The 72,089-nt window shown below is 41.7% G+C and overlaps 1 protein-coding gene across 2 annotated transcripts; it reads right to left on the reverse strand.

Annotated features, from left to right (window-relative positions):
* Nucleotides 1–32,526: 32,526 nt before the first annotated feature.
* Nucleotides 32,527–51,759, reverse strand: LOC125456698 (doublesex- and mab-3-related transcription factor 2-like). 2 transcript variants are annotated; one of them, XM_048540079.2, is made up of 3 exons: nucleotides 51,124–51,759; nucleotides 49,872–49,977; nucleotides 32,527–32,838 (listed from the first exon to the last, which is right to left on the reverse strand). In XM_048540079.2, the coding sequence occupies exons 1-3, from the start codon at nucleotides 51,727–51,729 to the stop codon at nucleotides 32,807–32,809; spliced, it is 744 nt and encodes a 247-aa protein (XP_048396036.1). In that variant the 5' UTR covers nucleotides 51,730–51,759; the 3' UTR covers nucleotides 32,527–32,806. The 2 variants fall into 2 exon arrangements, with proteins under 2 accessions (XP_048396036.1, XP_048396035.1); XM_048540078.2 differs by lacking the exon at nucleotides 32,527–32,838 and adding an exon at nucleotides 40,205–46,302.
* Nucleotides 51,760–72,089: the final 20,330 nt, after the last annotated feature.

Here is a 72,089-nt window from a genome sequence, read left to right on the forward strand (position 1 = left end):
ATTCCATTTCCTATGAAATAAAGGACAACAGGCTGCAAAAGTACATATCGCACATATACCATGTTATATTCCATCTGTCAAGCTCAACCTGTTTATATCACTTTGTAGACTCTGTGACGTCTTGACTTCTTGTCTTCCTGCCCATTTTTGTGTCACCTGCAAACATGACGTAAGTACATTAACTCCTGCCGCCATGTAATTAGATAATTGTATAGATCTCCAGAAGAGGCACTGTTCTTAGATAACAAGGAGGCTTATTGCAATAAGTACAATTACATTCGGTCAGGAATAATTACTAGGACCTTAGGGAGCTATATTGACACCCTCCAAAAGTAAGAGAAGAGTTCTTTGTCTCCACGCAGAGAATGTGTGACATTAGTAAAATGGGTAGGACCAACGCAACATGAATATTAATGCCTTCAGAGCCATTACCTTATGCAACAGGTATTGGGGAGGAATAAACAAACTTTTTTTTATTATCTCCTTTCACACTATCCTCCAAGGCAATCTACAGCCTTCTTCACTGAAGGTCAATATGTCTTTTGTAGTCACTGATGCACCATTACAGTGGAGCAAAGGTACACAGAACATGAGTGCTAGGAGATCCAAAAGGCAATTGTTTAACTATGTTTAATATGGCATCCTTTAATGAATGGTTTGGCATATATATTTTGTTGTGGCTTTTAGATTTCCATTGTGGTCATACAGGTGCTGTACTGGTCAATGTCAAAGGGAATGTGAAGAGTGTGGGCATTGGTAAATGGAAATTAGGTTTGAATTTCCTGGAACTACACTCAAATTACATCTTCACACGCAGCCCAGAAAAAAAGGGGTTTTCTGGTTTCTTCCTCGCTTTCTCTTCTTCCTCTTTGTTCTCCTCCTCCACATAGTTCTCCCCACCCACTGTGCAGCTTTCAATATTTTTTTGTAATTGTAAATGTGAGTCTCGCTTGCAAAGCCAGTATTTGTTATCATCCCTACTACCCACTTAAAAGGTGGTGGTGAGTCATCTTCTTGGACTAGGTCCTCAGTAGGAGGCCAACATGGGCAATCTACTCAGCACTTCTGGCAGAAAATAATTACAAATGCTTCAATCTTGTCTTTTGGGCTGGCATTTTGGGTTCTCATATTGTTGACTATGGGAATATATTTGGAGTCTTCTCTGTTTTGTTGTTTGTTTACCAGTATTAAAAATGTATATGATAAGAATGCAGCGATTTGACCCAATCCATTTGTTACAGGATTTCTAGGCCCAGTCACAAGCATGCTGCTTCCTCTTTTAGCACACATTTAGTTCTTTGTGTAGTAGCTCCACCAGGTTAGCATCTTAGTTTTAAGCTGACCCTTTTCCTGAATGCTCTTTTGTACTGTACTTTGAATCAGGATTTGTCCTCTGTCTTATTGGTGATGGTAGAATGTGGAATCTGCTAGTTCATGAGGTTATAGACTGTGGTTGAAGGTAATATTACTGCTACTGAAGGCCTACAGCCAGCTGACGATGAAGCGTCTACAAGGCAACTGTTCTTTCACTGAGATAATGGGAACTGCAGATGCTGGAGATTCCAAGATAATAAAATGTGAGGCTGGATGAACACAGCAGGCCAAGCAGCATCTCAGGAGCACAAAAGCTGACGTTTCGGGCCTAGACCCTTCATCAGAGAGGGGGATGGGGGGAGGGAACTGGAATAAATAGGGAGAGAGGGGGAGGCGGACCGAAGATGGAGAGTAAAGAAGATAGGTGGAGAAGGTGTGGGTGGGGAGGTAGGGAGGGGATAGGTCAGTCCAGGGAAGACGGACAGGTCAAGGAGGTGGGATGAGGTTAGTAGGTAGCTGGGGGTGCGGCTTGGGGTGGGAGGAAGGGATGGGTGAGAGGAAGAACCGGTTAGGGAGGCAGAGACAGGTTGGACTGGTTTTGGGATGCAGTGGGTGGGGGGGAAGAGCTGGGCTGGTTGTGTGGTGCAGTGGGGGGAGGGGATGAACTGGGCTGGTTTAGGGATGCAGTGGGGGAAGGGGAGATTTTGAAACTGGTGAAGTCCACATTGATACCATATGGCTGCAGGGTTCCCAGGCGGAATATGAGTTGCTGTTCCTGCAACCTTCGGGTGGCATCATTGTGGCAGTGCAGGAGGCCCATGATGGACATGTCATCAAGAGAATGGGAGGGGGAGTGGAAATGGTTTGCGACTGGGAGGTGCAGTTGTTTGTCTTTCACTGAGCTGGGCATCACACGCCCTGCTCTATCTTGCTGTGGGTTTGGAGAGAGGGGTTTTCTGGGGTTTGCAGGGACCACGTTGCCTCCTGTAATTCAGCCTGTTGTTTCAGCATATAAATTTTTTGCTCCCATGCATTTCAGAAATGCAAAATGTGCATATCTGTATAGATAGAACATGAGAGTCGTTGCCTAGAAGATAACCCTTGTCACCCAATGGCTACCCTTTGGTTTGTTAAGACGGTAAGACCCATAAGAAATAGGAACAGGGACAGGCTATTCAATCTCTTGAGCCTTCCCCGTCATTCAATGGGATAATGGTTGATTTGATATTTCTTACGTCTGCCTGCCCTATCTCCACAATTGTTTCCCCTACTGATCAAGAAAGTATTGATCGCAGCTTTAAATATACATAAGATTTCTACTCCCACAGGTCTCCGTGGCAAAGATTCTCAACCATCTGGGAGAAGAAATTCTCCAAATTCTCTGATGTTAGTGACAGAGGAGTATTACTCATTGGAATGTTCAATTTCCTGGGCACTTCCAACAGAGTCTTGTTTTGTATTTTGCAGGGTCCCAGCATACAACTGTAGCCTTTGCAGGCCGAATAGCTGTCTGGGCTTTGGAAATTACAGGCCAATATATTTAGACTTAGAGGAAATTCAGTTGACAATACTCCTTCAGGTAATGCATCGACAACAACTTGTATTTATTTAGTGCATTTAACATAATGAAATGTCCCAAGGTGTCACCGTAACTTTATAAATGAAGTGTCATTTGAGCCACATAAAAAGATAATAGGTCAAATGAGTGAAAGCTTGCTCAAAGTGGTGTCATTTAAAGGATTACCTTTAAATAGCAAGGTGAGATGAAGATTTGTCGCGAGGGAATTCCAGTATTTGCAGAGTAGGCAGCTGAAAACACAGATATCAGTGAAGGAGCAAATAGAATTAGAATTTGCTTTACTTGGAGCTAGTGTAGGTCAGTAAATATAAGAGAAGGGGAACAGGACTTCCTTTTCCACTTGGGAACTCTACAGCCTTCGGCACTCAATATTGAGTTCAATTTCAGGGCTTGAGGCACTTCCTCCACTGTCCTTACCAAACCTCCATGCACCACCAGACCTCACATGGTCTCCTATTACACTAATCCCATTTTTATTGACTAATTGTCCCCAGGCTGTTCATTATTTGCTCCTTCATCCTTCTCTCGTTTGGCTCTATCTCCACGTATTGTTTATTTCACAACTGATGCCATCTGATTTACTAATGCCCTTTAGTTAATGAAACTGCCATACTTAGCTGTTCTGATCTACATGTGACTTCAGACCCACTGTGGATGACTTTTAACTGCCCTCTGTGCAAATTAGTAAGGGCAATAAATGCTGACGTAGCCAACAATGCCCACATCCCATTAATAAAAAAGTTTGGGACCTTTTGAAGAAGGTTATGGTACATAGAATTCATGTTAATTCATGTTATAGTGCTGATGATAGGAAGGATTTTTATGAAATATGCTTCAACATATGAATCTCCTTCTGAGAGAAGTAGACTAAGCCATGGCTGCTCAACTCAGCAATGATATTAACATCCTGCTCTGAGTTTCTGATCCTGCTTTTTGATCTCTTTGCTAAGATTGCCACTCTTCACTCTATCTAGATCCCTCAAATTTTATATGTCTTAATTATGCCACCCCCACCAGCCTCCTCTGTTTCAAGGAAAATAATACCAGTCTATCCAAACTTACCCCATGGCTAAAAGTTTCCAGTCCTGGTGAGGCTACAAGTTGGAAAGAGCAGGTTAATTTATACCAGATAGTCGCAATTGGTGCTCAAATATCTGACCCGAGTAGCACGTTACACAAGGGAAGTATGGATAAACATTGTATCACATATCACACTCGGGCCTTCCAATCATCATTAGCTCACCTGAAGAATAATAACCTCACCCTTGATTTTTGAATTCAGAATTTTCAAATGGCCATATGTGGCATAAATGATTAATTATCAATTGTGCTTCAGTAAAACATATTTACCTCTACTTACGTTCCATATATATTCCAAATTTCAATTCTTAGTTTAGGCTTGGTAATTTTACAGCAATGCTTGTTTCTGATCTTCCTGAGTTGTTATTGCATTTATTTGAAAAGACATAACATGTTAGGTTAATGTAATTTAGGTCAAGCTGACCTAAGGTTGCATCTTGAATGATCCATGCAATTGAAATTTGACCTTTGCGTTCTCAATATATTCCCGGTAGAAGATGTTCTAGAAGTGTTGTTATAGTTAGTGTAGAACGACATGTTTTTGATTGTCCAGACTGATGGTAGTATTGATTCTCTGAGCTATTATTAAACAGGGCTTCAATATAGTCTGTGGGGTTGTTTGCTACTGCCGTCTCTAAGCTTGTGGGATCTTGGATAAATGACGCACCTATTCCTACTTATTGATCATTATCTCAAGTGTCTGTCCGGGAGATCTTCAGAAAATGCAAACAGGTGTGCTGCCAATTCTAAAACTGATGACCGGTGTCTTTCATTTAATTTTTGATGAATTATTTATGAGCTTCAAATTGAGGGATTACCATCTTAAATTGGCACTTCTACTTTCCATATTTCCTTGTGGCTAATAAGGGGTACTTTTCTTTCACAATAGGAATTGAATAGATATACCCACATGTATTATGGAAGACACAGCCAACAGAGAGAGATGGTTTGCATACCACCGATATTAGGAACATAAATCTTGGTCTTAGCTGTAATAAGACTTGCAATGTACTGTACTATCCAAATTCCTTCATTTTAACTATCATATAAGGACAAGATCCATTTATAAAAAGAAACATTAAGGATATATTTATCCTAACTCGTCAAGTCAGAGAGGGGCAGATTCAGGTTAGATGCCCATTTTGTATCTCATTTGATTTTGGTTTTCATTGACTTCAAACTATCTTCCCCTGCCCTTATTTTGTAAAATCAAAATTTAAGAAAATGCCAAATTAAAATTCCATATAATGGTTACTATTTCAATGTACTACCACCTCAGTAGTGTCAGATTATAATATGCATTCCACCACTGAAACAATTAACATTTAATTGATAGAGAATCAAACGCGGCCTATCTCGCCAATGTGTTCCACAGACCATAAGCAATCGAAGTCCCCTTGGACTCTACTCCAGCTGAGGGAAAGTTTTGAATAGTTAACAATCAAACAATTAAACAATTAACAGGAAGAGAAGGCTGTGCAAATATCAACGATGGTCAAGTCAGCACATTAGTGCAAAGCCAAGGCATTTGCATCCATTTTCAGTCAAGTGAAAGATCCATTTTCTGGCGTAACCAGTATCATAGTCAACAGTGTTGAGCCAATTCTATTCATGAGAATGTCTTTTGGCATCCCCAAAATATTCTCAGTACACACATTCAATATATACACGTGCAAATAGCTTTCGTCAGCAAGGCCAGTGATGTAATTCCATTACATTTACAAATATTAATTATGCTCATTTAGGCACCATCATGTTTTTTACTAGCAGGACATTTCACAAAATGGTCATGTGTGGAACTTGCTGCAAGCACAATTTTTTTTATTCTCTCATGGACCAGCATTTGTTGCCCATTCCTAGTTGCCCTTGGGAAGGTGGTGATCAGCTGCCTTCTTGAACCACTGCACTCCATTTGCTGTAGAAAGACTCATAATATGTTTAGGGAGGGAATTCCAGAATTTTGACCCATCAAGCTTGAAGGAACAATAGTATAATTTCAAGTCAGGCTAGTGAATCAAAAGTGCTAGTATTCCCATTTATCTGCTGCCCTTGTCCTCCTAAATGTTGTGGTCATGGATTTGGGAGGTGCTCTCTCAGGATCTTTAGTAAATTTCTGTGGTACATGTTTGAAATGGTATACACTGCTACTACTGAGCATCAGTGGTGGAGGGAGTGAATGTTTGTGGATGCATTGCTAGCAAAGTGGGCTGCTTTGTCTTAGATGGTGTTAAGCTTATTGAATGTTGTTGGAGCTGCATCCACACATGTAGGGAGTATTCTAGCACACTTGTGTTTTGAGCCTTGTGGATGGTGGATAAGCTTTGGGGAGTCTGGATATGAGTTACTCGCTGCAGAATTCCTAGCCTCTGACCTACTCTTGTAGCCACTGTACTTCTGGTCAACCCCCTGGATTGTGATAGTGGTGGATTCAGTGATGATAATGCCATTGAATGTCGAGGAATAATGGTTAGATTGTCTCTTGCTGGAAATGGCCATTGCTTGGCATTTGTATGATGGAAATGTTACTTGCTGCTTTTCAGCCCAAGCCTTCATATTGTTGAAGTCTTTTGCATATGGATATGTACTAGATTAGATTCCCTACAGTGTGGAAACAGGCCAGTCAGCCCAACAAGTCCACACAGCGCCTTGAAGCATCCCACCCAGACCCATCCCTCTATAACTCACATCCCCCTGAACACTATGGGAAATTTAGCATGGCCAATCCACTTAGCCCGCACATCTTTGGACTGTGGGAGGAAACCGGAGCACCCAGAGGAAACCCACGCAGACATGGGGAGAATGTGCAAACTCTGCACAGACAGTCGCCCGAGGCTGGAATCGAACCCGGGTCCCTGGTGCTGTGAGGCTGCAGTGCTAACCACTGAGTGTAGTTGTATTAGAACAACCTGGCTAGATATGTAGCAAGTTCTGGAGCACAAGTCTTTAATGCTATTGCTGGAATGTTGTCAGGGCCCACAGCCCTTGCAGTAGACAGTGCCTCCAATTGTTTCTTGATGTTGCATGGAGTGAATCAAATTGTCTGTTGATTGGCATCTATGATGCCGGAGACCTCTGGAGACAGCTGGAATGGATCGTCCACTTGCACCTCTGGCTACAGAATGTTACAAATGCTTCAGCCCTATCTTTTTCACTGACGAGCTAGGATCCCCCATCATTGATTATAGAAATGTTTATGGATCCTGCTCCTCCAGTGAATTGTATAATTGTCCACCACCATTCTTGAGTGGATGAGGCAGAACTGCAGAACTTACATCTGACTAATTACTTGTGGAATCATTTACTTCTATCTGCCACTTACTGTTTATAGTTTTTGGCATACAAATCATTCCACTTTATCACTTCACCTGGTGCCTGGTGCTGTTACCAGCATGCCCTTTTGCAGTCTTCATTGAATGAGATCCTTTTGGGGTGTCAGGAGACGTAGCGTTTATTCATTCTGCTTGACATCAACAGCTAGCTGAAGGCAATTCACACTGCAAAGGTATAGACCCTGATAACATTTCAGCCACAATACTGAATACTTGAACTCCAGATTTAAACAGACTCAAGCTAATTTGTTCCAGTTCAGCTACACACTGGCATCTTCTCAACAATGTGGAAAGCTGCTATGTCCTGTCCACAAAAGCAAGACAAATCCAAGCAAACCAATTGCTCACTATTACTTTACCGAAAGCCTACCAGATGGCGAGTTTGGGTTCCACCAAGGTCACTCAGTTCCTGACCTTCACTACAGTCTTGGTCCAAACATGGACAAAAGAGCTGCATTCCAGAGGTGAGTAGAATAATTGCCTTTGCGTTCAAGGGAGAATTGGACTGAGTATGGTATCAAGGAGACCAAGCCAAACTAAGGCAATCGTAATCTAGGTGAAATACCCTCCTTCAACGTAGTCATACCTAGCACAAAGGAAGGTACATGTGGTTCTTGAAGTTAATCATCTCAGTCTGAGGACATCTTTGCAGTAATTCCTCAAGATGGCGTCCTAGGCTCAAACATATTGGGCTTCAACAATAACCTTCCACCTCTAATCTTTCAGGCTTTGGAATGGCAGCTGGGGAAATAATTGGGCGCAAGCCAAAGAAAATTTAGCTGCTAACAGCCAGTTGAAGTTTTGGCACGATCTTGGGTGAGGCAAAAACAGGAAACACATGCTCACATACAGTCAAGTTTCTGAGCATGTAACTGTGAGGCAGCCATATTGGCTATGCCAGCAAACCTGACTGGGGCAGGCAAACATGGCTGAACTCAAAAGTGGGCTCAATCTAAAAGGTACATAGAAAGGTGGATTAGATGGAAAGAAATTATAGGGATTGGAATTTAAAGGACATGGGTTGTCAGGGACACTGACAGGATCCTGAGAAACAGCAAGTAAAAACAGGGGTAGAGAATCACCATGATAAAGGCTGGAGGAAAAAGAACAGATGGGAGTGGCATGTTTAGGGTAGGGTGTACAATAGGCTAATTGGGTGCAGGAGGGAGAGAGAAAGACCTTGTGATTTGATAAGAGACTGAGTAAGGCTAAGGCTGGGCCGGCAGATCAGGATAGGAATAAATGAATGGAAGGGGAAGAGCAAGAATGGCACGAGAGACAAGGGCGATCAAAGAAGGAAATGGGGAATATCAAAGGAAAAGATATAGCCAGTGATGGGTGTAAAGTTTAGCGTAGAGTCTGAATGTATTGTTATAGTGGCTTCATATTGAAATTTTTCGTGGATTTGTGTTTAAAGGGTTGAGGATAAACTGGTTGTTTCTTTAAGAGATCAATATAAGGACAGTGGAACTTTTTAACAAGGCATTTCTTATAAGCCATATGTCTTGCGATAACTGTTTGTTGACTGCAGATGCCTCTACTGTGTTTATGACTGAGGAACTAGGAACTGCAGATGCTGGAGAGTATTTCTGATGAAGGGTCTAGGCCCGAAATGTCAGCTTTTCTGCTCCTAAGATGCTGCTTGGCCTGCTGTGTTCATCCAGCCCCACACCTTGTTGTCTCTGTGTTTATGGCTGTCAGGTTGTGGCTTTGGAGACTGTTTAGATGTTTCAATTAATGGCCAACCTGGAAAAGGGAAAGAGCTTACAGCCTGACCTCTCCTATTTCCAAAAGGGAGAGTTCACCATAACCCCAGAGGACTATGAACTATACTCTCATTTGTGAGAGATGACTGCTGGTGAATTTAACCTGAGACTCACCAGACCTCAGGCAAGGAGCAAAGTAGAGAAGGTGGGGCCTTCTAAGCAACCTTAACTGGTACAGGAATTGAACCCACACTCCTCGTGTAACTCTGCATCACAGATCAGTTTTCCAGGCAACCTACCTAACCTACTCCAGCTGATCCATTGTGATACTTCGAGCCCTGGTCCAGTTTGAACTCTGATTATCCTCCAGAAGTCCATCTGGAAGAATCCTTGATACTGTGTTTCCTGAGCAAGCTGCATTGACAAAGACCCCAGAGATATCGACTTGTGTTTAATGACATCTATCTTTGTATGCCAAAACGTCACACTTCTGAATATTCCACATCTTGTTCTCTTTTTTCTTCAAGATCTAAATCTTATTAGCTCAAAGTGTTTTTCCCCCAAAATAAATCTCTATAGAAAGAAATACAAAATTCCCTTTAACCTGTATGTGTATGTTTATATGTTTATGTTGATTAGAGGGATAAGTGTTTATATTTTCATATTACAAACAAAACATGGTAACCAGTTTTGCATCATCACTGAATATGTTTTCTTTATATGAAATCACTCATTTTGTTAAGGACCCATGTTTTATGGACCTTGTTATTTCAAGTTTAATAAAGAGAAAGCATATCATTGGCCATATTACAAAATAAATAAAACAAATACATGATGGAGTCGCTTAGAATAGTGGGACAAGAGTAAGATAGTCACAGCAGCATCAGATAAGGCACTTTACAATCACCATCTCTTCTAATTCATCCCACAAAAGAACTAATACAGAGAATGCACAATGCACACGCAGGGGTCTAAGATCTGTTTGCATTTGTTCTTGCACAAGTCAAACTCACCCAAATGAGGAATTTGAAATAGAAATTAAAAAATACTATTAGGTGAGGCTGCAAATTGGAAAGAACATTACCTCTGGCAAGTGCGACATTAAACTGTGTTTATGGGGTCAGCCAGCACTCTTTGACCTTTTTCTGTTTCTGGTATGGATGAATGCTCCTGGCAGACAAAAAGTTTGAGGTCATATAAGCACACCCTGCCATATAATCCTGCATAACTCCATACTGATGATATGGCTAAGGTGTGATAGTTGCTTCCATTGGAATAAATTAATTTCAAATTAATGACAAAGTACATGCATGTTTTTAAGATATGAAGCAAGCATTTCTTTGAGGGCACGAACATGTCTGCGTCAGAATTAGCTTACAGCTCTCATTGTCCAAGTATGTTAATGAAAAGTCATTCATCCTCAAGTCTAGCCACTGTCAGGATGATGGTCTCATCTCAGCATCACCCTAGCTTCTTTAACATTTTTATTATCACCTTTAGGCCCCTCAGCATCTCCATCAGACTCCCCTCTTCCTTACCTGAGAAAACAAGTGGCTGGTTGAACTTCCCTCCCTCTACACAGTCTGCATCCCATGAAGGAATATGTCTGAATTCGGCAGGCCAATGGGGTGGCTGCTATATCACTGATGAAGAAGCAGTGGAGGAATGAAAGAATGCAGGCAATCAAGAGTCTAAGTGGCCATCACAAGGCATAGTGACCATGTGTCCACCATCAAACAAGGAACCTTACAGCAGGGATAGTTAGTGAAATAACTCCACAGAGCTAACATCCTGTCACCAAGTCACCCTTTATTAGAGCTGTTTGTCGGGTCCAATCAGGGAACTCATATTCTATGAGGTCCATCTGGCTGACCTCATAGAATCACTAAATCCCTCCCAACTCAGTCCAAAAACATAGGCTGGTATTTTAAGGTCCTCCTGGGTGCTTTAGTACCGACTCCTGCAATTCTGTCTCTGTTAGAGGTGGCATGTAATGCAGAGCCTCTTACATCTGGAAAGTCTTGGAAGAAGTTCATTCTTCTCTGCAGGTGGCAAAGGTGTCAAGGCGGTGACATGTGCCATGTCCATCTCAAATTCCAAGGTACCTTCAATGCTTCATGGACAGAGGGAGCCCACAAGTCTTGGAACAGCCAGTAAGATAGCCAAGGACCCAGGCATATTTTGCTCCCACACCATTTCCAAGTTTTCAGCTTTCACATGGTCCACGTGCTTGTTCAGGACTGTTGCATCTACTCGAATGTGATACAGCCCTGCACGTGTCCTGGAGTTGACCAGGCCTCATACCCAGCTATTCCCATGGCTCCTACACCAAACTTTGTCCCCTGTTAACTGTCTTTCTTACTTAGCATAGTCTGGTGTCTGGCATTGGCGTTCCTAATGCTGTTTCACACATCGCTCAGTTCTAGGAAGATCAGATGTAACCTGGTACAGATTATTCTCCCTATTAGCAACTGTATCAGACCTGTACCTATAGTTGGATGAGGTGTGGTCCTGTAATCAAATACGAACCGGGACAGTTTAGAATCTAGTGAAGCTGTAGGCTCTTTCTGTAAGCCTGACTCTGAGTTTGGACTTCTGCCAGACCATTGGATGATGGATGGTTATGGAGCTGTCCTTTATGATGAGTACCATTCGACTTTAGGAAATACTCAATTTCCCTGCTGGTAAACGATGGCCCGCTATACATGACCATTGCTTCCGGGAGTCCATGTATTGGAAAAGACGCGCGCAGTTTTTCTATTATTATCTCTCCGTTTGATGAATGAAGTCTATGCACATCCAGTCATTTTGAGCGAGTGGTCACAATGACTGAGAATATTGAGCCCAGCTGCATAGTTGATGTGTAACCGAGTCAAGAGTTAACTTGGCATTCCCACAAGGTGAAGGAGCTGCTGGTGGTCATTTTTGCCCTTGTTGGCATCTGGGCACTCTGCACCAATGCTGCTATGCCTGCAGCCAGTCCTGGACACCAGATATAACTTCACACCAACATCTTCATTTTGGAAACCCCTGGATGACCATAGTGGAGTTCAGCCAGTATCTGGCAGCAACATTTGCTTGGGACAATCAATCTTTCTCCCAATAATAATACGCCATCCTCAACTGTGATCTGGAATTGCTCGGTCCATTTGGGTTGTGATGGCCCTTTGGACTCCACCATCACCTCCAGGTGTTTCAGTTGTGCCAGGACTGAGGAAGGGTCACAGGACCTGAAGCATTAACTCTGATTTTTTTTTCTTCACAGATGCTGCCAGACCTGCTGAGATTTTCCAGTAACTTTCATTAGGTGCGGCCCGGTGGCTCAGTGATTACAACTGTAGCCTCATAATGCCAGGGACCTGGGCTCAATTCAGGCCTTGGTCAGCGGTCTGTGTGGACTTTACACATTCTCCAATGTCTGCATGGGTTTCCAACAAGTACTCTGGTTTCCTCCCACAGTCCAAAGATGTGCAAGTTGGGAGGATTGGCCATGTTAAATTAACCATACTGTTCAGGGATGTTTAGGTTAGGTGCATTAGCCGTGGGAAATGCTGGTTTAGGGTGATCAGTCTATTTGGGATGCTCTTTGCAGGGTTGGTGTGGATTTGTTGGGCTGAATGGCCTGTTTCTACACTGTGGGGTTCTATGATGGCTGGATCTTTTTGCATCCAAGGTTTGGTATCGTCAGCTGTGACTGGAATTGTGCCCAGAAAATTCAAAACCATTACAGACTCCTCTATGTGCGGTACCACTGGTGGTTTATCCAAGAGCAGCAGGTGGCTCAGTGCATCCATATTTGCTACTTGGCTCCTGGATGGTGCTCCAAGCTGTAGGTATACACACTCAGTATTAAAGTCCATTGCTGAGTTTGGCCTGAAGCTATTGGTGATCTGCCTTGTCCTCTCTAAGTAGACCTAACAGGGGTTTATGGTCCATTATTATTACAATTTATGTCAGTAAAAGGTATTGATTAAACTTTCTGACTCCAAATAGGACTACCAACCTTCCTTCTCTATCAGGGTGTATTTACGCTCTGCATTAGCCAAAATCATGCATGTATATTATTACAAAGTTATGCAGAGTGTGTGATCTTTAAGACATAAAATGTTTTTCTAAGCTTAGAGATTTATACAGAAAACAAAATATCTCTATGTAGCTGAAGATGTACAGCCAGTTCTAAAGTGGAAACATGTATCAATTGGCTGTGTCATTGCAAACCTTAGGCTTTTTTGATGTTTTGGCAACTAGCTGGAATCAGCCAATTAATTTAAACCAAGCACTTACTGACTGAAAGCCTAATGAATGTAAATCTGATTGTTTTGACAACCATGGATCAATGCTATTGTAAGAAAATTGATATGCCATCCAAGGCATTTAAGAAGAGGATTTTTGAAAATCATTGTAAGAACGAACCACCATCTGAGAAATAAGCCCCTAGCTCTTACAAGAAATCACTAAGGTCTCTAAAAATGAGCCATCTATCCATAAAAGTTACCACCATAGCACTTCTAGCAAAGAGGCTTCACTGAAAAAACACCCCTGCCAGCAAGGCATTTTGTGGCATGAAATCAACAAACGGCAGGGTATTCTAGAAGATGCATTCTATGCGAAATTGGAGAGATGAAGTTTTAATTTATCATTGTCTTATTATATAGGTTTATAGCGATGGAACTTGTGTTTATTTGAACAGTATTCCAGTAGAATTTAGTTCATTTAGGGAATAGTTAGCAGGTGGGGGAGTTATTTGGTTTGTTAATAATTCTCTTAATTTGCTTATTATTAGGGTTTAATAAATAAGTTGTTAATTGTTATTTATAAAGTGGATCAGCTATTTTCTTTCTTTTAACCACTCTTTTAATAGATTACGAGGGGCAAGGCAAGCTTCTGTGGGTGTTTCAGGGGTAATTATTAGAAGGGAACAGATTGGGGCATATGTTTTGTTTTAGTTATCGGAGGGGTTTGACCATCCCCCCCTTCATAACAATTTGCTGTTAGCGTTCTTCTCCACTGCGCCATTAATGAGCTAATACAACCCCAATGTTGTATAGAAAGGCATCGCATGTCAATATCAGATCTCGCTTGGGATTATAGTTTGCCAACACCTTAGGGGATGATAACTGTTTCTTCACTTCCTGGAAAGCAATGGCTTGGTTACATGAGCATTTCCAAGGCTGACCCTTTTTTAGAAGTGGATGCAAAGATGCCAGGATAGAAACTAGGTTATGTATGATCTTTGCATAATAGTTCACCGGCCCAAGGAAAGACTTAAGCTCCTGTGCTGGCGTGGGAGCCAGGCCACATTTGAACACCCTCACTTTATCCTCCAACAGTTGGAATCTGTTTTTTCAACTCTGTAACCCAAGTGGGTCCCTTGGGCTGCCTGGCTTCCCTCCTGAAGTGTATGCCCACCTGGGAGAAATGTCGAAGGACTATGTCCAAGTTCTCTGAGTGAATCTTATTGGTCTTCCCTGTTATTTGCATGTCATCTAGATAAATGATGATGTGTGGTAGACCTTGTAAAATGCTCTCTACTATCTGTTGAAAAATTGCACAGTCTGCTGATATACCAGATGACAGCTTCATATATAAGTGCAAACTCTTGTGGGTATTAATTGTAGCATATTTCTGGGAGTCCTCATCTAACAGTAGTTGCAAGTGTGCATGGCTCATGTCCAGCTTCATGAAGAACACCCACACTCCTCCCCAACCCACCTGTGTGTTTAAATCTTCAGTGCGAGGTATTGGGTCTTTAGCCATCCTTCAAAAGCAGTTTACTGTTTGTTTAAAATCCTGACAAGGGTAAACTGAACTTTCTGTCTTCACAATCACTGGTGCTGCCCAGTTGCAAACTGAACTGGTTAGGTGATTCTTTCACTTTCCAGCCTTCTGATTTCAGCCTCTACTGTTGCCCATAAGGCAAATGGCCTTGGGCAGCCCATGCACCGGATTGCTTCCTGGTCAACAGGCAAAGTAACCTTGTCTTCTTTGATAGGCCCAAGACCTTCCTGAAAAACTTCTGCGTATTTAATTAGGACTTCATTCAGCCAGCCATTTTCTAGATGAAAAATGTTGAGACAATCTAGGTCAATCTTTCTCAACCAATTCTCCCCATCAAACTTGGGCCCAAGCCTTTTACTACAATCAGTGGTAACTGAATCAGTTGCTTCCTTTAAGAAACCTGAACTGAAGTTGTATCCTTAATCTGTAAAGGTTGCCTGGTATAGGTTCTCATTCTAGTCAAGTTCTTGCACAAACTTAAGGGTTAGAGTTCAGAGCAAATTTTATTAAAGACTAGTTTTGTGAGCACTGAAATGGTTGCGCTACTCTCGATCTCCATTAGAACCGCGTTACCATTTAACCAGGCATTTAATTTGATCGGTTATGAGTGGATGCGGCAAAGCAATTCAACTGTTCCAACCCAGGTGTAGGTGGACTTTCCAGGGTGTGCACTCTCCTGGATACCAGCCTTTGAGTTCTCCTACTCAGTTTAGATCTCGTGGGACTCTTTTGCTGACTCAAATCCGCATACCAGTGGTAACTACAATGGCTCGCCAGCCTGAAGAAAATTTTAACCTTCTGGCTGAGGCTTGGCTTTGTTTTGGGGTTTTGTTGTGGGCTGACCTAGAACTGCTCTGTTCAGCATTTGCCCCGAGTGAGGACATGCAGTTACCTTCACTCAAGTGGTGTTCCCTCGACTCTGCCAGACTGGCGAAGGTGTCCACTTCCATCCGAATACCCTGCAAATTCATATGCTCCACTTGCTGCATTTTCCAAGATAAAGCTCGTTGCAGTGCCTGTTTGAAGTCCAGCTAGAAGGCAGTTTTGCAAGGTTACATCATTAATCCCACATATAAAACAAACAGTATCTCAGTATCTCATTAAGAGTTAAACCAAAGTCACATTCCTCAGCTAGTCATCTTAACCTAGTCAAAAACCCTGACATGGTTTCCCCTGGTTCTCGAATTGCCGAGTGTCTCAGAATTAGAGGAGGCTCATGGTCATAATATTCCTTAACTAAAGCTTTCAACTCTTGAAAGGTTTTAGTATCTGATCTGCAGGGAAGATTAGGCTCTCAACATCTGAGAAAGCTGTGGGTCCACAAGCTGTTAAGAGAATTACTCATTGCTCTTCATCTGTCCCAATGTCATTTGCCTAGAAAACATAATTCATTCTTTCCAGATATATGGCCTAATCTTCAAGTCAAACTTCCCAAATAATGGCATGATGCCAGAATTGATTAGTCAGACTCAAAGACGACTGTCACAAGTGAATTCATTCAGAAGCATTTTTTTCACCACTGAAATAACTGCACAGAGGACAGTATTCTGGCATCCTTTCTTTACACATGGAGTGTCCTTAACACTGATTTAGCTCCCTCAGAGCCAGATCTCAGAATAAACAGAACCTCTAACACTGTTTACATATGTCAGCCAGGATGCCCTGATTGCACCAGGTTAACAGCTCCAATCAGGGAACTCATTTTCTATGAGGTCTACCTGGGCTGACCTCGTTACAATCACTACAGTTATGATAGCCCAGTGAGAAGCTGATAACCTTTCAATGTATCTGTTCTCATCCTGGTCAAAGTCAAGTTAAAATAAAGACAGGGACCAATCACCTCCCTTCAAGCAAGACTGGGGCCTATCTCTCCCTTCCCTTTGATGGTTTGGTCTTAATGGGCTTTGCACTAAATTATTCAATTTGATGGATGGGTGATTTACTTGGTGTAGTTAATAGATGAGAAAAAAAGGAATACCTCGGCTATTTAGTGATGTCGTAAAGAAAAACTGTTCAGCTGTGTATAAGACTATTTCTGCATATAAGAGGAAAGTAAACTTTGTGCAGGTGTTCTTGTGGTGCTGTGGTAGTTCCCCTACTTCTGATCCAAAAGACCTAGTTTAAAGTTCCACCTGCTCCAGAGATGTATCATAACATCTCTGAACAGTTTGATTAGAAAATATAAGAAAACTTTGCACTGCCTGCTCATCAATGTGATTTACCAATGCAACTTCCAAACCAGTGCAAGACATGTTAGTGATCAGAGGAGGGTCTAGCCCCGAAACGTCAGCTTTTGTGCTCCTAAGATGCTGCTTGGCCTGTTGTGTTCATGCAGCTCCACACTTTGTTATCCAAGACATGTTAGTGATCTGCTACTCATGCGTCAGTGGCACTTGTCTACATGCGCCAAGTTGCCAGACTGATTCTCAGTACAGCAGCTTATGTCTTATCCCTTTTTACTTCATGAATAACAAACACTTGACCAAAGTGTTTGTTTTTTTTTGTAAAACTGATCTTTGCGGAGCTTGGTGAGTTTTATTGCATATCATGTTATTTGCAAGGATATGTATTTATATGGGGGCGTTTCAAACAGTTAATAGATTTTGTATCTTCATCGAAGAATTATCTTTTATGATAAATTAATGGTTTAATTCTTTGTTGAACAAATACGTGGCCATATCAATATATGTGTAACAGATTTCTTTTGCATTTTTAAAACTATGACTAGTTGAGTAGTGAGCCTAAAGATAAACAGTGCACTCCTCCCACTTTTGTTCTAACAATGGGAATATAGAAAGGTTAGGTGAGTGCACAAATAAAAAGGTAGAAAGAGTATAATATGAGAAAATGTGAGGTTATTCACCTTGGCAGGCAGCAAAGCAGAAATTACTTTAATGGAAAGAACGTATGGAATACTATGATTGGAGGAATATGAGTGTCCTTGTAAATCAATTAAAAAAAGGTTAACATGCATATATATCAAGTGATCTTGAAGAAAAATTGTATATTGGCCTATATTACAAGAGGGGATCTACACAAAGTACAGTTTGGATGAAAAAGTTTAATCTTACTTAAATATACATCATTCTAACTGGACTTGACAGTGAATGCTGAGAGAATGCTTCTTATTATGCTTGTGTCACTGTTCAAGTGGTAAATAAATGGTGTGACCCTTCCCCTTGCCCAGAAGATCTTTCCTGAAGGTTTTAATTCATGTAGAGGTGACTGCTAATTCGAGAGTCTCTCTGAGAGATCTTTGGATAAATCACACTCATTTCCTTAGCTGTGGCATCTTCTGACAAACTCGTGAATGGGCTTTTAAGATCTCTGCCTGTATGACATGAGTTGGAGTCTGTTATTCTAGATGTTAATTCTTACTTCGAGCTGGTCTTCCGGTACTCTTCCAATCTTCTCTGGATCTTTCGCAGAAAGAACACAGACATTTATTTCTACAAAGCCCCCCCCCCCCCCACCGACTTACCAATTCCAGAAATCTTTTCTCAGAGTAATTTGTTGCTTGATCACTAAAATGATGCTGCTCATATTGTTTGAATAGCTGTAATAAGGCTTCATTGGCTTTCCAATGCATAAATAAGTGCTTGTCTTCCATTTCGTGTTGAATGTTTTTAAAAATGTAGAATGCAGTGTTTATTTGCTTAATAAAAACCGTAAGAACTGTGGATGCTGTAAATAAGGAACAAAAACAAAGTTACTGGAAAACCTCAGCAGGTCTGGCAGCATCTGTGAAGGAAGAAACAGAGTTAACATTTCAGGAAGGTTTAACCGGACCCCAAACGTTAACTCTGTTTTATTTTTCTTCACAGATGCTGCCAGGCCTGTTGAGCTTTTCCAGAAACTTTCTTATTATATTTATTTGCTTCTTTCTTTTACTTATTTTGTTGTTCTCTCCTGTTACTTCTACCCTTTCTGCTTATGTTTCAATTTATTTTTCACTATTGCCTCTCCTTGACAGTTCCTTTAAGAAATAGAGTAGTAATAGTAGCAGATTTCTACCACTAGATGACATTTGCATAAAATAAGGAACGAGAATGTCACGGGAATGGGTTCCCTATACATTAGCATCCTTTCAGAGAGTCAAACTGATGGAACCAACCAAAGTCTGCACACATTTATAAAACCGTCTTTTAGAGTATTAAAAGCTCTAGGCTCATTCAGAGACTTTATGTCATATGAAGTGGTTGACTGTTTCTTCTTTACCGTTTCAATCGGAAAGCAGGCTGATGATTCATTTTTAAAATGAAAAGATAAATAGGCCTTCCAGCTTGGTGGAGCATATATTTTAAGTAACAACAAAGTAGGTCTGCCTCCTGGTTGTTCAATTTAAAGATCTATACTCATAGAAATTGATGCCGTTAGTTTCCTAAATAATTTAAGTCAGGGCTGTTGTCTAGCTGATTTTTAATGAGCTTTCTAAGTATTTGTCATCAAGAACTTGACTATTAAAAACTGCCACTGCTGCTTAACATGATCTCTCACCATTGGTGAATTTTGCCTTCAGCTCTGTATATTTAGCTGACATGGCAATGCTTATGTTAACACCAATAACATAAAACAAACTAGACATGGGAAACATGGTACTAAAAGATTTAACAGAGATGGAGTCAGAGACATTTATACTCCCAAGTTACATGCTAGGATTATTCCACGGCATAACATTGTGGGCCGACTCGCCTGTACTGTGCTGTACTTTTCTATGTTCTATGTTCTATAATATGGTGGTTATATTGTGAGCGTGTCTTTCCGACATATATTGCATACTAACTGTGAGTCATAGCAACTGTTTCGTTAAAGGAGGTTACTGCAGATAGTTTAGCATGAATTCCTAGAAATCACACAACTAGTGATAATGGCTTGCTTTTTGTTTGACCTCGCTGGGACTGCTTAAACAGTGATTGGCTTGGAGTATTTCTTTTTTCTATCTGGTCTACGCCAGGGTGACAAGAAATCCATTCGGAACGGCAGCCCAGCTGGTCTCTCTTATTTTGGAAAAAAAGTAGTGTTTTGGGGTAAGTATGTCTTTTTTTTAATCAGGAATAGTAATGTGAGCTTCTTAGTAGTGTATTTCCTGTGCAGTATTGATCTGAAGAAACTCCAGAGACAACCACAAGTGTTTCATGACTTGACCACATGCATTAGAACATCAGAACAACTGACTTCAGAACATTCTGCATTTTATCCTTTTGCTTTCAAGAATAACTTCCAAGAATTAGCTGGTTTTACTTTTCAGAAAACCAATCTCTGCAGAGAATTCTGTGTTTTCACTTTTCCTAAAGTGTGTGTTTATCTATGTGTCTTCGTGGGTGTGTATTTTTGGAGATATATAGGGGGATAAGCATTTAAACTTCTATTACGCCAACTGTGTATATTAACTGTATATGTGTTGTTGCATCCTCATCGAATAAGTTCTGTCTCGATAATAATCCAATAATTGTGTTTGTTAAGAAACCTGGTCAATAGATCTTGTTATTTAAAATCTGACATTGACAAGGAACTTAAATGACCATCTCCGTAACTGGAAAAGCTATTTTTATTTTATGTGTGACTAGCGGAGTAGTGGCACTGGAGAAACAGTGCACAACTCCAGCTTTGGTCATAAAAATGTCCTTTTGCAAACACCCGGAGGGTCCTGCTGTAGGTTCAATGCTGGCAGGAGCAGGTGATTGGCACAGGATGAATGCGTCATGACTGCTGCCAATCTGGCAACATTCACCAGTAAGGTCTTCCAGGCATGGTTGCAGACTGATTGTCCATTCTTTTCTCACTATGTGACTCCCACATAATAGCAGGTGGCTGAATTGAAATTTCAACCTGTTAATATTTTGGGAGCCACATGGACTGCCACATATGTTATGTTCCTCCTGTTTTTCTCTAGTTAGATAGAAAACAGTGAAATCTCCTCTCCTTTTACACAGTACCTTTGTTAACCTCCCTGTTGCAGGCACATGACAAACTGTGAAACAAATGGGCTGGATGTGACACGAGTCTGCTGGCAGGTTCTGAAGAAGTCATTGGACATAAATTGTTAGCTCTGTTTCTCTCTTCACAGATGCCATTTTGACTTATCACCTCTGCAGTAACAACATATAATCAAAAGCACTCCAAATGGAGTGAGGGTGCTATGGGCTCTTCACAAGGGATATAGGTGTAAAATCAACAATCCCCAACCAGACTAGACAAAAAGAGGATTATGAATCAGTTGAACAGACTGCCTACCAAAGCAGTTATGACTGTTTGATTAAGCCCTTTAACAATGCCAAACTGGATATATATCTAGTTTAAAATGATTTTGGTATTTACAAGTATATATTGAAGTTTTAGTTCAGGAAACAGTATGTTAAAAGCAGTTTTGACATTATAACTGACAAGTGAGATAGAAGTAGATACTTGCTCTGCAATTTCAAATTACATTTTGAGGTGTTGCTCTGTTCCTAACACTTGCATCGAGATTGTAAGTTAAACCTGAAGGTTTGCCTCAGTTACAATCATTGGCTGTAATACATTGGACATAAAACTTTGAAGTTTGCGATTTAAGTAGCAGCTAGGGTTCCTGCTCCTGGTTATTATCCATGGATTCCAAATAGAAAGTGTGAAAGTCATAAGGGGCCTCCAATTTTATCAATTGACCTTCTAGTATCTATTAGAGGAAGCCCATGCCATCCATGTGGAATTACATCGCAGCAAAACCAAGAGGAGAAGCCAGGCAAGAGGAGTCAGGCAAGAGGAGAAATATTTTCAAGTTATTAAATCAAAACAGCTGAGATATATTGCAAAATTAGTTTCAGTTACAACACTACGGAACGAAAATATGCATTAAAACCTTTCTATTCTATAGATTTAAATCATAAATATATGATAAACATTAACAATCTTAAAAGCTATTGTCTCTAAATTCATGCTGTTTCAGCACATAGGGTGGATGTTATGATATAGAGCCCAAGAGAAAAAAGATATTGCTTGTATAAGCATTATGCAATTTTATTTTATTCTTAATAGGCAGTGGAATAATCTAACATTCTCAGAAGTCAGATATGTGATTACCAAACAAAGAAATTGGATGAATGTTATCATTCATGCCGACGCCATATTGTCGACAATGTTATAATTTATCTCCTCCCACATCTCTGAGTTTATAAGGAAAGATGAAGTACTCAGACAGATAACTAATCTGTTCTTATATGTTATAGGGGCTGCAAAAGTGTTATCAAAGATAGGAAGGTGTTGCTACAGCAACGTATTTTTATTTATTTAGTTGAGTTAAGACGTGTTCATTACCTCTAGCATGCTATCAGTACTCAGCTCTTTTTGTTCCTCATTTATTGATAACACCAAATTGGATGCTGGTACCCTACAATATTCTGAATTTATAAGCACAAAGAAATTTGCAAAATGGCATTTTCTATTTCTGCAAAATAAAGGATCTTACTAATCATTAAGAAATATGAATCACAAGACTAGTCAAATAAATTTTCGCTTTTGGTTAGATGTGACCCTCTTTCAAAACATAGAAACTGTTGCAACTTTAATCTTTCCATTTTACTTTACATTAACCAGCTTTGCAAAGTTGAGTTGTATTTTACATTTTTGCTCAGAACAATTTTGGATATTCGGTCGTATGATGAAAGCATTGTTGATGAGATCAGAATTTATTACCTTACCCTGATTGCCTTTGTGAAGTTGGTCCTTGAACTACTGCAGTCCATATGATGTTGTAATGTTAGGAAGGGAGTACCAGGATTTTAAACATTCACTTTGAAGGAATAATGAAAAATGTCCAAGCCAGAATAATATGTGATTTGGATGAGAACTTGGAGATAGTATTGTTTGTGTGCATCTGCTGTCGTTGTCTTTTTATGTGGTTGCGGTTACAGGCTTGGAAGTTGTAGTTGAAGGAGCCCTGGATAGTTGATGCAGTGCACTTGAATATGGTACAAATTGCGAATGTTTGAGGTGATTATAAAATACAATCAATCAAACTGCTTCATCTTGGACGTTGCAGAGTTTCTTGTTCTAGGAGCTGCAGTGTTCCAGGCAAGTGTAAAGTATTCCATTACACTCCTGATTTGCTCCTTGTAATTAGTAGGTAAGCTTTGGGGAATCAGGATGTCAGTTGCTTATCACAAAATTCCCAGTCTCTGACCTATTTTTATACATGTGTAGGCCCAGTTAAGTTTCTGGTCAATGTTAATATTATTGATAGTGGAGATTCAGTGATGGAAAAGCCACAGAATGTTAAAGTAATGTTAATTTCTCTTTTGTTGGAGATGGTCATTGCCAGGCACTTGTAAATGGCAATACACTTTAACTCCCTTTTTTTCTTCAATATGTAGATAATTGCACTGACTAACACTGAACAGAACCATACAAATCAGGTGGTCTTCAGTTTGACTTCAGGTCTGCACAAACTCTTTTTGCAAGTTTGTAAGAAGCCTGTATCTGATGCCATAGATTAAAAAAGGGGAAGTCAGCCCAAATTCCTGCACTTCAATCCTGCTGCTAAATGTGTAATTGTGGCAGTTGGACACTGACGAATAAAACTATACCCTCCAATCATTGAAACTCATGGGAAGAGAAAAAAAGGAGGGAATTAGTGATTTTTTTTTAAAAAATCATTTGTGTGATGTGGGTATCGCTGGCTGGGCCAGAATTTATAGCCCATCCCTAGTTGCCCTTGAGAAGGTGGTGGGCTGCTTTCTTGAACCACTGCAGTCCACCTGCTATGCGTTAACCCACAATGCCATGAGGAAAGGAATTCCAGGATTTTGACCCAGTGGCAGTGAAGAAATGGTGATGTATTTCCAAGCCAGGATGGTGACTGGCTTGGAGGGGAACTTGAAAATTATGGTGTTTCCATGTATCTGCTGCCTTTGTCTTTCTAGGTGGAAGTGATTGTGTGCTTGGAAGGTGGCTGTGTGAGGATCTTTGGTGAATTTCTGCAGTATATCTTGTCGATAGTACACACTGCTGCTACTGAGCATTGGTGATGGAGGGAGTGGATGTTTTTGGATGTAAAGCCAATCACGTGGGCTGCTTCATCTTGGATGATGTCAAGCTTCTTTACTGTTGTTGGACCTGCACTCATCCAGGCAAGTGGGGAGTATTCCACCACACTCCTGACTTGTGCCTTGTAGATTGTGGACAGGCTTTAGGGAGTCAGGAGGTCAGTTGTATTCCTAGCCTCTGATCTGCTCTTATAGCCACTGTGTTTATGAGGTGAGTCCAGTTGAGCCTCTGGTCACTTATAACCCCCAGGATATTGATTGTGGGGGATCCAGTGATGGTAACACTATTGAATGTCAACTGGTGGTGTTTAGATTGTCCGTTATTGGCAATGGTCACAACCTGGCATTTGTGTGTTGTGAAAGTTACTTGCCACTTGTCAGCTCAAGCCTGGATATTATCCAGATCTTGTTATATTTGAACATTGACTCCTTCAATGCCTGAGGAGTTGCAAATAGTGCTGAACTTTATTCCAGGCATCAGCAAACACCCCCACTTCTGACCTTATGATGGAGGGAAAGTCATTGATGAAGCAGCTAAAGATGGTCGGGCCTAGGACACTCTCCTTAGGAACTCCTGCAGAGATGTCCTGGGGCTGAGAATACTGACCTCCAACAACCACAACCATCCTCCTATGTTTCAGGTAAAACTCCAACCACCAGAAAGTTTGCCCCTTAATACGCATTGATTCCAGTCTTGCTCAGGCTCCTTGATGCCACACTCCATTGAATGCAGTCCGATGTCACTCTCATCTGACCTCTGGAATTCAACTCTTTTGCCTCTATTTGAACCAAGGCTACAATGAGGTCAGGAGCTGGGTGGCCCTGGTAGAACTCAAACTGGGTGTCACTGAGCAGGTTATTGTTGACCATGTAATGCCTGATGACACTGTCAATTACCTCTTTCATCACATTACTAATGTATGAGAGTAGACTGATGGCGTGGTAGTTGGGTGTGTTGGATTTGTCCTGCTTGTTAAGTACAGCAAGTACCTGGTATATTTTCCACATTGTCGGGTGGATGCCCGTGTTGTAGCTAAATTAGAACAACTTGTCTAGAGAAGCAGCAGTTCTGGAACACAAGTCTTCAGTTCTATTCTGGGAATGTTTTCAGGGCCAGTAGCCTTTGCTGTGCCCAATGTCTCCAACCATTTCTTGCTATCATGTGGAGTGAATCGAATTAGCTGAAAACTAGCATCTGACATGCTGGAGACCACTGCAGGAGTGAGAAAGAAAATTAAACAAGTGAGGTAACTAATTTTATTTAATGACATTGATATAGTGGTATTTTCACTGGGCTAATATTCTAGAGGCTTATTCTAAAGTCTGGCGATGTGAGTCCAAATCCATCATGGCAGATTGTGCAATTTGAATATTTTATTAAATCTGGAATTAGAAAGCTCATCTTATAGTGGCAATAGGCTAAATTTTGCCAAAAATAAGCTAAGGTAGGTGAACACTATAGAATGCACAGTGATAATGGGAACTGCAGATGCTGGAGAATCCAAGGTAACAAAGTGTGAAGCTGGATGAACACAGCAGGCCAAGCAGCATCTCAGGAGCACAAAAGCTGATGTTTCAGGCCTAGACCCTTCATCAGAGAGGAAGAATGCACACTTGTCTTGTTGAGAGTGCCATGGAGGTGGTTGACTTCTCCAGTAGAAAAGGGTTCTACTCCATGAATGTACAAGTCATCTGTGACACTACATACCACATCTTAGAAGTTTGCATCAGGTAACCTGGAAGCTGCCGTGACATTAATAGCCTTAAGGACTGTCTCATGTGGTTGCTTCATTTCGACAGCTGAATGTCTTCTAAGAAGACTACCTTCTACAACCATGTCTCCATTACTCCACCCCTGACTAAGGCCACGTGTAAATATAAGAATGCCCATTTTTCCACCAGCGCCATCATTGAGAAGATGGAAGGCCTTCTGAAATCGAAATTCTGATGCTTGAATCAGTCTGGGTGCCTTTTCTGTACAATTGAGACAAAGCGTGTTGCATAATCATCGCATGCTATGCCCCTGCACAACTGGAGCAGCCAAAGAAGAGATGTGACACACGCTATAGACCTGAGGGAGCATCTGATGAGGACGTTGAACAGGATAAACATCACCTTCAACATGATAAGTGATTGAATGCCTTTCTAACAAATAGATAGGACTTAAGTGAAAACCAATTCCAATTGATGCACGTTTGGTGATCATTCATCAACTGTGAATTGTTATCGCTTGAAAGGCAAGCAGCTACTGTTTGTTCCCAGAAACAAATGCAGCTTTTTGGTTAGTTTTCTTCACTTTACTTGTTGTTCTATAAAGGTGATGTTTTCCACTGCATTTGAAAGCTTTACAATATGTGATGCTCCCATATTGATCAATGACAAGATATTATATGTTGATTGATTGATTGATTTATTGTCACATATTCGAAATACAGTGAAAAGCTTTGTTTACAAGTGGTACAGGCAGACTACATTAAGCAAAGGATGTACAGATCAAAAAGACTTAGACGCATACAGGTTACATTGTTTGAGGTTAGAGTCCATTTAATGGTCTGATTACAGCCAGAAAGAAGCTGTTCCTGAAACAACTCGTGCATGAGTTCAGGCTTCTGTAACTTCTGCCTGATGGAAGAGGTTGTAGGAGGTTGTTACCAGGGTGTGATGGATCTTTGATGATATTGGCCACCTTTCCACAGCAGCAAGCCATGTGAAGACTGTCCACGGATGGAGGGTTGGCTTCCGTGATGCACACAACCTTCTGAAGCTTCCTAGGGTTGTGGGCAGATCAGTTGCCATACCAGGCCGGTATGCACCCAGACAGTATGCTTTCAATGGTGCATCTGTAGCAGTTGGTGAGGGGCCTTATGGAGGTGCCAAATTTCCTGGGCTGCCTGCGGAAGAAGACGCGTTGTTATGCCTTCTTGTCTGTCACGTTTATGTGGGACGTCCAGGACGGGTCATTGGTTATCGTCATTCTGAGGTCCATTGATGTAGATGGCGGGCGGTGTGTTCTCCTCCTTTCATTCTCAGGTTGATGATCAGTTCTTTAGTTTTCCCAATGTTGAGAGACAAATTGTTTTCATTGCACCATGGCTCCAAGCCCTCTATCTCCCTTTCGTGTTTTGACTTGTCATTCTTAAATACTCATCTTACTATGGTGGTGTCATCAGTGAACTTGTGGATGGCGTTCGTTCAAAATTTGGCAACACAGTCGTAAGTGTACAGGGGGTGCAGTAGAGGGGTGAGGACACATCCTCAGTGGGCTGTGGTGTTGACTGTTGTTGTGGAGGAGGTGCAGTTACATATTCTCACTGATTGCAGCCTGTGGGTCAGAAAGTTGAGGATCCAGTTGCAGAGCTGAGGTAAAGATCACGCAGTTTTGAGATCAGTCTGGAGGGGATAATGGTGGGTGTTAGGTTAAAAAAGCATCCACTTAGATGAGGTTCTAATTTGTTTGGTAGTACGAATGGGTAGTCTGATTCATGCAGTTGCAATTAAATGACAGTACATCAGACAGGTGCTGTTGTAAAATAGCAGTATATTTATGAATGTGATCTGTTTGCAATGAACTGTCACCAAAGGCACCAAAGTGCTCTCAGAAGCTAATAAAATGTGAGGCTGGATGAACACAGCAGGCCCAGCAGCATCTCAGGAGCACAAAAGCTGACGTTTCGGGCCTAGACCCTTCATCAGAGAGGGGGATGGGGAGAGGGAGCTGGAATAAATAGGGAGAGAGGGGGAGGCGGACCGAAGATGGAGAGAAAAGAAGATGGGTGGAGAGAGTATAGGTAGGGAGGGGATAGGTCAGTCCAGGGAAGACGGACAGGTCAAGGAGGTGGGATGAGATTAGTAGGTAGATGGGGGTGCGGCTTGGGGTGGGAGGAAGGGATGGGTGAGAGGAAGAACCGGTTAGGGAGGCAGAGACAGGTTGGACTGGTTTTGGGATGCAGTGGGTGGGGGGGAAGAGCTGGGCTGGTTGTGTGGTGCAGTGGGGGGAGGGGACGAACTAGGCTGGTTTAGGGATGCAGTAGGGGAAGGGGAGATTTTGAAACTGGTGAAGTCCACATTGATACCATATGGCTGCAGGGTACCCAGGCGGAATATGAATACTCATACTCCGCCTGGGTACCCTGCAGCCATATGGTATCAATGTGGACTTCACCAGTTTCAAAATCTCCCCTTCCCCTACTGCATCCCTAAACCAGCCTAGTTCGTCCCCTCCCCCCACTGCACCACACAACCAGCTCAGCTCTTACCCCCCACCCACTGCATCCCAAAACCAGTCCAACCTGTCTCTGCCTCCCTAACCGGTTCTTCCTCTCACCCATCCCTTCCTCCCACACCAAGCCGCACCCCCAGCTACCTACTAACCTCATCCCATCTCCTTGACCTGTCCGTCTTCCCTGGACTGACCTATCCCCTTCCTACCTCCCCACCTATACTCTCTCCACCTATCTTCTTTACTCTCCATCTTCGGTCCGCCTCCCCCTCTCTCCCTATTTATTCCAGCTCCCTCTCCCCATCCCCCTCTCTGATGAAGGGTCTAGGCCCGAAACGTCAGCTTTTGTGCTCCTGAGATGCTGCTTGGCCTGCTGTGTTCATCCAGCCTCACATTTTATTATCTTGGAATTCTCCAGCATCTGCAGTTCCCATTATCTCTGCTCTCAGAAGCTGTAGTTTCTGGTATCTAATCAGTACATGTACTGTGAAGGGCTATTTGCAGCAGGCAAGATTATTGCCTCTGTTGAATAATACGGCTTTAAATGCAGCTCCAGCAGCAGAAATCCGAGGACATCCCAGTAGTGGTGAGTAATTAAACTACTGGTGAATGTATGATAGCATGCGTGAAATAAGTCAGTAGAGCTCACAAAGAGAAATCCTCCATGAAACTCAGCAGAATCGACATGTAGGTCTGGAAAAATTCAGCCCAATAAGTAAAATCTAGAGAATGACATGTAATGTATCAGACATAAACAGTAAACCTAAGTTCTGCTGGGGGCTTCATCTTCAGTTGTAAATGAATCCAACCAGTTCAGAATCTTCAGTTCTTCTTTCAATGTGTAAATATTTGTGGTTATTTTCTTTCTACCTGCAAAATAGAATATTCTCACTATTGAATGCCAAAGAGTATTGTATTTGCCATGATGTATTTGCTTGCGATCATAATGTTTTGTATGAAAAGAGGTTTGTCCTTCGTCGTTGTAAGATATATTTCAATAAAATAATGTAGCAACAAGCTTTCATGAGTTTAAAGGAGGTTATTTATTTTCACACACACTGCAAATTAAACGTTATGTCACATTTGCTCAGTCTCACCCAAATATTCTGATACACAAATTTTTGATATAAATAAATATTTTACAGATTAGTTATCTCAATGTCCACGTTACAACCTTTGGATTCTCACATAACACATCTTCACTACCTTGGTAACAAGGTGTAGAGCTGGATGAACACAGCAGGCCAAGCAGCATGTTAGGAGCACAAAAGCTGACGTTTCGGGCCTAGATCCTTCATCAGAAAGAGGGGATGGGGAGAGGATTCTGAAATAAATAGGGAGAGAGGGGAAGGCTGACCGAAGATGGATAAAGCAGAAGATAGGTGAAGAGGAGAGTATGGGTAGGGAGAGGATAGGTCAGTCCGGGGAGGACGGACAGGTCAAGGGGGCGGGATGAGGTTAGTAGGTTAGGAGATGGAGGTGCGGCTTGAGGTGGGAGGAGGGGACAGGTGAGAGGAAGAACAGGTTAGGGAGGCGGGGACGAGCTGGGCTGGTTATGTGATGAAGTGGGGGGAGGGGACGAGCTGGGCTGGTTTTGGGATGCAGTGGGGGAGGGGGAGATGTTGAAGCTTGTGAAATCCACATTGATACCATTGAGCTGCAGGGTTCCCAAGCAGAATATGAGTTGCTGTTCCTGCAACCTTCGGGTGGCATCATTGGGGCACTGCAGGAGGCCCATGATGGACATGTCGCCTAAGGAATGGGACGGGGAGTTAAAATGGTTCGCGACTGGGAGGTGCAGTTGTTTACTGCGAACCGAGCGGAGGTGTTCTGCAAAGTACTCCCCAAGCCTCCGCTAGGTTTCCCCAATGTAGATGAAGCCACACCGGGTACAGCGGATGCAGTACACCACATTAGCGGATGTGCATCTTTGAATGGTTTTGATGACTTAAGTTTGAAGTGAGTGTCTTTTTAAGTTGTCACAGTGGTTTGTGAGGTTTCTTGAAGTCAAGTTTCTTCGTGGTTAGTTCCCAAATTTGAAACCTGGTGCAGACTGAGCACTTTTGGCAGCTTAGTGTCTTGCAGCTGATTTCTGAGTCTGGTTCATTGACTAGCTCAACTGATTGCTGTAATGTCTTCATTAGAACTGCTGCAAACATCTCCCATTGGTCCATTAAATTAAAAATAAAATTCAGTTATGTAAGACCACTTCCGGATAGCCCCTCATGGCCTTTCAAAGTTCAATATCTTTAACAAAATAAGATGCTGCATTTATGTTGATTCCACATCATGCGTTTAGATTAGATTAGATTCCCTACAGTGTAGAAACAGGCCCTTCGGCCCAACAAGTCCACACCGCCCCTTACAGCATCCCACACATCCCTGAACACAATTTAACATGGCCAATCCACCTAGCCTGCACATCTTTGGACTGTGGGAGGAAACCAGAGCACCCAGAAGAAAGCCATGCAGACACGGGGAGAATGTGCAAACTCAGCACAGACAGTTACCCAAGGCTGGAATTGAACCCGGGTCCCTGGCGCTGTGAGGCTGCAGTGCTAACCACTGAGCCACTGTGCCACCTGTGAGCCACCGTGCCGCCCGATGTGTTGTGGGTAAACGCTTCTAAGGATTTGAGTCAAGTATTGACTTTATTTTAAATTGACAAATTTGTATCAGATCATACCCTTTTGATTGGTTTCAGGGAAAGCCAGCTAATCACATCAGTCTGAAGTGTTCTTTTGTTTCCTCTTCAGGCAAAGGAGTGGCTTTAATCTACAAAGGAAGACAGTGATCTTGGGTAGCTGTAGTTCCACCTTTCGCGTTCAATTTTTAAAATACGAAACTAATTTGAAGTCAAACTAAAGTAGGACATAGTCCTACCAGATCATAGGGTTGCTTTGTCGGTAAAGACAGATGGCTGGTGGTAGTTTAACTAGAGGATCAACACACCTCTGGCAAGGGGAAGAGGGAGAGCTCTTCATGGTAACTTCAGCCAGTGCAGGAACTGACCTCATGCTGTTGGTGTTACTCTGTATCTCAGAGCAACCATCCAACCAACTGAGCTAACACAGTGAAGTCAGAATGTGATGCGATGTGATGATAATGAGCAAGGCAAGTTCTGTATATTATTTGCTTATTATATTGTTGTGCATACCTTATCCAGACCAATCATATAATTTGCTGCTTGTAGCTAAGCGGGTTTCTATGTAACATTTGATTTCAACATTGTTGGGTTGAGGGGTTAGGAATCAGAGAAACGTCCTGCCTCTGATCATTATCTTGTGAGCCTTGATGGAAGGTGTTTGCATCAACAGGATCAGGATTGACTGTAATTCATTTTGTTTTGGTGATGATTGTTCAAACCAATGTAAAATCATAATGAGAGGGCAAGACACAGGAGTATTCTTGAACCCATAGAATATTTCTCCAATATAAGTCTTCAGAAGAACATAAGATAGGAGAGCAGAAAAATGAAGGAGCAAAATGTACCTACAAGGATTTTTAAAGGTACATGCAAAAGCTGGGATTTGGGGTTTCTGGTCAGGACCACTACATTGAGGTCAAATAAGGGTCACATCTCCGTGCAGTGTGAGAAATGGCTAGAAGCTCATCATATGCTTAAGGACAGCAGATGGGCTTTCAAGACTGGACAGCTAATAGGAGGTACTTTAGCTTGGGAACAGATAAAGACTGTAGATTAGGAAAGAAAGAAAGAGCAACCAGCATAAGATAGGAGAGGAGCCACAGCTGCAGCTGTGGCCAGAGTGGTGAGGAGCATCTGAAGGTTTGCTTGGAATTCTGGCCTCTTGGTCTCTACTTATATTTTGCGTTGGATGCCAAATATACTGCCGCTGTATCAAGCCTAAGCAGTGTTAAGCCAAATGTAGTATCACTTAATCTTGCCTTCAATAATGGACGGGTTGGAGGTTAGTGATCTGACTGTGTTTCTGCTTTATTGGTAATATATGTTTGCCACCACTTATGTTGTGAAATATTTTGACTATTAGATGAAGAGATTATTTTATTGTTTTTGGAAAAACTGCATCAGCATTGGAATTTAAATAATTTTCATTAAATATTTAATTTTCTCAAGTATGAATATCAAAGGTTAGTTATTGACAATTTTATATTTAATTTAGAATAATCAAAAACAGAGTGCAGGTGTGATACTGAAACACAGAGAAAGGCAATGAAATGTAGAAAGAAAAAAGATAAAAAGAGAATAGAGTAGTGACTTCAACAGAGACATTAAGACACAGACAGAGTTACTGTTTATATCAATCGTGACTTAAAATTATAAAATTAAAATGAAAAAATAAAGTTGTTTGATTTCTCCAAGACAGCCGTTCAATGTGTAGCAAATGAAGTACAATAAGCACACACATTAATTTTGATGTAGTTAAGGTGACCTTTTTATTTACAATGGATGAAATTTGAAATTCCAGTTACTTATTCAGAGTGTAAAGCCACCAGATTCCATGGATTCAAACAGATTTTAATACATAAGAGTCAACAAAGCTAGCAATACTATCTATCTTATACTCTAACATCTGGATTGAACATGAAATAAACATTAATTAATGGAAAAATTGTGATCAAACACACCACCACAAAATGTGCTTTAAATAGCTGACAGAGCCAAGACAGGTCCCCTTAATTTGTCAGCCACCTACCCAGATATCAGCCATGACTGTGAGTCAAAACCTTCTGTAAAGCTCTGTTGTCCTCATGAGGAATTTCAACTCCATTCTTCTTCTGATCACTAGTCAGCAGCAACTTTACTCCTCCCAATGGATCGGAAATCGGCTTGCTGAAAGAAGACAGAGGGTGGTAGTTGAGAGAGAATGGGAACTGCAGATGCTGGAGAATTCCAAGATAATAAAATGTGAAGCTGGATGAACACAGCAGGCCCAGCAGCATCTCAGGAGCACAAAAGCTGACGTTTCGGGCCTGGACCCTTCATCAGAGAGGGGGATGGGGAGAGGGAACTGGAATAAATAGGGAGAGAGGGGGAGGCGGACCAAAGATGGAGAGTAAAGAAGATAGGTGGAGAGAGTATAGGTGGGGAGGTAGGGAGGGGATAGGTCAGTCCAGGGAAGACGGACAGGTCAAGGAGGTGGGATGAGGTTAGTAGGTAGATGGGGGTGCGGCTTGGGGTGGGAGGAAGGGATGGGTGAGAGGAAGAACCGGTTAGGGAGGCATAGACAGGTTGGACTGGTTTTGGGATGCAGTGGGTGGGGGAGAAGAGCTGGGCTGGTTGTGTGGTGCAGTGGGGGGGAGGGGACGAACTGGGCTGGTTTAGGGATGCAGTAGGGGAAGGGAGGATTTTGAAACTGGTGAAGTCCACATTGATACCATTGGGCTGCAGGGTTCCCAGGCGGAATATGAGTTGCTGTTCCTGCAGCCTTCGGGTGGCATCATTGTGGCAGTGCAGGAGGCCCATGATGGACATGTCATCTAGAGAATGGGAGGGAGAGTGGAAATGGTTTGCGACTGGGAGGTGCAGTTGTTTGTTGCGAACTGAGCGGAGGTGTTCTGCAAAGCGGTCTCCAAGCCTCCGCTTGGTTTCCCCAATGTAAAGGGAGCCACACCGGGTACAGTGGATGCAGTATACCACATTGGCAGATGTGCAGGTGAACCTCTGCTTAATGTGGAATGTCATCTTGGGGCCTGGGATAGGGGTGAGGGAGGAGGTGTGGGGGCAAGTGTAGCATTTCCTGTGGTTGCAGGGGAAGGTGCCGGGTGTGGTGGGGTTGGAGGGCAGTGTGGAGCGAACAAGGGAGTCACGGAGAGAGTGGTCTCTCTGGAAAGCAGACAGGGGTGGGGATGGAGAAATGTCTTGGGTGGTGGGGTCGGATTGTAAATGGTGAAAGTGTCGGAGGATGATGCGTTGTATCCGGAGGTTGGTAGGGTGGTGTGTGAGAACGAGGGGGATCCTCTTAGCGCGGTTGTGGCGGGGGCGGGGTTTGAGGGATGTGTTGCGGGAAATACGGGAGACGCGGTCAAGGGCGTTCTCGATCACTGTGGGGGGAAAGTTGCAGTCCTTGAAGAACTTGGACATCTGGGATGTGCGGGAGTGGAATGTCTTGTCGTGGGAGCAGATGCGGCGGAGGCGGAGGAATTGGGAATAGGGAATGGAATTTTTGCAGGAGGGTGGGTGGGAGGAGGTGTATTCTAGGTAGCTGTGGGAGTCGGTGGGCTTGAAATGGACATCAGTTACAAGCTGGTTGCCTGAGATGGAGACTGAGAGGTCCAGGAAGGTGAGGGTTGTGCTGGAGATGGCCCAGGTGAACTGAAGGTTGGGGTGGAAGGTGTTGGTGAAGTGGATGAACTGTTCGAGCTCCTCTGGGGAGCAAGAGGCGGCGCCGATACAGTCATCAATGTACCGGAGGAAGAGGTGGGGTTTGGGGCCTGTGTAGGTGCGGAAGAGGGACTGTTCCACGTAACCTACAAAGAGGCAGGCACAGCTGGGGCCCATGCGGGTGCCCATGGCCACCCACTTAGTCTGTAGGAAGTGGGAGGAGTCAAAAGAGAAGTTGTTGAGGGTGAGGACGAGTTCAGCTAGGCGGATGAGAGTGTCGGTTGAGGGGGACTGGTCGGGCCTGCGGGACAGGAAGAAGCGGAGGGCCTTGAGGCCATCTGCATGCGGAATGCAGGTGTATAGGGACTGGACGTCCATGGTGAATATGAGGTGTTGGGGGCCAGGGAATTTGAAGTTCTGGAGGAGGTGGAGGGTGTGGGTGGTGTCACGGACGTAGGTGGGGAGTTCCTGGACCAAAGGGGAGAAGATGGAGTCCAGATAGCTGGAGATGAGTTCGGTGGGGCAGGAGCAGGCTGAGACGATGGGTCGACCAGGGCAGGCAGGTTTGTGGATTTTGAGAAGGAGATGGCCTCAAGGCCCTCCGCTTCTTCCTGTCCCGCAGGCCCGACCAGTCCCCCTCCACCGACACTCTCATCCGCCTAGCTGAACTCGTCCTCACCCTCAACAACTTCTCTTTTGACTCCTCCCACTTCCTACAGACTAAGGGGGTGGCCATGGGCACCTGCATGGGCCCCAGCTATGCCTGCCTCTTTGTAGGTTACGTGGAACAGTCCCTCTTCCGCACCTACACAGGCCCCAAACCCCACCTCTTCCTCCAGTACATTGATGACTGTCTCGGTGCCGCCTCTTGCTCCCCAGAGGAGTTCGAACAGTTCATCCACTTCACCAACACCTTCCACCCCAACCTTCAGTTCACCTGGGCCATCTCCAGCACATCCCTCACCTTCCTGGACCTCTCAGTCTCCATCTCAGGCAACCAGCTTGTAACTGATGTCCATTTCAAGCCCACCGACTCCCACAGCTACCTAGAATACACTTCCTCCCACCCACCCTCCTGCAAAAATTCCATTCCCTATTCCCAATTCCTCCGCCTCCGCCGCATCTGCTCCCACGACAAGACATTCCACTCCCGCACATCCCAGATGTCCAAGTTCTTCAAGGACTGCAACTTTCCCCCCACAGTGATCGAGAACGCCCTTGACCGCATCTCCCGTATTTCCCGCAACACATCCCTCACACCCCGCCCCCCGCCACAACCGCCCTAAGAGGATCCCCCTCGTTCTCACACACCACCCTACCAACCTCCGGATACAACGCATCATCCTCCGACACTTTCGCCATTTACAATCCGACCCCACCACCCAAGACATTTTTCCATCCCCACCCCTGTCTGCTTTCCAGAGAGACCACTCTCTCCGTGACTCCCTTGTTCGCTCCACACTGCCCTCCAACCCCACCACACCCGGCACCTTCCCCTGCAACCGCAGGAAATGCTACACTTGCCCCCACACCTCCTCCCTCACCCCTATCCCAGGCCCCAAAATGACATTCCGCATTAAGCAGAGGTTCACCTGCACATCTGCCAATGTGGTATACTGCATCCACTGTACCCGGTGTGGCTTCCTCTACATTGGGGAAACCAAGCAGAGGCTTTGACACCGCTTTGCAGAACACCTCCGCTCAGTTCGCAACAAACAACTGCACCTCCCAGTCGCAAACCATTTCCACTCCCCCTCCCATTCTTTAGATGACATGTCCATCATGGGCCTCCTGCACTGCCACAATGATGCCACCCGAAGGCTGCAGGAACAGCAACTCATATTCTGCCTGGGAACCCTGCAGCCCAATGGTATCAATGTGGACTTCACCAGTTTCAAAATCTCCCCTTCCCCTACTGCATCCCTAAACCAGCCCAGTTCGTCCCCTCCCCCCACTGCACCACACAACCAGACCAGCTCTTACCCCCCACCCACTGCATCCCAAAACCAGTCCAACCTGTCTCTGCCTCCCTAACCTGTTCTTCCTCTCACCCATCCCTTCCTCCCACCCCAAGCCGCACCCCCATCTACCTACTAACCTCATCCCACCTCCTTGACCTGTCCGTCTTCCCTGGACTGACCTATCCCCTCCCTACCTCCCCACCTATACTCTCTCCACCTATCTTCTTAACTCTCCATCTTCGGTCCGCCTCCCCCGCTCTCCCTATTTATTCCAGACCCTCACCCCATCCCCCTCTCTGATGAAGTGTCTAGGCCCGCAACGTCAGCTTTTGTGCTCCTGAGATGCTGCTGGGCCTGCTGTGTTCATCCAGCCTCACATTTTATTATCAGAGGGTGGTAGTTGATGGGAAATGTTCATCCTGGAGACCAGTTACTAGTGGTGTACCGCAACGGTCAGTGTTGGGTCCACTGCTGTTTGCCATTTTTATAAATGACCTGGATGAGGGCGTAGAAGGATGGGTTAGTAAATTTGCAGACGACACTAAGGTCGGTGGAGTTGTGGATAGTGACGAAGGATGCTGTAGGTTGCAGAGAGACATAGATAAGCTGCAGAGCTGGGCTGAGAGATGGCAAATGGAGTTTAATGCAGACAAGTGTGAGGTGATGCACTTTGGTAGGAGTAACCAGTAGGCAAAGTACAGGGCTAATGGTAAGATTCTTGATAGTGTAGATGAGCAGAGAGATGGCGGTGTCCATGTACACAGATCCTTGAAAGTTGCCACCCAGGTTGACAGGGCTGTTAAGAAGGCATACAGTATTTTAGCTTTTATTAATAGAGGGATCGAGTTCCGGAACCAAGAGGTTATGCTGTAGCTGTAAAAAACGCTGGTGTGGCCGCACTTGGAGTATTGCGTACAGTTCTGGTCACCGCATTATAAGAAGGATGTAGGAGCTTTGGAAAGGGTGCAGAGGAGATTTACTAGGATGTTGCCTGGTATGGAGGGAAGGCCTTATGAGGAAAGGCTGAGGGACTTGAGGCTGTTTTCATTAGAGAGAAGAAGGTTGAGAGGTGACTTAATTGAAACATATAAAATAATCAGAGGGTTAGATAGGGTGGATACGGAAAGCCTTTTTCCTAGGCTGGTGACGGTGAGCACGAGGGGGCATAGCTTTAAATTGAGGGGTGAAAGATATTGGACAGATGTCAGAGGTAGTTTCTTTACTCAGAGGGAACGGAACGCTTTGCCGGCGACGGTAGTAGATTCGCCAACTTTAGGTACATTTAAGTCGTCATTGGACAAGCATATGGACGTACGTGGAATAGTGTAGGTTAGATGGGCTTCAGATCGGTATGACAGGTCAGCACAACATCAAGGGCTGAAGGGCCTGTACTGTGCTGTAATGTTCTATGTAATGTTCTATGTTCTAATTCCACAGGTACAGTCCTCATCCAAAAGGCAAACTACACCAGATCTCTTTCAAATCTGTTGTAATGTCTAGCTTTCTTAGTCTTCTTTTTTGACAGAGCTGATTTATCACAGAAACTACCTAATACTGTGTTGCTCATGTTAAACACAGACACATTCTCAGCTCCCAGGCCATTTTGCTGCCAATGTCTGCCTCTGGACTTCCTTGAACTACCAGCAGCACCAACTACTGTTCCTCATCAACTTCCCTGAGCCCCAAATCCCACCTGTTCCAAACAAATAGTGCCTCTTCCCTGAGTCCTAACTGCTAGCTGCACTGAGCAGCTTCTGCTCCTGAACTTCTCTGAGCCCCGGCTGTTGGCAGCACTGAGTTCCTAACAGTTCCAGCTGTCTTTGGGAGCTGAAGCAACCCCTCAGCAGAACAAAAGCAATGATAGCACTTCAGCCGCATCTTCTTCAACTTCGGACTGCAAACTGTTCTTCTGAGATAACATTTTGCGCTACACCCCGGTCCTATGATTGCTGTTTAATGCCACAACACCATGTAGGCCCACTGCCTGATTCCTGTATCCACTGAATACCAGAAATCAAACTTGCACAGTTTTTACCCTGCCAAGCTTTGACCTTGCACTCAAAGCATTGAATTTAGGATCTAGGTTCTCTCACATTATAAAGATTCCCTTTTAACTTCCCCTGTCTCTCATTCACTTACTCTCACTATGTCTCTCTCCGCGTCTCTCTCTCTGTCTCTCCCTCACACACTTGCACACACACACACATGTGCACGCATACACAATCTACCTGTGTGTTATGCGTGAAGGGAAATACTGGAATAGCAATTTAATGGTCCCTGCTTCTCAGGTATCTTTCTCTGGATGCTTTCACTGGTTTGCAGGAAGCATAGGGTGGCTGGTTCACACTTATAAACTGTCTCTGACTTACTAATTAAAAGTCACAGCTTACAACTGCTGAAGGAAAAATAAACTGGTTTTCTTCAGGCTTAAAATAGTTCTTACTGTAGAGAAGAAAGAAAGCTGCTGAGCTGTTGGACATCAGATGGCTTCTCACTATCTTTTTCACTGCCCCAAGCTATTCAGCTGCCTAAGAACCAATTACATCATCGTTGCATGCAGAAGATCTTTATCATCAATAACTGATTGCTAGTCTACAGATCAATCAGCTACTTGTTGCCAGCTGAACATTCATTTATATTTAACCCATTGGCTCCAGCCCATGTACAACCTGCACTTCAACTACTGCTTGAATGATTCGCTGTGAAAATAGCATTTGCAATTAGTGTCAGGTTACTTGCTTTCAAAACTGCAGCTGCCTTAGTTTTTAAAACAGTTATTTCCCCATTTCAATCCCCAGTTTAAAGTACAGAAAAATGAAGAGGAATGATCTTTATACTTGCCCTCTTACCCAAGCCCATAAATCACAGAGTGACCCAGCAGTCAGTCCCGTACACTTATCTGCTCAACAACTGGCCTCCAAGGCCATGTGAATTAGTGATATATCCTGCTGAGTTCTCACCCAGAATTAGGCCTGGGCTTAAAATGACCCAGGTCTCTTTTTTGCTGCAATGAGTAAACTGAAGTTGATTCCAAAACTTGTGCACCAAAATCTGAGGTAGAGTGAGCGTGAAGGTGTAGTTTATTTGGTTAATACTTATATTCTAACAGTTAGATTGTAAATAGTTAAGAAATGGTCAATAGTTTGTGCCAGTATAGTTTCCAGTCCTCATTTGTCAGAGGTATCCACATCTAGACATGGCATTTATACTCCTGCGTTTGAAAGATGAATTTGTAGCAGTTGTGTGTTGAGATAATTTGGATGTTTCAACATCACATCACCAAATTTCCACAAATGCCTCTAAACAAAGGCTAGTATTTTGTTTGTCCATTTGGCTTGACAGCTGGCTTGCGATGCAGAAAGACACCAACACCAAGTGTTCTTCTTAACCTCTCCCCTTGCCTAAGACATGGTGACCCTCAGATTAAACTGCCACCAGTCATCTCCCTCTAATGAGAAAGTAAGTCTAGTTACTTTGCCTTTGCATTTGTTATCAATACGTTGCCAACCAAGTGGTGGAAAAAACATAACCAACGGAGCTTTCGAATGCATTAGCAATTTCAATGGTTTACTTCTTGCTTACTTCTCATTATTTGATAATTGGTGATTCATGATTGATAGTATTAGTAAATATTTTTATGTTTTTGGTTTATTTCCATTTGCTACTTCCTTGGTAAGTTCCTAAATGTTCAATTTGTGATTAATTGCTACTTTAAATATATAATACATGAATCATTCAGATGAAAATTAGACAAACATTTTTAAGTGGACGTTGTGAGTTATGATTGTGTGGTATTTATTAACATAGGACACTTCCATATCAATTGTAAGTATTATTTTATTGTTGTAACTTATACAATACACCGTTAACAATGCTATAATATCAACATTGTACAAAAAACTGTAATTGTTTCATCATGCATTGCGCAAATTTACACAGTCAAGCTGGAAGAGCAGAAAATGTAGGCTCTAAAAAATGCATAAAGCATTAGTCCTGAAAATACAGTGTGATAGTTAAAAGAAATCTCGTGTCTGATAATTTAGATTGTTTCCCAAAAATATTATTTCTCATTGCATTAGCTTTCCTTCAGTTGTAATGTCCTTCACTGTATCTGATACTCTTGGAACGGCATAACAGTTCTGCCCTGTCAGGTAAAAATGTGAGAATACTGGTATTTACACTGACTGGGGCCAAGTGATGTCAATAATAAGGGGTTGCTGACAGGAATGGCGTGAAAGATTCCAGCTCAGTTTTAAAATGTAAGTTCTGACATCCTGATGGAGCAAATTGTTTGACAGTGTCTTTTAATGGATATTTAAAATTTCAAGTGAGGAAACCTAGAAAGATAAAGCTTTTGGCTTTTGTTTTAAAGTAAAGCTTATAAGGTCCTAAGAAAGAATGAGTTAAAGTTGTAAACAGTATGTTTTCTATAGATTTCAGCACAATTAGGACTCACCTAAGAGGCTGAATGTGAAAAATGGCATATTTGGGGCTTAAAATGGTTGAAACAAAAATTCAGTGGCAATGTCTACATTACTTCCAATAAATCAGAGTGTGACAAGAAACATTGTGACAGTGATTCATAGATTGAAGGGCAGAGGTGAGATAGACATTGGAAACAAGACAAACTTTCTCTCATAAGCCAGAGAAGATTGAAGTGAGATTTTAATCGCATCACAGTCTTTGTGGAAGCATGACTCAAATCTTTCATAGATTTGAACCTTTTATTGCACCTTTATTATTAAAGTGAAAAAGAATTGTTTACAAAATAAAGTAAATCTTAGAACTTCTTCAGCAATAAGAAATTTAAATTTGCGTTTATTTGGTATTTTTCACCACCTCACTCTCTTAGCCAATTAAGTAGTTTGAAGTCTCATGAAAGGTCAGCCAATTTGCACAAACAGCAAGATCCTACAAACAGCAATACATTGTCGGCCAGGCAGTGTGCGTTTTTATGCTGTTTGAGGACGTTCGGCCGGAACATTCAAGACAACTACCTGCTGTCCATCAGATAGTATCATGGAAAAGATGAGTGTTGCCTCAATTTAATGTCATATCTGACAGTGGCTCACTTTACCCTCCAGCACCAGTGGATTTGAGGAGCAGTGCTCATAAAATCCAGCCCATGGCATTCCCACCACCCTTTCCAGACCTGTCCAAAATTGTACAGGTAGCTGTGAGGTTATTGGACGGCCTGCCTGCCCTTGAATCCGTGGAGATATGTAAGTGGCCAGCTTTAGGGCCTCATCACACTTCCACTGCAATTTTACCCACTGTAAATGGAAGCCCATCCCCAGCAAGAACCTAGCAGCTTTAGCTGCGTTAACTGGTGTCAGACAAGAAAGGGACTTCCTTCATCAGTTAACTGTGCTGATTGAAATCACCTTCCCAACCCCACATCAGGATTGCACTCCTGATTTCTTCCCCTCCATAGCCTCTCAAAGCCTCACCCCAATTCCTCAATCCCTCTTACCAGGGAATCAACTACCTAAGCAAAGCTTCACCATGCTCCCCACCTCTCCCAATTATCTTGGTATCAGGCTTTACCAGGAATCCCCATTAGGAATTGTTTATAGTCCCAGCAGTGGCCACATCTCCCACCAGATGCTGCTGCAGAGAAGGAAATTGGCTAGCAGTTATCTGTGGTAGGAACACTTATCCATTAGAAGGAGAGGTCCTGCCTCCAGCCTACTAATACCAAAAATGACAGCAGGGCAGCCATTCTTCCAACGGGCAGCTAACCTCCAAATCACGACTTTAGCATGAGGGGTATGGGGGCAAGGGGTGACATAAGGCAGGGAGCATGATACTCTGCAAAATTCAGCCCAGTATATCGGACAGTATACCATTCCAATTGTACTGCACTACTGCGTCAGCCTAGATTTTATGTTCAAATCCCTGAAGTGAAATCAGAACGTATCTGTGAACGCATCTGACTTTAAAGTAATATAAGAAGCCTTTCTAATTTTAGGAAGTGCTAAAACGAGCACATGCCTGTCACTGAACAATGCAGCACTTGGGCACATTGGGATATTGTAGCTACTTCAATCCAAATATCATGTCTCTAGGATATTAGGCACTTTTTCCTCACTCTGTATTTGTTTCTTTTTTCTCTATTCACATAGAACAATGAACAAAGAAAACTACAGCACAGGAACAGGCCCACAGGCACAGGATCGAGGTCCTCTGTCCAAACCTGTCATCTATTTTCTAAGGGTCTGTATCCTTTGCTCCCTGCCCATCCATGTACCTGTGCAGATACATCTTAAAAGACACTATCGTAGTCCACTTCCACTGGCAACGCGTTCCAGGCACCCACCACCCTCTGTGTTAAGAACTTGCCATGTATATCTCCCCTAAACTTTCCTCCTCTCACTTTGAACTCATGACCCCTAGTAATTGAGTCCCCCACTCTGGGAAAAAGCTTCTTGCTATCCACCCTGTCTCTCCCCCTCATGATTTTGTAGACCTCAATCAGGTCTCCCCTCAATCTGCGTCTTTCTAATGAAAATAATCCTAATCTACTCAACCTTTCTTCATAGCTAGCACTGCCCAGAGGCAACATCCTGGTGAACCTCCTCTGCACCCTCTCCAAAGCATCCACATCCTTTTGGTAATGTGGCGACCAGAACTGTACGCAGTACTCCAAATGTGGCTGAACCAAAGTCTTACACAACTGCAACATGACCTGCCAACTCTATATAAACTTATTTACTGTTTTGATGTTCAAGAGTTTGAGCAATTGAGTAATTTAGGGAAAATAAACAAGTAACTTACTATTCTGAAAAGTTCTAAAAACCTTTCCAAAAGTCTGCTGCAGTGTGTGTGTTTGTGTAGCAAAATCCAGTAGTGTGAACTCTTGAAGTGACTTCATTAACCCCCAGATCAGCTATATTTTAATGTTCTGATTTTTAGACGTTTCATAGTTTCTGAGGCCTATTTCTTTTTAGTTTTAACATGAAAAATGTTCAGTAATTATGTTACTTTCATGTCAGTATTCTTCTGTATTGAATTATCTCCTCACATCATTGCTATTTCCTTGTTCTATCTCATATGTAATGTAGATTTTATATTTTTCAGTGTCTCAGTTCTACTACAGTTTCCCCATTTAATACCACCCTCATTAAACATTAATACTATTAAAAATGCATGATGCATCATCTGATAAGAGCTTTGAAAACCCTTTTCTCATTCAATGTGAAAAAATATTTATAGCTTGGTGGTTAGAATAACAGGTTAGATTGTTTATTTAATTTTCTGACCACTCTGGACAGTGGATCTGTTGTTGATTGAGACAGTATAAGTGAGAATGTTAAAATTGCATATCTTTGATTGTCCCCAAAGGAATAAATAATTAATGCTATTTAAAGCATTGGAGTTACTCAGATTAGCAATGGAAAGTGTAGAGGTGACATCATAAGAAATAATAAGAACTAATTACACTTCTGATAAAACACCAGCTGATATTCTATCACCATGCTATATATGATGCAGTATAACTTATACTATCTGCTTACATCATCTGTGAGCTAGAGAAGGTAGAACTCCATTGTCAGATATTCAACTGTGTGTGCAAATCACTAATTGCCAACCTCAGACTGCCATCAGAAGACCTAATAATTAAATCTCAGATATTAAATATTGCTACCAGTAGCAGCTGAAGTTTTATTTTTACCTTTAGTAAGTAAAATTTAACAAGCAGCCTGTGAAACTCTGGTGGTGTAGGAACAGTTCTTCTGGCGGTCTCACTGGCAAGCTTTATGTTTCTGAAAAGTTAGTGCCATCTGGAGTGCAGGATACTGCTGAAGAGCTGTTAATGAGTTGGCTAATTAAACATCAATGTAAATAGCCATCTGTATTATGAAATGCAAAGGGTGCAAGAGAACTGGATTAGAATCAGTAGAGGTATAGTCAGTAGCACAGATGGAATAAGTTCCAGAATCTTACATGAGAAGATATATTAACTATAATTGAGATGGCACCAATACAGGATGTTAGCTAGAACGGGTGTCCGCATTAACAGGTCCAAAAGGCCTAATATCGATTGAAACGTAATCATAATCATAATTTGAAAAGTAAACCTGATACAGCAATTGAGAAGGGTCTCAAATAATTCTGAGTGCTGTTTGAAGTGAATTATTGTACTGAATTCAGTAGTACAGACCTTGATATTATCAAGGATTGTTCAGCAATGAGTTAACATTGATATTGTATTGCTTCACTTCAGCTGAAAAGATTACTCGGATTTTATGCAATCCGATGTAAAAACTGATGTAACTGAATAAGAATCAGAAATCGTGGTTGACTTTTCCTGGTAAGGGCAGCGAGGCTATCACCCAGCCAGACGAAGGAATACAAACTAAGGGTTAACCATAGATCTGCCTGGATAGTAGCAATATTTTCAGCCATGCAGTATTTAATTTCCAAAAGTAGTTGGATGATAGAATGCCTTGTTTAACATTACTATTTGCCATTAAGGCATGCAATAATATGTTTTAGAATTAAAATGAAAGAAAAAGCAGTGCTGTTAAGATCACTCCCTCATAAACTTTAATTTCGCAGTGATTCCTTATTCTCTTATTGAGGTCACTGAAAATATGACTCCAAAGTTTTTTTTAACTAGCATCTCCATTGATTGATGACTGTTATTTCATTAGGAAGCTCATAAGTGTTTTATAAAAGCAGTTCAGATTAAAGATCATCAAACTGAAATGTTAACTCTGTTTCTCTCTAGAGATACCACCTGACTCACTGACTTTCTACCATTCTATTTTTATTCCAGAATTCTATCATTCGTGGATTCTTTTTATATGAACACTTCTTTTTCAAATTGATTTAACAACTAAGTTGAGCAACACATTCTAATTTAAGCACACTAAAATGAGTTGAATATGAAGGAAAATGAAAGGGCCTCTTTAATTAATGGTCAAAAGACAAGCATCTCAAGGATATTTTATTAACAATCCTTAAACAACAATTTACAAACTACTGCCTTTTAAAGGTGAGCAGGTTATCAGACTTATTTTTAAACTTAGCTACATTGGATCTTCCTCCAGGAAAAAGTAAAATTTAATTCAAAATGGAATTCTTCTAGGCTGGAACGAAACTTGTCTTCAAATTTATGTTTTCAAAAGGGATTCCACGGAAAATGGTAGCAGCTGTTTAGTTATTCTTTCTTGACTACTAGAACAACAGTCCTGTGTTTTCTTTGCAAGTTGTCTTAAAGTTTCTCTTGCAATGAAGCTGTGTGGAGCAGATTTACTCCTCAGCTCAGGAACTACTTGTGAATCTGGGGTTAAGTAATTTTTCAGTAAAATATGCTTTTCAGACAGTTCTATGTGTTCTGCAGTCTTTTTCTGGGAGAGAAGGACAGCTGGACTTTCATTTGTTGAATCAATATTATTTGTAATTTTTGCCTGAGTGCAATAATCTCTGTGACCAGAACACAATTCCTTTGCGGTTAGCTTTCCATTTGAAAAAATTTTCTGCATAGGACCCAGTTGTTCAGGTAAGTTGCTATGATTGTGCGTGCTGTTTGAATAGAATGAATTGTTGACTGCTGTAGACTTTTGCCCCCATACTGATGTATAGCCTGATGCTTGTTCAGAAATGCAGCCTGCCATGTTTGCTGAATGGGAACCCCTGCATTGTTCAATGTTTCCTTGGTAACACTGAGTTCCAAAGTCCCAGAGGGCAGGGTTTGTGTGCACAAGAGGAATGTAAAAATTCAGTAATTCCCTGGATGTTGAAGGGTTAAGTTGTGATGGGTCAAAAAACTGGTTGTAGCCGAACCTAAGTAAGTTGTATTCAGGGACAGTTTCCACACAGGGTCTTGTGAACGTTTGAACTGCAGTAATTTCTTGTAACTCTCTCTCTCTGTACTCTCTCTCAAGCATCACACTTTCCAGCTCCTTGTCTGCAAATGCTCTCCTTTTCCTCATTCTGTCACTTAGTGGTGGTAGAACAAAATGGTTTGGACAGGAGAAATTGTCATCCTGTGGAGGCCGATAACCTGCAGAGAAAATGCAACTGTATGTACAATGTGGAAACATTACCCATTAACAATATTGACATTACCCTTCTATATAGTGTACAATGTCCAGTGATAAAGTACAAACTCTATCCACAAAATAACTTCAACATTATCTAACAGAAATGACATTTACAAATGAGAAAATAAATCCCTCCTCATCTCAGCCATAAATTTGTGCTCCTTTATTCTGATACTATGCCCCCTGGTCCTAGACTCTCCCATGATAGGAGACATTCTCACAGCATTTACCTTGCCATGCCCCTTAAGAATCCTGTATTTTTCAATGAGATCACCTCCTATTCTTTAACACTCCAGGGAGTAGAGTCCCAATCTGTTTAGTCTTTGCTCATAAGGTAATCATTCTGTGCCAGGGATCATCCTAGTGAACTTTCTCTGAACTGCTGCCTGTGAAATAATACGTTTCCTTAAATAAGGGGACCAAAACTTCTCACGGTATTTCAGATGTGGTCTCATTAGCATCTTGTACAGTTTCAGTAAAACTTCCCTACTCTCATACCCCAACCCCTTTAAAGTAAGGGTTATCATTCCATTAGAGCTCCTGACTACATGGTGCACTAGTGAGCTAGCTTTCTGTGTTTTATGCACAAGTACCCTCAATTTCCTTTGTGTTGCAGTTTTCCTCCATTTAAATATTCTGTTCTTTTGTTCTGTTTCCCAAAATGAACAATTTCATATTTTCCCACATTATACTTAATTTTCCAACTTTATCCCTACTTACTTAACTATTAATATCTCTCTCTATACTGTTTGTATCCCACTTACAACCTGCCTTTCCAAATATTTTTGATTGTCAATGCTACACAAACATCCTTACTTGTCTCTTCTAACTTTGAGATAAATACAATCTACACCAAGAATATATTTGTTTCAAATTATTTCAGATTCTGTAGGGCTTCAGTTTTATTTGTATCAAAATCTTGTGTTTTACCTTGATACTTACGTTCGTCCTTGTGAATATTTGTTAGGATGTAACCACTAAGAATATTTACTAACCTGCCCTAATTTGCGCGAAGAGAATATAAATTAATGCAGCCACATTTAGTCATTTGTGCTACTTGAAGAGATTTCATTTAGGTTAACAACTTTTGATGGGTAGTCCTTAACTTAAAATAGAGGTTAAGCAAAATGAAGATATTCTTCACAAGCTTGGGCACAGTTTTCCAGAACAGTTCTCTATGTTTGCGGGTTGAGCAATCATCAGGGAACATAGAATTGCTATTGTGAAGATCTGGAATCAAAGACAGTGAGTCATAATATGTTTATACTGCAGGTAGCATCTGAATGTAAGTGGTTGCAGTGTTAGTTCCAGGCAGTCAGTAACTCTTGATTTATACTGTAGCCGCTCTATCTAGACATCAGCATTGTACATGCATGTAAGCTCACATCACAAAGTGTATCTCATGTTTGTTAAAATGTAATTATTTTTGGGAATGAGGGTGGGAGTTTTCATACTCTAATTTAAATCCAGATAAGTGTAAAAAGTTGTTAAAGGTCTGGTAGACACTCCACTGCATTTTAAACTAAGTTTGCACCGAAATTCAGTTATATTCTATTTGGTGTCAACCCCAGATAGGACAACAGCATCTTCATCAAGAGTTGGCACACTATTTCTCATCAGAAATATGTTCAGGCCCATCTCCATAGCTACTTTCAGAATTCTCTGAGAGTGCAACATTTTGCATTGACTCTAATGTTGAAGTATTAAAGCACTCTTAGATCACAATAAGGTTGTAAATGAAATCCTGTGTTGTTGGATATATGAGCTGACTTTCAACTATGAAAAATCCTGATTAAGTAAAGCATGCATGCTGGCACCCCCTTGCAAATCTCTCAAGCTTGAGAAAGTGGAAGGTACTGCAAGGTGCAGCTTGGCTCAGGTCTGCTGGTTACATATCGCCCTCTGTAGAAACCTATCTGAAACTGTTACCTGCAGCATAATTGGACCTAAACTGCAGGAAACTTCAATATGCGACTTGGAGGAAAACACAGAGATAACAAAAGTTCTGGCATTTTTAATATATATTTCAACAGACATAATTAAATTGAGGCACATAAACAGACGCTATCACTTTGAAATTTAAGTGCTGTTATACTGTTCTTTTGGTTCAGAAACCACACGTTGGTGAGAAAGTTTCTGCTTTTTCTGCTTGAAGCATCTCTTCCATAGCTGTGTAGAAGATTTGTGCATAGCAATAAAACTAAGAATACCAGTTGATGCATAACAGATTCAACAGCATCACCATCTGAATTTGACTCAAAGACCTGGAGTTCCTCAGATCTAAGTCAAGAAAGCAGGAGAAAACTTAGAGCCACCCCAAACCCCAACCACCCCCACACACATGTACCTTCACTCACACACACACAGCTAACCATTTTCAGAAAGGCTTGCACACAGAAATAGATGTAATTGAGATAAATGCCTTTAAGAACAAAATGACACAGATCTGGCTTCTTAAAAAAGTCATGATGTGATGCACCAGAAAATCCGAAAAAAAAGAGAATAAATTTTGAAAAAGCAGTTGAAAATTACTAAGCCTTGTCAAGTTAGTAGCTTTCATAAAAGAAAAAAGTTTCTGCATAATAAAGCTGCATAAAATCATGATTTTGAAGATTGGTCGTCTGAGCAATAATGTGGAACATACAAATTCTATGTATCAGAGACAGAGTGTGAGTGAGAGCCATATGGCATAAAGTAATCAATTCAATGCTAATTTTGCACTTAGCCAATATATCTGTTGATGCAGCAGAATAAGCTGTGGGTCTACATCACACAGATTCATATCACTTAACACAAAACTGACTAGAGAGAACTTTAACAAAGAAATGTGGAGAATGGAGAAACAGGTCAATTCTGAGTTAATTTATCCATAATTTCTTATTATTGTTTTATAAATCTGTGATGTAATCGCTACTTTACATAATTGTTATTTCATTTGAAGTTTCTAAAGCTGTGGCAACCATCCTTATCTTTCTGCATTCAATTTAAACTAGAAATGAGAAAACATTATGTAGTCTAAACTGAAAGTCGGAAAGTCATACAATGAGTGTCATACTGTTATTGAAGAAAGACTTTGACTTAAGCCTTTACCTTTTTATTGTTGAATCCCTCAGTGAAAGATCAAGTCAAGTGTAGAAGATATAAAGAATAGACTAACATATACTAAATGAAGAAGGCTTGAAAGACTATCATGTACGAATACAAAATTTAACTACCTGATTAAAGTTAAAAGGGGCTGAGAGGGAGATAGCAAGAGCTGCAGATACTGGAAGTCAGAGTCAATATAGTGTGGAGCTGGAGGAACCCAGCAGGTCAGGCAGCATCAGAGGCATGGGAAAGTCAATGTTTCAGGTCGGGACCCTTCATCAGGGCCTTCCTGTCTGACTTTTCTGTTTCTCTGATGCTGCCTGGCCTCCTGTGTTCCTCCAGCTCCATATTGTATTGACACTTAAAAGGGGTTGAGTCTGGATAATTGTAATCCTTGTCAGTTGTATCACTGATCTCTTGAGTATATGTTTAACAATTTTACCTTCCAATATGCTTTTTGCCAGGAGGCTGGGCATCCGGGGGTAACGCTGATAAGATGTTCTGCGGACAGGGGCTGTTGATTCCTTGTAATTCACACCTTTCTTTACCTTTTGAAACCAGAAACTATTTAATTAATTTATCCTTTAAAATGTCTTTTAAAATGTTAGAGCTACACCAAAGTCCAGATACCCCAATCAGAAAACCAGCACATGAATCATAATCACACTCTCATTACCTATTTGGCTACCCTATAACAAGACTTATACTATGAAATAATGGAAAAGCTTCCTACTAGTTATCTATAATTATCTGTTTGCTGACAATTCGTCTCTTGAATCGTTTCTCATTTGCTGAAATGGCTTTAAGTTGCTTTCAGTGTAGAAGATTTGTTTTCCTAAAATGTATATACACATTAGAATTTGACTGCACTTGAGATCGAGGTCAGATTGGATTGAAGGAATTGTATTTATAATTTAATTCTTATATCTGTTGCAACTAAATATAATTGGATTTATAATTCGATTTATCTTTGATTTGAGTGACGCAGTGGTGCCAGATTTAGGAGAAAAAAAGTCACGAAAGCATAAAACATTTTAAAAAGTATCTGACATCATTTTACTCACTGAAGTAGTTAGTTTTTCTTTAATATAAGTTATCTTAGACAATTCTGTTGTTTGGATTAGGAAATGATTAATTCAGTCAGACCTACATGTGCCACGTGTGCAATAGCGTGAATTAAACACTCAGGTGTGAGGTTGAACATGCTTATTCTCTAGAATATTTTTTTCTTTTATTTCTAATATTTTTTGCTTCTACAGAGCCGGCTTCCAAACAGAATGTCTTGTCAAATTTGTGCAGCAACGTAAGTTTATAGTCTTATTGTTTAATTAAAATACACAACCCTTCCTGTGATTATAGATAATAAAATTGAGTTTGATTCCACAAGCTGTCCCGCCTTCATTAAACTCATTCTACAGTTGTTAACATCACTTCCAAATTTATAGTGGCTAATACAATGCCAATTTTCAACTTGCCTGACAAAGTTTATGTTCCAATGTGACTTGATCCATGCCACTTTGGGATACAATTAAGTTTAGAAATCGCATTTTAAAATACTCAAAATATAGAAATGAGGGTTAACCTGAAAGTTCAACTCAAGCCTGGTGGTTACATACTGTTTGACCCTAAATCAAGTGTTTAATTTTTGTGAAATCGCGCACTATGGAGTCATTTTTAAAAAAAATTCGCCTGACCTCCGTGGCCTGCTGTCTCCTCAGAGCTACCTGGGCTGCCATCACTCTCTGCCTCTCCACCACCAGAAGACAGTTCGTGCACTGACAATCTCTCCACCGACAGAACCTCTTGTGTCCCTTCAGACAGGAGACGACGCCGTGGTTCCTGCAGCGAGCGCACTTGGGGCTCCTCGCCAGTCTCCGTTGCTCCGGGGCTGGCTTCTTTGCTTTCTTGTCGGCACTCATTACCCTGTCCTCTTCCTCCTCCCCTTCATCATCTGCCTCAACACACCGCAGAGCATCGCCTTGGGACAAGCAGATCTCCAAACTTTCCACATCAATTTCCTCCTCGTTCAACCCATCAGATTGTTGGAACGGTGAGCCCGTCTCAGGAGACTGAACAGACATCTGAAGCACGCCAGCGACTTGACGTTGGATCTCAGAAAGCCGATCTATTCGAACTGCCGGTTCTGGTGGCTGTGAATACTGGCTTTGGATGGGTAGCTGAGCGTTGACTGGCAGCGTGAATCTACTCCAGACTTCGTTGGACGTTTTCCTTTTATTCCTTGGGCAGAGTGGCGCAACATTAAAACTGAGCCACTTCCCTGCCCCCGCACGTACACCCATCTACCCAGACCAATCTCTTACGTCCGTCGCTGCATTTAACGACCCTCCCTTGCATTTACCACTCTTGAGTAACTTAACCGCTCGCAACGTCACTGAGTACTTTGCCACAAGCAGAATTAACCCTTAGGGTGCTGAAATTCACTCTGGCCAGAAAACCACCCGACACTCCGTGGTAAATCTATTCGGGTCCACTTCTGCCTCGTTTCTTTCGAAGCAAATGAATCAAATTCTGAGAAAAGCAAAGATATTGGAGTACTAAAATAGCAAAGTTTTGCTGTAGTACTTCCTGGAATAGATTGACGCAGTGTGCGCTGCAGTGTTTTCACGGTGTTTAATCCCAATATGTATTACTTTGTGCGACCAGAATGTGGCGAGGAATAAAGCTAACTCGCAAACTTTAAGTTGCAGAAGTAGCTGTGATAGCGCATGGAGCTGCGCCACCTTACTCCGCAATGCTGAAGAAGTTAACTTCCAGATACACGTAACCAGTTGTAATGCAGAGGGATGCTTTGTGGCAGCGGCTCCTTACACAAGTTTCAAGTGTTTTTCTCAGTAATGTACTATACAGATACTGGACCCTCGTGAAACGTCACTTCTGCCTTAATTTTATAAACTAAACCGAATCCGCCAGTTCGATAGTCTGTCGACTGCTTTCCAGTTCTGATTACGTGCTTTTCAATTTTGATAGCTTGAAGACTTTTTATACGAACTCTCATAGCATGGCGATATCCCAAATTAAAACACTTATAGTGGAATGAGACTGTTTTCCTGAAATGAAATCTGACCCTGAACTGAAAGCCAAAGAAAGCTAACGACCACTGGTCTATTTTTTCTGTATGTCATAGAAGTTCAACTTTGTAAATAGTCGTCAGTTTGCCCGTAGGTATCCTGGTACACGTTTAGCGAAAGTGACACGCCTTCTTGGAAATGATGACTTTAGTTCACTTTTCTAAATGACTTCCTGACCTATTTTTAAAATTACTGCTTTCACATGACTCAAACTACATATTTATTTTACCTCTACTTTAAAATCCAAATTCCCAAATGACAATTAATTATTCACCTTACTGCACCTCTCCAAAAAGAATAAAGTGAAATGGCAACTGAAAGAGGCATTTTCATTTTCTAACAAAATTATTTCTTATCATTTCCATTTAATATTGACAATTATAATATGCAATTATTAACCTAAAAATTGCTGGGCTGGCTGAAATGAAATGAGAAGAAAATAGCATATGAGCCCTGATGATGTTCTAATGATTAGAAAGGTCACTGGTCTAATGCATTTTTGTGCCTTACTGAAAGGAATACGTGTATGTTTAAATAAGTGGTGTAACTCTGCAGCCATAAACTGAACTGCCTTGGTAGCTCTGAAAGGCTGGAATCTTGTTTAAAAGCCGGCAACGTGAATCAGATGTAATAATGTGGACAATTTATCAGTTAACAATGTTTGATTGAACAGGGTTATGCTGTGTAATTATCAAACAGTAGATCAGACAAAACATCAGTTCTGGGGAACTAACTTACATGAGCTGCCTGATCAAGCTGGCATGAAGTTAAAGTTCATTCAAAGGGACCAAGAGAAAAACCTGTTTCCAGGGAGACACAAGCAAGTGTTAATGAGTGATCCATCAAACCAGCCATGGAAAACATGACACCTTTGTGATGTTTGCCAATGGTCAAGTTGATGACATAGAATCATAAAAATGATACAGCAAAGAAGGGGGCCATTTGGCCCATCTTGTCCATGCTGACCCAAAGGCCCCCAGATTCCTTTTTTAATCACATCTTCCTGCACACAGCCCATGGTCCTTCAGTTTTCTGTGCTTAAGACGCAGATCCAGATACTTTTTGAAAGTGTAAGGTCTCGGCCTCTACAACCGACTCTTTCAGTGAACTGCACACATCCACCACCTTCCACATAAAAATGTGTTTCCTCATGTCCCTTCTAATCCTCCTGCCATTTACGTTGAATCTATGACCCCTGGTTTTTGATCTTGCTACCAATGGAAGCAAGTTCCACCTGTTGTCCAATTTTTACCCTTCAGAATTTTGTACACCTCAATCACGTCACCCCTCAGCCCTCTCTGTTCCAAGGAAAACAACACCAACATCTCCAATCTTTCCTCACAGTTATAATTGTAGCTCGTTGGAGATTAGACATTGTCAGAGTTTGAAAACACAGACAGTCTGTAAGGGAAAAGAATATTAAGAGAAAGCTTGCCTCAGAGAACCATTAGCTATCTTAACATTGAAATTTGTTTCCTGGTAGTGCTGCTGACCATGGCTGAACCTCCCCACCCTCATGCCCACATGATTCTCTTCGTATCTATGCTTTACCATATCCCCTCTTGCAGCTACTTCTGTCCCCTTCACAGTTGTCATTCCTGCTTCTCCCAGCCTTCATGCCCCACTCCCAAGTCTTCAGACACACAGACCCTCTGAATGAGAACACTGTGACTAGATGCCTGACCCCAGACCGGTATTAGAGGTTGCCTTTGAATCCTGTGCTGAGAACTCCTGGCTGACAGGCACAGTCATGAGCTTTGGTGAGGACTGCTTCCCTAAGACTCTGAGAAATGGTTGTTTGCCAAATAGTGTGCCATGGATGTAGCCCAGTGCTGTACTGTAAAACTTTATTGAAGACTGATCAGCAAAGCAAGCTCCTGAGATGCTGCTTGGCCTGCTGTGTTCATCCAGCTTCACACTTTGTTAGCAAGGCAAGCTGCTCAGTTTTGTGACTGCACTAATTGACGTATCATTACAAGGCAAGGCATGAATAGTGTGATAATCCTGGCAGGTACCATGTATGGAAGCCTTAAGAGAGGAAATGAGCAGTCCTGAGATATCACTTGGTGTCATTTCTGATCTGGTGCCCATCCTTATGCAAAATATGTCCTCTTAGCAGCCTTTCAATGCTGGATGCCATGTACCCTGCAATGCAAGTCTGTGCTCCCTAAGTGGCCTGCAAGTTGAGTGGATAAGTGCCATTATGGGTGTAAAAGTTTGGCAAATGCCAGATTCCAATGTCTGTGGATAAAGGATGTGTGCAACTGATGCGAGAGGAGAGATAATGGGAACTGCAGATGCTGGAGAATCCAAGATAACAAAAATTATACTTCCAACCTAATTGTCAATTTCAAAGAAAAGCTAAGCAAAGCAAGTGGATCAGTCTTGTGGCTCCACAGCAGCCACTCTGTGGGGTCAGAGTGAACACAGTTGAGGAGATATACAAGGACTGTCAGTTAAGACCCTCTATGTTATTTATGACCAAGGCATTTCAAGGCACAATCCAACTGCATCAGTTGCACAGATAACAAAGTGTGTAGCTGGATGAACACAGCAGGCCAAGCAGCATCTCAGGAGCACAAAAGCTGATGTTTCGGGCCTAGACCCTTCATCAGAGAGGGGAATGGGGAGAGGGTTCTGAAATAAATAGGGAGAGAGGGGGAGGCAGACTGAAGATGGATAGAGGAGAAGATAGGTGGAGAGGAGAGTATAGATGGGGAGGTGGGGAGGGGATAGGTCAGTCCGGAGAGGATGGACAGGTCAAGGAGGTGGGATGAGGTTGGTAGGTGGGAAATGTGCAGCTTGAGGTGGGAGGAGGGGATAGGTGAGAGGAAGAACAGGTTAGGGAGGCGGGTCGAGCTGGGCTGGTTATGTGATGAAGTGGGGGGAGGGGACGAACTGGGCTGGTTTTGGGATGCAGTGGGGGAAGGGGAGATTTTGAAGCTTGTGAAGTCCACATTGATACCATTAGGCTGCAGGGTTCCCAAGCGGAATATGAGTTGCTGTTCCTGCAACCTTCGGGTGGCATCATTGTGGCACTGCAGGAGGCCTATGATGGACATGTCGTCTAAGGAAAGGGAGGGGGATTTAAAATGGTTCACGACTGGGAGGTGCAACTACACAGGTAATTAATATCTCATTAAAAAAACATTCACTTTTCCATGTTAATTTTTGTTGTAATATTCCACAAAGGCACTGCCACAGGAAATGTTCTCAACATTTCCATAATTGTTAAAAAGAAACTGACTCAGACTCCTGATTTTAGGTAGGAATTCTACAAAGTTATTACCCTGCTGAATTTTTAAAAAATCTCATATTGGAATTAAAGAAGCAGGTTAAATACATAATTTCAGTTTTCCCCACTGTATGATATCTATGATTTGACTGGCAAAACCTCACTGCATCTTTATATAATCCTGGCTAATAAAAATGAAATAGAACAATCAAGCTAAAACTGTTAATACCTAAACAGTTTGACATTGGAATTTTGTGAACCACTTAGAAAATTTTGTTACAATACTCAGGATGGACTATTGGCTTTTCTTCATTGCTTGGTGTTTCTTATTAACACATTGTCTTTTAAATAACAACACTCCGGTAATGGTTCCACTTCAGTGTATAAGTAGGCTGTTTCATAAACATTTATGAGTAGGCTCTTTGGGATAACTCTCAATTCAGAATCTGTTGCATTTCTATCAGAGATGGTCGAAACATGTCAGCTTCAGTCACTTTTCCTTCATCCTTTTGAACTTAAGTTCCCAAAATTGTGTCAGATAACTGATTTTTCAAGTCATCTTTTTTCACAGTGTCCTCTTTCCAGCTAATTTTATCAGCCTGAGATCAATCCACAAGGTGGTCAGGAAAGAATTCAGGCTGTTTCTGCTGTGGCAGTTCAGTTTATTTTCCTTCTACATGTTGCTTCCATTCACACCCCAGGAGGTGAATATTTTTGATCGAACTCAGTCACTCCCCGAGATAAATATCGTATTTGTCAGTAGTGGTCGATTTGTTTCACTGCTCCAACTGCCACTTATCTACTTGCTAAGTCACTCTTCAATACCACTGTGCATAAAGGGATTATCTTGTAACCTCAATGTATACCTCCAATTAATATTCTCTACCTCATTAACCTTTCTGGAAAATATATTGTATCATCAACCAAATGGCCTTCATCACCCATCATTAACCTGTGATAAACAGATTAATTTACAACATATGTCCACTCACAGATGCTCCTAATCAAGTTAAAAATGCTCATACACAGGCATCCATAACTATAGACGCAAATATGTACATTAATCATATGCACACAATTTCATACATAGATGTATACGCTCTTGAGCATAGACATTCACAAGTATACATATTAGCAATAATGGGGAATTATTTTCTGACAAAATAATGACAAGGCAAATGGAGTGCAATGCTATTTCTGCACAAATACACCAGCAACATCCGATGAAAGCAAATATATGGTTCAATGTAGAAGTCCAGAGGTTGCTTTGTGAGAACTATTAACCCATTACTTGGCAAAATTGGTTTAATGCTCTTTGGCAAATCACTGAAATACATTAATTGATGTGAAGTTAGGAACATAGGAACAGGAGTAGACCATTCAACCCCTTCAGCCTGTTCCATGTTCAATGAGATTATGGCTGATCTGTGGGTTAATTCCACATGCCCACCTTTGGCCCATATTCTTTAATACCTTTGGTTAACAAAAAAATTATTTATTGCAAATTTAAAATTAACAACTGATCCTGGATCCTCTGCTGTTATAAAGCTCAGAAGTATGTCCCTGCTTTTATATTCAAGAACTCTCAAAACAATTGCTAACACTGCTTTTGCCTTCCTAACTACTGACTCAACTTGCAAGTTCACCTTGAGAGAATCCTGGACTAGAACTCCCAAGTCTCTTTGCACTTCAGACTTCTGAATTTTGTCTCCATTCAGAAAACAGTCTAACCTTTTATTCTTCTTACCAGAGTGTATGACCCTACACTTTCCCACATTGTACTCCATCTGCCACTTCTTTGCCCGCTGTCCCAGCCTGTCCAAATTCTTCTGAAGCCTTGCCACCTCCTCAATACTACCTGCCCCTCCTCCTATCTTTGTAAAGTCTGCAAACCAGGAAAAGTTTGGTGAGTTTCCCAGGCATACCCTTTATGCAGTCATATGTTTCCTGAGATAAGGAGACCAAACTCCACACGGTACTCCAGGTATGGTCGAACCAAACTCCTTTCTTGTTAGATCCAGAAGTGTTCATACACATACTGAACTTTTTTTCTTTCCATCACCACATCACCATGGCAATTTTTTTTTCATCTATTCACCACCATCAGTAGAGTCAGTTGAAAGAATTGGATTCAAAATTGTCTTGAAGGAAGGAGACGGAGCGTGGTGATGGAGGATTTTTTTTTTGTTCTGAAGGCCTGTGACTAGCGGTGTGTTGCAAGTTTCAGTGCCAGCTTCACTGCTTTTTATCGTTGATATAAACGATTTGGATGTGAATATAGGAGTTTCGGTCAGTAAGTTTGCAGATGACATCAAAATTGGTCGTGTATTGGACAGCGAAGAAGGTTATCTCAGGGTACAATGGGACCTTGATCAGACGGGCCAACAGGGTAAGGAGTGGCAGATGGAGCTCAATTTAGACAAATGTGAGGTGTTGCATTTTAGTAAAGCAAATCAGCGCGGGACTTATGCGGTTACGGTAGGGCCCTGGGGAGTAGTGACAAACAAAGAGACCTAGGGGTGCAGGTTCATAGATCCTGGAAACTGGAGTCACATGCAGGCAAGAACGTGAAGAAGATGTCTGGTACATTTTATTGGTCAGTGCATTGAGTATAGAAGGTGGGGTGTCATGTTGCAGTGGACAGGATATTGGTTTGGCTAGTTCTGGCCTTCATGCTTCAGGAAAGATGTTGTTAAACTTGAAAGATTCACAAGAATGTTGCCGAGATCAGAGGGTTTGTGCCATAGGGAGAGCCTGATTAGACTGGGGCTATTTTGCCTGGAATGTTGGAGACGGAAGGCTTATAAAATCATGAAGGACACGGCTGGGTGAATACCAAAGTGTTTTTCCCAGGGTAGGGGAGTCCAAAGCTAGAGGGTGTAGGTGTAAGGTGAGTGGGGAAGATTTAAAAGGGACCTAAGGGGCAATGTTTTCATGTAGAAGCTAGAGCATGGATGGAATTAACTGCCAGAGGAAGTGGTGGAGGTTGGTACAATTACAACATTTAAAAGGCATCTGAATGAGTACAAAAATAGGGAGGTTTAGAGTGATATGGGCCAAATGCTCTGCACAATATAATCATGGCTGATTATCCAACTTAGTCCCCTGCTCCCTGCTTTCTCCCCATTCCCTTTGATCCCTTTAGTTCTAAAGAATTACATTACTCTGTGAACTATGAACCTGCGCTCCAAGGTCTCTTTGTTCAGCAACACTGCCCAGGACCTTACCATTAAGCGTATAAATCCTGCCCTGATTTGCCTTTCCAAAATGCAGCACCACACATTTGTTTAAATTAAACTCCATCTGTCACTCTCAGCTCATTGGCCCAAGTGATCAAGATCCCATTGTACTCTGAGGTAACCTTTGCTATCCACTACATATTCAATTTTGGTGTCATCTGTAAACTTACCAGTCATACCTGCTATGTTGACATCCAAATCATTTACATAAATGACAAAGAGCAGTGGACCCAGCACCAGACCTTCTGGCACAACGCTGGTGAAAGGCCTTCAGTTTGAAAAGAAACCCTCCCATACTATCCTCTGTCTTCTTCCTTTGAGCCAGTTCTGTATTCAAGTAGCTAGTACTCCCTGTATTCCGTGTGATCTAACCTTGCTAACCAGTCTACCATGAGGAATGTTGTTGAACACCTTACTGAAGTTCATATAGATCATATCCACCGCTCTACCCTCATCAATCCTCTATGTTACTTCTTCAAAAAACTTAATCAATTCAGTGAGACATTATTTCCCAAACACAAAGCCATGTTGACTATCCCTAATCAGCCCTTGCCTTTCCAAATACATGTAAATCCTGTCCGTCAGTAAACACTGATACAAAATGCTCATTTAGCATCTCACCCATCTCCTGCAGTTCCACATATATGTGTGGTCTTGCTGATCTTTAAGAGGCCCTATTTGCTCCCAAGTTACCCGTTTGCCCTTAATGCATTTGTAGAATCCCTTTGGATTCTCCCTAACCCCATTAGCCAAGGATATCTCATGTCCCCTTTTTGCCCTCCTGATTTCTCTCTCAAGTATACTCCTACTGCCCTTTTACACTTCTCGGGATTCACTTGATCCCTGCTGTCTACACCTGACAGATGCTTCCTTTGGAGATAGCAAGAACTGCAGATGCTAACGTCAGAGTCAATACAGTGTGGAGCTGGAGGAACACAGCAGGTCAGGCAGCATCAGATGAGCAGGAAAGTCGACATTTCGGGCCTAAACCCTTCATCAGGACTTGGGTGGGGGCAAGGGAGCTGGGAAATAAATAGAGGAAAGAGAGGTGGGGCTGGGGGAAGGTAGGTGGGATGGCATTAGATGGATGCAGGTAGGGATAGTGGGGATTGGTCAATGGAAAGGACGGGGTGGATAGGTGAGGAAGGAGATGGACAGGTAATGTCAAGGCAAGGAGGTAGGGATGAGGGAGAGGGTTGGGCCTGGGATGAAGTCAGGGGTGGGAAGATTTTGAAAGTGGTAAATTCTATGTTTAGGCCCTCAGGTTCTCGGTCTTCTTGACCAAAACCTCAATTTCTGTAGTCATCTAGTATTCCCTATGCTTACTAGCCTTGCCTTTCACCCTAACAGGAACATTCTGTCTCTGGACTCACGTTATTTCATTTTTGAGTGCTTCCCATTTTCCAGCCGTCACTTTCCCTGCAAACTTCTGCCCTCTGTTAACTTTTGAAAGCTCTTGCCTCATGCTAACCACTCAGCCGCCATACCTTTGGGGCAGCACAGTGGCTCAGTGGTTGCACTGTTGCCTCACAGCATCAGGGTCACAGGTTCAATTCCACCCTTGGGCAACTGCCAATGTGGAGTTTACATGTTCTCCCCATGTCTGCATAGGTTTCCTCCAGTTTCCTCCCTCAGTCCAAAGACGCATAAGCTAGGTGGATTGGCTATGCTAAATTGCCCACAGTATTCAGGGATGTGTAAATTGAGTGGGTTATAGGGGGATGGGTCTAGGTGGGAGGCTCTGAGGGTTGGTGTGGATGTGTTGGGCTGAAGGGCCTGTTTCTACACTGTCGGGATTCAATGAAATATTCTCCAATACCATCAAAAATTGGCTTTCCTCCAATTTAGAACTTTAGCTCTTGGATCCATGTCTATTCTTTACCATCGCTATTTTAAAACTAATAGAATTATGGTCACTGGCCCCAAAGTGTTCCCCCACTAACACCTCAGTCACCTGCCCTGCCATATTTCCCAAGAGCAGGTCAAATTTTGCACCTTCTCTATTAAGAGCATCCACATACTGAATCAGATTTTTTTTTGCGCATGCATGCCAAATTTGTCTCTACCCTTGTCTGCATCTGTTAGAATTTTATAGGTTTCTATGAGATTTCCCCTTAATCATGTAAAATCCAGTGAATGTAGTCCCAACCAACCCAATCCCTCTTCATTAGTCAGTCCAGCCACCCCAAGAATCGGCCAGTTAACCCTTTGTTGCAAATCCCTCTCGAGCCAGAACATTCTTCTCTGGACAAGGAAACCAAAACAGCATATATTGGTTTCACCAAGGTCCTATACAATTGCCGCAAGACATTACTGCTGCTCCTGTACTTGCTATGAAGCCTAATGTTTCATTTGCCTTCTTCACCACCTGCAGCACCTGCAAGCTTACACTCTCAAGGATACAATGGTCTTGTTGCACCATAGCCTTCCCCAATTAATGCTATTTAGATAATAATCTGCCTGCCTGCTTTTGCTACCAAAGTGATAGCTTCACATATTGTCAATGTTGTAGTGCATCTGCCATACAGTTGTCCACTCACTTCATTTGTTGAAACTGCATCTTCCTCACAATATACCTTCCCACCCAGTTTTGTGTTGTCTCCAAACTTGGAGATACAGCACATAGTTTCTTCACCTAAGCCATTAATATACATTGTGAGTAACTGGGGTTCAAGCATGGATCCTTGTGGTACACCACTAGTCACTGTCTGCCACTTAACAAAAAACCTGTTTGTGCTCCTGAGATGCTGCTTGGCCTGCTGTGTTCATCCAGCTCCACACTTTGTTACCTTGAATTCTACAACATCTGCAGTTCCCATTATCACTGTTTATTCCTTTTCTTTGTTTTCTGTCAGCCAATTAGTTCCCAATCCATTTCAGTACACCACCTTACTCTGCCTTACTCCCATAAGCTTCCCCATACCAAATCCCTACTAATGCTCATTTCTTTCAAATCCTCCTTCCCATTAGACCCTGAGTTACACCATATTTTTGAGATGTTATTTGTGTCTTGTTTTGTGAAGTCAGAATTGAAGTTTGTATTTAATTAGTCTGCTCTCTCTTTGTTCCGCATTATAAATTCCTATGTTTCTGACAATAGAAGACCAATATTTGTCTTTACTGATCTTTTTCTCTTCACCTGCTGATAGAAGCTTTACTGTCAGTTTGAATGTTCCATGCCAGCTTAGACTTTCTCAGCTTCAACTGAACCACAAGAAATCACGCAAGTTCATTTTTAAACCCCCTTTATAGACACAGAAAACCCATCTGTCACTGGTTCAAAATCTAAAAATCCAATAGAGAATGAGAGATTTAGGGAGAGTTTAGGGCCTAGGCAGCTGAATGCATGACCATTAATAGTGGAGTGTTAATAATCAAGGACTAATCAGTCTAACATTGGAAAATTACAGGATTTTGAAGGTTTGTAGGGTTGAAGACATTTAAGAAATAGGTACGTTCAGGTCATGGAGGGGCTGGAAAAATTGGATAAGAACTTTTAGAACCAAGCATGGCCAGATCTGGAGCCAGTGCAGGATCTGATTGAGCCATATCTGATTGCTTTCCGGGTTTTCATTGAGTTCAGTTTTATCAGAAATTGAAAAGCTGGCTAGGAAAACATTGTAACAATTCAAACAAAAAATACACAAATATACTCCCACATGCACACTTATATGCAAATAGCTGATAGTCAATGAGTGAAGGAAGCATCTGTAGGTACTGAGAGAAGTGAAGGAGGAAATTGCGGGAGACATTAGCCACAATTTTTCATTCTTCCCTAAATATGGGGTGATGCTAGAAATTTAGAAATTATTTTTCATTTTAAATATGGTTTCAGGATAAATCTGACATTAGAATTCAGTTGGTTTAAACTGGTGGTGGAAAGCTTAGAAATGATAATCCAGGGTACAATTAACAATCATTTATACAAGTATGGTGAACGTTAGATTAAGGCAGCTATCCTATTTGTTTGTTGCTGAGACAATCTTTGTCCCATTTTTCAATGTTGAATGTCACCCATGCACAGCATGGATTAAATAAGGAAAGTTATCACAGATTGGATAAAGGCACACCATACTTAATTAATTTAATTAAGTTTTTTGATGAGATTACTGAGGGTATCACAATTGATGTGGCATTCATGAATGTTTGAAAGATGTTTGATAAAGTGGCATGTTGTAAGCTCGCTGGCAAAGTTGAAGATCATTGAATAAAAGAAGCAGTTATAGAATGGAATCAATCTTGTTTGAGTGAATAAATAAAAGAAATCAATATAAATCACCTTGTGGAAGTTGATGTCAAATATATATCCCAATAAATATTCATAAACAGGTATGTAATCCTGTGACACTGGTGGGACACCCTGTGATCTGCATTATTAGATTAATTGAATTCAAATTAATTTAAATGCTCTAAGTATTACACTGTTCCACTGATTCATGAAGGGTAGGGGAGGTGCATCTCTACCAAATCAGTTCAAATTTCTTGAATATCCTTTGCAGAGACTTAAAAGGTTTGTGTTGCTCTCATTAATTAACATGATGAATAAGATAGGTATCTAAGTTTGGAGGTAATTTAGTTAATGGAGCAATGAGGGAACTTTATAAAACTTAATTCTGTAGCGAAGGAAAATGATCATTTAAAACCATTTCCAGCTGATGCATACTATATTGAGCAAAAGTACCTATCCTTTTGCAATACTGAACTATAAGACATTTCAAGCTCCTAAAATACTTGAGGGTAGCAAACCAATTGGGGAACTTTTCATTCCCTTTGTTACATTCAGATGACTTAATTTTAAATTTACAACATTTTAGTTCTGAGGATTTTTCCTTTACATGACCAACTACAAATTGTATTTTTCCACTTGCTGTATAACAACATGAAACAAAATTGTTTTTATGCTAATAAAAAGATTAATGGAAATGGGATTGACTCATTGAATCAGGTTTGGATAGTGAATAGAATCGTACAGCATAATAGGAGGCTATTCAGTCCACCATACTGCTCTAGCCACTCCCACAATTACTGAGTGAATTACTCTACTTCTGTTTATCAGAATTAGACAAATGGCACCTTTATCATAATGTTCTGTCATTATTTAGTTTTGCTGTGTTTATCTGAAAACAATAATTCCAAATCCTGATCTAAAGTTTCTATGCAATATGTAAATAGCCTGTGACCTCTTTTTGCACCAGTTTATTTTAGGTGAATACAAAAAGGGAGATTTTCAAATACAATGGGAAATGCAATTTACCTAAAGATCCAGATCACTACAAGCTTACTAGACTGATTCTGAGGTTGAGAGAGCTTCTTACATTTGCAGTTTGAGTAGATTAGAAGTATTTTTCTCAGAGTTTACAAGATTGAGAGATGTCCTAATTGAAAACATAAAATACTTAAGAAGCTGGATGAGGTAGATTTTTGGAGAATGTTTCCCCTGATTGGGAAATTTCAAACCAGATACTCAAAACAAGTGCAAAAGGATAATGAGGACTGAAATGAAAACAAAAGCACTTAAATGAGTTGTGAATTTTTAGAATTATTTACCACAGAGGGCCATGAAGTTCAGTTCCTGACTATTATAATGACCGTACCAGAGTGGCTCATGAACTATTGATTTGTACCACTGGCTTAGCTGTCTTTTAATGTTTGGGCCTTCTAATTTAAAAATAACCCACCTCAAAGCTTTAACCATAAACAAAATAGAAGTTAGATTATTGCAAAATTATTGCTGTAAGTTATTTGAGTAAAAGTATTAAATAAAAATATAGATACAAAGATCAAAAGTAGATATGGATAGAAAATACCTACAAAGATGAGAATAAGATCAATGGGCTATCATCATAGGCCTGGCTTGCTTGAAGATTTATCTTCCTAAAACAGAGGGGTTGAAAACTTTACGTTCAAACTTAGGAACTTGGAAATCTTCTGTAGTCAAATAGTTGAAGCTCTGTCCCACAGATGGACTCAGCAGAGCAGACACTGGGAGGGAGTGAAGTTCTATGGTTCACTTTTGTAGCACTGGAGGTTGGGTCCTTGGAATCTCAGTTCAGTCTCAGTCCTTTAGCTGACTTGCCTTCCTCCATCTCCCTGATGAGAAAGGTACTTTTCTGATGGTGTTTTTCAGAGTACTTCTTGCAGTTCTACTCCAAAGGGCAGCTCAGAACCTGGCTAATACAGATTAAAAACTGAAAATAGCTTCTATCTGAATTTTTTTATCATTAACCTGTCCTTCCAGTCTTCTGCTCTTTCAGAAACTGAATTCTTAGATTATTAGAAGGACTCATTCTGTTGTCCAAGAATTAATCAGATACTAAATATCCCTTGTTTGCATGCGACTTTGGGAACCCATCTTGACAACTTTGTTTCCATTAAAAAGATAGGTTAACTTACTTTATATAGAATTTGATTATCACAACATCATGAGAATATTAATGACTGAGACTACAGGGAGAAACAAGATATGGGAAACGTGCAGGAAGACCAGCCAGACCTTACTGAATGGGGGAGTAGGTCGAATTGTCAAATGACATAATTTTGCTCCTACATTGTCATTATGACACAAGTTCAGAGGTAACTACACCAATAGAAAGTGACAGGGCTGTCCAAAGCAGAAACAGATACTCATAGGTACGCAACCCAGGGGAAGGTGAAGAATGATAAACCAATTCACAAGTGCAGAAAACACATACGAAAAGTTTGCAAAATCTGTTTTTCTTTAGGTTGTCTGATACAAGGGGCTGAATCTTATGTTTTATTGTATAAGTTCAGGCTCTAGACATGCTCGCCAAGCCAGTGGGTTTTGTCGCAAACATTTCGTCATCCTGCTAGGTAACATCATCAGTGCACCTCCAGTGAAGTGTCGGTGTTCTGTCCTGCTTGTTATTTATATGCCTTGGTTCGCTGAGGCGTTTGATACCACTTCTGATTCTGTTTCCCAGTGGTTTGTACATAGGGTCGAGTTCATTGTATGTAGAAACTTCACACATATGGACCAGATATTCAATTACACATAGCAAACACCCCAACGCTGACAAACAGAGCTATGTCAGGACGTTCATTAAACGAGCCACAACACATTGCAACAACCCCGGAACTACGTAACCCGGAACAGGATCACCCATACGGAGTCTTCAAAAATAATGGATACCTGAAAAACACAATCTGCTGTTACCTCCAAGACAGACCACAACAGGAAGACACAACATGACCAGACTCACTAATCACCCTACCACACATCAAGGACATTTTAGAGATGGCCACAAGACTACTCACACAACTAGGTATCAGGGTAGCCATAAACCAACAACCGCGTTATGACGGCTACTGATGAACATAAAGGATCCCAAACCCAAAACCAACAAAACCAGTGTAATATACAAAATACCATGCAAGGATTGTGAGAAACACTACATGGGCCAAACCAGAAGAAAACTGACAATATGGATACACAAACACCAACTAGCCACCAGGAGACACAACCAATTCTCACTAGTCTCACTGCACATGGACAGTGAGGGACACAAATTCAATTGGGACAACACATCAGTAATTGCACAAGCCAAACAGAGACACACCAGGGAATTCTTGGAGGCCGGGTGTTCCAACTGGAACTCTATCAACAAACACTTTGAATTAGACTCTGTGTACAAGCCACTGAGAAACAGAACCGGAAGAAGTACTAAACACCCCAACAAACTGAAACGGATAAATAACAAGCGGGGCAGAACACCGACGCTTCACTGGAGGTGCGCTGACGATGTTACCAAGCAGCGTGGCGAAACATTTGCAACCAAATACATCACCTTGGCAAGCAAGTCTACAACCTCATTCGTAACCCAAATACAAATCTTCTCAAAAACTGCGTTAGTGTCAGTTTTGTTGAGTCTCATGGGGTTTTCTCCATAAGGCCACGCCAGTTTTCTCACTGCATCCTCCCAGAATCACTTCATTAACTACCTACCCCATCCATATCATGCCCCTTTCATCCAATTCCAGCCTCATTCTACCAGACATCGCACATAACTTAACTGGCAGGATATCCCAGAATGGACCAGCATCCCTGGAACCTGTGACATTTTTAAGAAGCTATTGAGAACCCAAACAAGCACTGTTGGTCTGGAGCTGCCCTGCACTGTGTCTGACATTTGCCCCAAACATGGTAGAGAAGGGAAAATTGATGCCCTATTTTGTTGGCAGGGATCCCGAGGCATTGTTGCACATAGGTGCACAGAGGTAGGATGCCCTCTTCCCTCAGAACTGCGGTGAGGCCACGACATCAGACCATGCATGCCTGGTCAAGGATAGCCACCCCAATCATTGCAGCTTCAGCTATCTGGAGGGATACACAGCAATTAAGAAATAAAGAAGGAGTGTAAGGACCTTCTCCATTGCACCAGCGTAATTGTCACCATCTTCTTTCTGATACTTCACACTCTACTATTTCACCCATCTTCCATCAAGGTACATATTCTACTACTTTCATGACTACCTGCAACATCTTTCTTCACTCCCTGTCACCCAACCCAACCCCAAACAGCACTAACACTGCATGCCCTCTGCTCTGCGAACTCACTCATTCAGGACACTTCACTGCCTGCTCCAAACGTAACAGTTACGTCATCTCTTTCACTTCTCATAATACTTGCCTCTCAGTCATTCCAGGATGAAAACAGTCCACAGTGGGACAGAAAGAGTCAAGCTGCGTGGTCAACTGCCCGACATTTGGTTCCTCGCCCTTTATGAGGATAGGATTCAGATTCTTTCAGCCCCAAGTAGTTGACATACCATGTCCAATCCATTGGTCTGGTATTGGAGGCCACTCTCACTTACTGTGCTGGTACTTCCTGAATGAAGGCAATCTCCCTTTCCTTGATTGCGGACTGCTGACAATCATTGTGAACTTGCTGTGCTAAACTTGGAAATATATTGCCGTTCCTTCACTGTCAGTAGGTCAAAATCCAGGGACTCCCTCCCTAATGGCATTTTTAGTCTACTTACAGCTCATGGACTGCAGGAGTTCAAGAAGGCAGCTCACCAACAGATTCTCAAGGGCAACTAGGGACAGGTAATAAACGCTGGTCCAGCCAGTGACACCGATAAGTGAATTTTTAAAAACTGACACTGCCATAACAGTATTGTTAGCCTGGGGTCTCTGGTTTAGAGGGCAAAAAAGGCAAAATAAAGCAGGGACACTATGAGTGTCCAGGCAGGTTCAAAACAAGTGAGTGCTAAGATCGCAAGGGACAAGGCTGGAGTTGCGGCTTGGTCCAGCTATCCAAGAGTGCAAAGTGTCCTTGCTGCTGCATTACAATGATCGTTGTGCTGTCAGGTGCAGTATTGAAGTACACGAACATGCTATAAATGAATTGGAGGTTAAAAATTATGGTTCTTAGAGACTGGCACATGTCAGATGCCAATGTCCATAGATATAGTTCTGAGGAAAGGTCACTCAACCCAAAATGTTAACTGTGATTTCTCTCCACACACGCTGCCAGACACGCTGAGCATTTCCAGCGATCTCTATCTTTTTTTTCCGTAGATGTAGAGTGTGTACGGCTGATGCCAGTGGAGCTTGCGCTGAGATATTGGTGCCCGGTGTCCAACATAGACGTCCTTCGGAGTGGTGAGCTGAAGCTGCCAGGTACTGATCTGAATTCTGTGCCAAGTATTCTGGCATCTATTTTGCTCATAGCAGGTAGTAAGATAGAAAACTGCATCTTAATTAGATGAAATCTGCAGTTAATGAGCTCACAAAAAGCAGCAGTCCCCCTTAATGGGCAACTTACTGCTTTTGAGTGAGAATCTGACCTTGATGCCCAGAAAGACGCAGCATGTGGTTCAAAACATTGAGATAGACTTCGTTGGTCTTCTCATTGCAATTGGGCATGCCACATTTCTTTGCATGACCCGTGCGGCTCAGGACCCAATAAAATTCTGCCATAGAACTCAAATTGAGACAATCCTTTGAAAATTAGAGTAATTAATATCAAAATCCAAATGAACATATTTTTAAAATGGGTTCAACTTGTATGTCTGATGTTTAAACAGAGGAAGTATTAATAAATAAAGATTGTAAAATCAGAAAGACTTGGAGAAAATAGTGGAGTGGGTCGAGAAATGGCACGGCGCCACCTGCTGTAAGAATAACACAAGCATTTACATCTGTTGATGGTTTCAAAGGGTGTATGCAACACTAAAAAGACAATATTTTGAAAATAAATTTATATGTTTGAATATAATGTGCAGTTTTTGGTGCCTCGTTGAGGCAGAAGAACCAGATGGCATGTTGAGCCTGCTCCACTATGCAATTTGGATATGTTTGTTCTTCTGCTCCACCCCACTTTCTAGCCGAGTCGCCATATTCCTCAATTCCTGGGAGACCAAAACTTGTTCATCACAACTTTAAATATATTCAACGGTCGATCATCTACAACTATTTCAGTTAGACAATTCTAAAGTTCCACAACCTCTGAATGAAGAAATTTCTCCTTGCCCCGGTCCTAAATTTTTCTTTAGTACATCCAAATTCTTGGGGCCAAGCAACAAATTCCATATTTGTTGGGTTTGAGATTAGTCTGCCATTTAATCTATGAAGGGGATACTCCTTAGTAATGTACAGTATATTTGTTTCTCTGCATGGGCTTGTGCTAAGAATATGCATAGGTGTCTACTACAGTGAAGGTTGATTATACAGTGACGCTGGCTTGTCCTGAACCTGTTTAGCAAGGATCAATTTTAGAACATTACAGCACGTACAGGCCCTTCGGCGTAAATCAGTTTGCCATGTGATAGCTGGGGTTTAATCACAAGGAACTGGTTTGGGGCTTCCTGTGATTCCCATTCTATCATCCAAAGAATATCTGTTGATAGATCTTGTTCAGGAAAGTTTCTCCAAATGTAGTACTGAGATGGAAGGTGAGCTGTAGCTAGATTTAACAGGTGGCATCAAGGAATGGTAACTGAAATACAGGTGGGTTTTCATCAATCAGCAGATATATGGGGCTATGATATTTGTGAAGACCGAAAACTGAGGAAGAGTGTTGAGTGGAGGGGTCCAGTTATGATGCACATTGTTGTCTTCAGTTGAATGTCAAAAAGAAGTGTATATGATGACCTGTTCCAGACAGGTGCACAGTAATCTGCTGTAAATAGGGCAAATGCTGAGGTCAATGCAGCCGTGAACCATGTAGATAAAGCAAGTTTGATTAAAAGATTGTTTCTGGTTTTGATCTTTGCTGCTCTTTTCTTCAAAGGTTCTTAGAAGGACAAAGTCCGATTTAGAGTCACACCCAAATTTAAGATTACGACTTAGTGTCTAACATGAATGTCAATATGCAAGTGAATATGGTACTGTTATTGTGAAAGTGAATGTATTGAATTTGCTTTTAGAGTGATTCAATGTGAAAGGCCTGGTGCTGCATTATCTCCTAAATTCTGAAACATTTTTGTTGAGGATCTGGTCCAGGGTACGGAGAAACAAAGCTTAGGTAGCACAAGAGATGTCAATTCAGGGTGTCCAGAAATGAACATGCAAGATCTGATTGTTCAGTAATTTGCATATATTTAATACAGCTTTGCACCTAGCACTGAACCCTGTGGTAATCTATAGCTAGTCTTCTTGCACTTCTCTTGTCCAAGGTGGACTCTAAATCATCTCATATGAAGGAATATTTGTATAAATGCCCTGATAAGGGCTCCAAATAATTTTTAAGGTGTTCTCTTGAGACTTTCTAAGGGCTACTTCTTCTTATTTGAGGGTTACTTTTTGGTTGTCAGGGACTCCTTCTTCAGTCTTACGAACTCCTTCATTAGGTAGAACAGTTACTTAGTAACAGTAGCTTCTACATTTGCATCAATATATGGTGATTTGGACTCACACAGAAGCAGAATTCAAAGAATTCAACAGTAAAACCACTTCACACAACCAAAGCATTAATATCTTAGATGGCCCAAAATTTAAATTGGCACAGGTGCTCCAGTTTCCTCTCACAGTCCAAAGATGTGCAGGGTAGGTGGACTGGCCATGCTAAATTGCCCATAGTGTTCAGGGATGTGTAGATTAGGTGGGTTACAGGGGGATGGGCCTGGGTGGGATGCTCTAAGGTTTGGTGTTGACTTGTTGGACCAAAGGGCCTGTTTCCACACTGTAGGGATTCTATGATTTAAAACAACAAGCATAAAGTTACAACAAATGCTTCTTTAAAAAAATCATGAAACACTATACACTAAAAGTCATTAAAGTTATTTTAGTCATTCTGGTCCAATGTTCTCATGAAGCTTGTCAATAACCACCAGCTATTTACGACATATGTTAATGATTTAGATGAGGGAACTAAATGCAGAGATGCCTCAGTATGATTTGTTCAAGTTGAGCAAGTGGACAAATGCAGGGCAGATGAAGTATAATTTATCTACTTTGACAGCAAAATTAGGAAGACATTATTGTCTGCTGGCATTTGACTGAGAGTAGCAGAAGTACAACAATACCTAGATGTTCTTGTACTCTGCTGTAGATGTGGCACAGATCAGGAGTATGGAGCTGAAGTGCAACCTTAAAGCATGATGAAAAGTTTTCCAAATATCTAAATAGGGGTGCAACTGACCACATTCATTACACACATGATCCACACGGCTCTGCAGCTCTGCAAAGTGACCAGTTGGGCTATTAATGCTGAACCACTGCAATCTGTGTTTACATAGGACTGCTGCATGCAACACTCTCTACCCCAGTTCCCTGGAGGACTCCTGTATGGAGAGACCTGTTCTCATGACCCTTGTTCCTTCGGGTAATATATGATGGTGAGGTTGTTCTTGGAGGCCCAGCCCAGGTCCATCTCACTGACATGATAATGATAATATTATAGTGATTAATCATTAGGGCATGATTAACTTCTTGGGCTAGTTTATTTACAACAGTGAAGCATGTTATAAGTTATTACAGCAAACCACTGATTCTGTGAGTGTTCAGCTTGCAGAAACACAGCATGTTAACTGCCAAGTTGAGTTGCAAAATTGTATTCACACAGCCTTAAAGATGAACTCCCTTAAAGACAAGGTCTATATACAACATAGCCTTCCTTTCCAAAAGTAAGTTT

Source organism: Stegostoma tigrinum, chromosome 8 (assembly GCF_030684315.1).
Source record: "Stegostoma tigrinum isolate sSteTig4 chromosome 8, sSteTig4.hap1, whole genome shotgun sequence".
Classification (NCBI taxonomy): domain Eukaryota; kingdom Metazoa; phylum Chordata; class Chondrichthyes; order Orectolobiformes; family Stegostomatidae; genus Stegostoma; species Stegostoma tigrinum.

Bases quoted from the DNA above. Each gene is read 5' to 3' on its own strand.
- LOC125456698 (XM_048540078.2), bottom strand. From the start codon at position 51,729: ATGGGTGTACGTGCGGGGGCAGGGAAGTGGCTCAGTTTTAATGTTGCG. The intron at 49,978-51,123 runs GTCAGGCGAATT...TGGTTTCAAAAG, and splicing joins GGAGACAGCAGGCCACGGAG to GTAAAGAAAGGTGTGAATTA. The intron at 46,303-49,871 runs GTAAAATTGTTA...TTTTCTCTGCAG, and splicing joins GGCAAAAAGCATATTGGAAG to GTTATCGGCCTCCACAGGAT.